Here is a 72,089-nt window from a genome sequence, read left to right as displayed (position 1 = left end):
TTGGTATTGTTACCAAAACAAACTTGGGTCCACTTGCACAATGCACTGTAAAACCAATCTACTAACACTGAGAATGTAGTGAAGGAAAGTACACTGTTTATTACACCCAATATGGAGCCAACAAGGAGAATGGGCCACTCATGCTCAAAAGAGATTCAACTCTACCAGGCCTGGAATGAGCCTGAGTTGTTTTGCTAATATATTTGCATGCAAGTGAACTCTGAACAAGGAGAGAAATATACTAATTAAGAGTTTTGCTTTGGGACTATAGAATTTAAGAGTGTATTGTACCAACCATAAACACTGTGTATTGAAAACAGGAGCATAGATAATTGCACATGGTATTGGAGAGACTCCTGAAAGCCTCTACCATTGAGGCTCAGTATGTAGCAGTAATATGCCTCAATGATTAGCAAAATTTTAAAACAATACATCTCAACCAACATTCCATCTGAGGCTCCCTGATTTCAAGGGGTCATTGCATATGTTGGTGGTTTCTGATCTAAGACAAAGTATATTCTGTCACAGCACTTACAGAAGTAAGATAATTAGAGCCCAAATTTGGCCTCTATAGACCCCTTCCTATGGTACAGGTTTCAATGTGGTTCATATCATTACTTAGATGTGTAACTATGTTGTATACTTTTCGTTCACTAAACTGTAGATTTCTAAGTATAGTCATTGTGGGTCCTGTGAATCTTCTTTAGCAATTGAACCCCTGTTATCTGACATATTTCATGCCATTATGTTTCAAAGAAGGAAAAAAAAACAGAGTGAGAGAAGGAAAAGAGGGAGCAGTATTTTATACATAATGGTAAACTTACCTTTTCTGGTCCTCTTCAATTTCTTCCCGTGGATACAAGTTTGCATCTGATATGAATTTACTACAGCCTGAACAATTTATCATTTCTTCCAGGGCATATCCGCTGTAACAAAACATCTCAGCTGTCATTTTTCTGAAAATGTCTTTATGTCAACCTCAGTTTTGAAATACAATTCCCTTGATATAGAATACTGGGTTACCTTTTTCTGATGAGAAGGATGTCATTCACAAGGTTGTTTCAAATGTGTAATATGCCTTTACATTCCCTCCAGAAGCTTTCTTACCTTAGAAAATAATCTCTGTTGTAATATGTTGTATTGACTCAGCCTATTGATACCTTTGTTCTCTGCCAGGAATGCCTGGGCAAGTACATTTACTGTATTGACTCAAAGTGAACCCCACAGACATTTCCCACCATCATCCCTAGGGAAAATGTTATGACTAGGCCAGTCCTTGTGGTTCTCATGATTACAGGATGCAGCTCAGCAAGAAACCATCAGGGAAATTTGAAGAACAAGATTTACTACTCACAGGTCCTTGAGAGTACATGGCACACATGGGGCCACTCAGTGAAGTTGTGGGGAGAGGGGGAGAGAGGGAGAGAGTACACACCTGGGGCTCTCCGTTTATTAGGATTAGAGGTTTCATGGGTTCACAAATTTTGTGTGAATTTAAAGCATAGGAGTGGGAATTAAGGCATGGGAAAGAAGAAGTGACCCAAGGGGTCAGTTATAAGGTTACCCAGAACTTTCTAGAAGGGAAATTTTATGAGTGGGGCAGTCTGGTTCCTTCTTTAGTACTTTTGCTAATAGCTGTGTTACACAGTTGGCAATACCTTTATTTGAGATGTATGTCTTTGAAATTGATGCCAGGGCAATCAAAAGCTTAATGTCAGGCAATTATACTACAATCCACCCTATGATGCCAAGGCATCAGATTTAATGGTGAGGACACTAACAGCCAGGGTAGCAGATATGTTAAAAGTCAGGGGTAGGTACCAAGAAAATATGCATCTGATTTCAGTTGTGATAACAAATCCTATAATAATTATACAAACAATGGTTGGAAATTCAGTCAGTAGCTTTTGTCCCAAACTTGAAAGGTCCAGCCATGAAAATACATCAGTGATCTGGGAGGCCCAGGGAATATGTTCAAAGATTTGGACAGTATTACTGAATATTTTAACATCTTGGGCCATCTTATATCAGTAGGTTTGAACTTGTCCTGAGCTAGTGATGAACATGCAGCAAGTGGTCCCAGGGAGTGCACAAACTGCTCTTTCCTTGGCAAGAAGATAAACTAAAGCCAGGTGGTTTTCTGAAACCATTGGAGCAAGAGACTCATGACTGTTGCACAAGGGACAGGGTGTCATGGAGGCTTTGTATATGTTGCGTTAAGATTGCCAATAATTATTTCTTGGCACTAAATACCCAATTTTGTGTGGCAAGGGCCAGTGCATGGGTGCCCAGTCTAGTCAGTCCTAGTAGAACTGAAATACCCGGGACTAAAGCAATGAAAATGGCTTTTTGTCAGTAGAAGCCCAGCAGAGTAGGAAACTCAGTGATTTTGTGTCCCATGGTTTATACCTCCACAGGCAGGACGAGAGAAACAATGATGCACTTAGTATGTAGCCCAGGGAAAGTCAATCAGAGGGCTGGGAAAGAGAGTAATGTACTGGGTGAGTATCTTACACTGTTGCATAGAGTAGAATCCAAAGTTGGCCGTTTTTACTGTAAAATATTCATTGGGGTTGTCGGTGAGAAAAGCAGGAATTTGGGCCCATTCATGGTTATCTGTGCTATATGAGTGGTGCGATTAACAGGGTACATGGACCAAGATTTGTCTGTTTCTGGGCACAAAATCACCAAGGTGGCTTGAAGGCTACCTCAAAATGACCCTTGGAGGAGCTACTGGAGTAGAAAATGGATGAGGCATCTAATTGAAGGGAAGCCCAGGGCAAAGACATTATTGTTAAGTGGAGTCGACTGGAATTGAATACGTCAGCAGGGTAAGCATTTAAGGTAGAGTACAAGTGATTGGAGGCCAAACGATAGGCCTAGCAATTTCTGACTTCAAAGTATGGGCAGCCCTCTCAGCATATTGGCCAAAAAAATTGCTGGTGTTTGTGAAGCATCTTGCCAGTATAGGAGGAAGTGTAGTGGACGAGGTTATGAAAGTGTCAGGGGTAGTCCTAGTAGGGGATGGTGGCAGCCCGCAGAAGTCATGGCTGGGAATTCCTATGTAAGCACAGAAAATTGGAAGATCAAGGAGAGCAGGTAGGGCAAGGAGTCTATATGAGTAATATTTCTAGGCAGGGAAGCTATATGATGCTGAATGCATATTTTTGACTGCCATGATAGGGAAGACAGGAGGCAAGGCTGCCCTGCACTTGACAGAGGATGTACTCACAGTCTGACAAGCATGTTGGTATTAGGAAGGGTCAGCAGGCAAACACCCGGCAAATTCAGGAAAATAATATTCCAGTGGGTCCCCTGATTCTATTAAGGCAATATATTTAAACCACTCTTCTCACAAACACTTAGACCCTGTTGCAGTATTTCAGAGACGTCACAGTAAACTGGGGAGCAGAGCAATCTGGGCAAGTGTCAAGGTCTCTGACACAGTGATATGCCCCTGGTGTGTCCTCTCTACTGTATGGGGCATAGTCATCTCCAGCAGTGACCTCTTGGGCTGGGGCAAATCATCTGAGATGATGTCCTCTCCAATTCTGAGTTCATCTCACTCAGGGGTAAGGTCCTTTAGAATGGTGCCACCCAGGGGGCAAGTGACCCTCCAATGGGGCTATCCGGTTGGGATATTGGTCATGGGCTGGGATAGACTAGCCTGATATGGCTTGGAAGCTTTCCTGAAGACTGACTTTCATATTTGGTGCCTCCAGCTACTGGAATAAATTATTAACACCTCCCTGGCATCATCAGGGACACATTCCCCAAAGGAACAGGTGGCTGCCCTTTCATTCCATGCGCAGTGCATCCAAGGCACATAAAGATTCTGAGCACATTTACATCCCACGCTAAAGAAGATCTTCTGGATACTATTTAGGCGTTCTTGGGACTGACCCATGAGGGTGATGGACAAATCATGGGAGCACAGTCCCTGTAACCAGATGGGTTTTGTGTATAGTCACTCACAGGGCCAATTAGTTTGTAACAATATTTGATATAAAGAATTGGTGGGTGAGTATCATTTAGACATCACCTCCAGAGAACCCATTTCCTGTGAAGGGATTCAATCCCTTTGCTGCTCAGATTTGGTGTCATGCTAGCCTAAACCCTTCCAACACAGCTCTCCAACATTCCCCATTTATCCACCCTGTGGTGCAGTTGTGGACAGGAGCAGTATTATTCCAATATTGTCCCTGAGTGATGGTTAGGCCTCAGGGGATCTACCAGTAACTCAATTATCCAGACTGCATAATGCAGTACGAATTGCTATAGCCATAAAGAGTACCAACATTTGATGGGCTTCTTTGGGGTTCCTTCTGGATGAGCTGCTTGAATATCAATTAACAGCTGACTGCAGTTGCTTTTGACAAGAAAGCCATGGGTTACCTCTTGCAGTGTGGGAAAGTTACATTCTCCTGTAATATGGAAAGGCTTTTGATGCCAAGTTTAGACCTTCTTGTATGCCAAAAACCCAAAAGAAACTCAGTAGACTCAGGTTTGGTGCAGAGACTCCAGGAAGCATAGTCAGGCGTGGCCACAGACTATACTCAGAATGTGGAGTAGGTGGCACTGAAGGTAAAGCTTGTTGGACTTTCTGTTGGGCAGCTTCCAAAGCACACTGTCGGGCCTCACCCTAATGGAAGGTGGCAAATTTGCATGTGGTTGCATAGACAGGGCAAATAACCAGTGAGAGATGAGGGATGTGTTGCCGCCAGAACCTGAAAAGGCCTGAAGCCTGAATGTGTTGTGCCTGAGTGTAGTGGGTGATTTAATAGTGAGCAATGGATGTTTGGCAGTTGGGGGTATTTCTCAGCCCTTAAAGTCCCAGGTGATGCTCAGAAACATAGAGATAACACTGGGCATTAGATGTCCTGAGGGGCATTTGCCCAGTCACACTGGTGTAGACGGGTATAAGGGTGTGCAACTCTGCCCATATCATTCCCTCAGAGGGACACCTCAGCATAATGCCGTCAAAATAATGCCTCAAAAATGCAATTTTCCAATTGCAATTTATCTAAATCCCAGGAGCAGAGGTCCGTGCAATTGCAGTATTGTTTAAATATGCCATTGGGAGCCATATCAATGTGTTTAACCCCTTCAAAAGTGAAAGCAAATTGGATCTGGGATTCTTCTGAGATGGGAACAGATATATTAGCTAGGTCAATGACGGCAAAGGACACTCCTCGGGTCCCTTGTATCTCCCCAATCTTTCTATAATACTAGAAATTGGGGTCTTAATTGGGAAAACCTGAGAACTGAGGCTTAGCTAGTCCATGGTGAGGCACCACTCCTTAGTGGCTAGCTTAAGTACCAGATAAACACTGCTACTGAAAGGGGAGGGTGGGGGCTTAATGACTCCCGTTTCTGTAATAACAGGGCACAGGCCTTCAGCGCCCTGTTTAAGTCAATATCGGGGGTGTTCACCATCTTGACCTGGGGAAGAAGAGTCATTGGCAGCCAGCTGGCCACTCCCAGAAGGAAGGCCAGGAAACTGGGCTTCCTCCATGTGGCATAGATTCATGTAAGTGCAATCATGCCAATAAATAAAGAACCAAGGGGGCCACCATAAGAGGAAGCCATTTGATGTGAGTGGTCCCAATAGTTACATCCGAATGGATGTGACGGTTTTACCAGCAATTCCCTGTAAGTAGTAGGGCTCCCGCACTGGGAATTTAGAGGGACTAGCTGGAATAATAGTGACATTGTTTCCAATAGGGTCAAAAAAAACCCTGCATATTTTCATTGTCCAAATTGTCCATCAGAATGGTACAGGAGTGACTGTCCCCAGGGCATGGGAAAAGCACTCAGGAGCCACCAATTTTCCAGGATAGGGGCTTAAGTGGCTGGAAGTTCTGGAGGTTAGGGAAGAACACAGAGGGAGCAATAAGGACTGAGTTGGGGCCAAAGAGGTTAGAGGGGGTTTTGTGGCAAGAGGATGGATGGTAGAAAGGGGCTGTAGTGGGAGAATTCTAGTTCTATAGACTGAAATTTAGAGACTGGCTGTTCAGAGAACAAGTGGCCATGACTCCCAGCAGAGGTTTGGTGTGTATTCCCTTGAGGAGCAAAATTAGGATGAGAATTCATTGGGGAGGAAATGGGGAGCCTTTTCAGTTGAGGGAAATTTGCTTTAGGGCAGTCTCTCTAGGGCAGTGGGGGCAGAGGGGCATAAGCCTCAAGTATTTGGGTATCTGGGTGCGAATCTCTCCTCCATGTCTAACGAGCTGGTTCATATCCTTCAGTGCCTTTTGAATGGTTTCAAAAGTCTCAATAAAATGGAACAGTGCTACTCTGTATTTAGGGGGAGTGCCTTGTAAAAATCCTCTGGACTCAAGAGTTAAATGGGTCCTCTTTAGGGTTAGAAACAGAGAGGCGTTCATTTCAGTCACTACAGTCATAGAAATGGTAAACCCATTGGGTCATGCCAATTTTGTGTAGCAGGAGATGGGCTACATCTAATGTCTTCTATTCACTGAGCTTAGCAGTAATCACCATGATGAAAGGTGGGCATGGTGCCAGGCAATAAATATCCAGGTGAGGAGAGGGAGGGCTCTGGTGCGAATATCCGTGGTCCCTGCCTTCTCTTGTCCTCCCCTCCTCGTCACTAGCGGCCTTAATAACCTTATCTGCTTTTTCTTTGGTGGCAGGGGTATCTCATGAGGCGTGTTTTTTGGTTCTGCCCTCGTTCAGGGGAAAGCCAAGAGGGCTTAGGTTGTGTTATCTCAGAGGAAACGAGCACGCAGCCCAGATGGATCTTTAAGGTCTTTAAGACATACTGGCCAGTTGGTACATTTCAGCAGCTGAGAGTAACAATCCAGAGCCCATTCCAAAAACCCGCAATAGTCAATCAGCTCCCTTCTCTTCCCTCTGCTGCACCAAATTTTTAAGTTTTCAGTTTAAGATGTAATTTCAGATCTCAGTTTGACTTTGAGTTTTCTCCTGTTACCTGAACCTTATGTGTTGGTATTGGAAATTTTGTGGAGGACTTCTTGTAAGCCCTCTTAGTAAGTGGCTGCCTCCCCTTCCTGGGTGTCCCAGTGAAGCACCCAAGAATTAGGGTCTGCCTCCACTAGTGTCTTACACACAGGGTCTTCGGAAAAAGCCCCAAGGCCTCTGGAGAGTAATAACACAGCCCTGGCCTGCTGGCGTGCTGTGCTACCAAGCCACACCCAGGAAGTTCCTATAGGGATTTTACATTTATGGAGGAGTTGCTGAATCTCCTCCGGAGTTTCAGAATGCACTGGCACAAGATGCTCAGAACACTTACAGTTGTCCATTAAGTTTTTTTGCAACACTGTGTTAGGGATTGGACCCACTGTTTTGTCACAGGGCCCAGCAGTAAGGCCAGGTAAGAACCATGTGATTGGAGATACATGAAACAAATCACTTGGTTTATTGCACACAATTAGCACACATCACAGATTAGTCAAAACAGTTAACGTTCAAAGGGGATAACGAAGCACACCAAGGAGAAGTCTAAGAAAGAAATGTGTCAGCACCAGCAGCAATCTCTCTGGTCCAGCAACGGGTCTTGAGACAAGCATGAGTGGGAAGCTGCCTCCTGCTCCCGCAGAGGCTCCAGCAGCATCGGTCGGGAACAGCTCTCAGCAGGGCGGAGGCGGTCCTCCAGCAAAGTGCCTTCAAGTTGCTGAGTTCCGTGGTCTCATTTGAAGGAGTCTGCTGGTAGGGTATAGTGGTTACACCCCAGGAGGACTCCTCTCTCATTAGTTGCTCCTTCTGTTCCAGTGAAGTATTTCCTTGGATGTCATCGAATACCTTATCTACACTTTTTTTTTTAATTCAAGTATAGTTGATTTACCGTGTTGTGTTAATTTCTGGTGTGCATCAAAGTGATTCAGTTGTACATATATACACATAGTCTTTTCCATTATGGTTCGTTATAGGATAATGAATATAGTTCCCTGTGCTATACAGTAGGACCTTGTTGTTTATCTATTCTATAGATAATAGTTTGCATCTGCTAATCCCAAACTCCCAATCCATCCCTACCCTTGGCAACCATGTCTGTTCTTTTTATCTGTGAGTCTGCTTCTTTTTCGTATATGTCATATTTGCATCATATTTTACATTCCATATGTAAGTGATATCATATGGTATTTGTCTTTCTCTTTTTGACTTACTTCACTTAGTATGATAATCTCCAGGTCCATCCATGTAGCTGCAAATGGCATTATTTCATTCTTTTTTTATGGCTGGGTAGTATTTGTTGTATATATACACAACATCTTCTTTATCTATTCATCTATAGATGGACATTTATATAGGTTGTTTCCATGTCTTGGCTATTGTAAATAGTACTGCTATGAACATAGGGGTGCATGTATCTTGTAGAATTAGTGTTTTGTCTGGGTATATGCCCAGGAGCAGGATTGCTGGTTGATACAGCAACTCTACGTTTAGCTTTTTGAGGAACCTCCATACTGTCTTCCATAGTGGCTACACTAACTTACATGTCCACCAACAGTGTAGGAGGGTTGCGTTTTCTCCATACTTCCTCCAACATTTGTTATTTGTAAACTTTTAATGATGGCCATTCTGACCAGTGTGAGGTGGTACCTCATTTTACTTTTGATTTGCATTTTTCTGATAATTAGGGATGATGAGCGTCTTTTCATGTGCTATTGGCCATCTGTATGTCTTCTTTGGAGAAATTTCTATTTAGGTCTTCTGCCCACTTTTTGACTGGGTTGTTTGTGTTTTTGTTATTGAGTTGTATGAGCTGTTTGTATATTTTGGAAATTAAGCCCCTGTCACTTGCATCATTTGCAAATATTTCCTCCCAGTCCACAGGTTGTCTTTTTGTTCTGTTTATGGTTTCCTTTGCTGTGCAAAAGCTTGTAAGTTTGATTAGGTCCCATTTGTTTATTTTTACTTTTATTTCTATTGCCTTGGTAGAGTGACCTAGGAAAACACTGCCACGATTTATGTCAGAGAACGTTTTGTCTATGTTCTGTTCCAGGAGTTTTATGGTGTCATGTCTTATAGTTAAGTCTTTAAGCCATTTTGAGTTTATTTTTGTGTATGGTGTAAGAGCGAGTTCTAACTTCACTGATTTACATGCAGCTGGCCAGCTTTCCCAGCGTGACTTGCTAAAGAGACTCTTTCCTCCACTGTATATTCTTGCCTCCTTCGTTGAAGATTAATTGACCATACGTGTGTGGGTTTATTTCTAAGCTCTCTTTTCTGTTCCACTGATCCATATGTCTGTCTTTGTGCCTAAAGTAACACTCTTAATACATCACACTAAGACATCCACAGTCATATACCGAACATTTCAAAACAACCATTATGTAGGTTCACATTTGCCACTATGACTCCATTTAAAATTACCTAATATACTTAAGTCCTATGATTTCACACAAGATGAATCATGACACAAAAGAAATCACATCCCGACACCCACAGTATCCCATTAAGTTGGGGGACAAAGAGTTACAGCAGGAAGTGAGGCAGCCACTTAGAGAAAGCAAGTCTTGGTTGAATTTCCCCTTTCTTGGTGCCATGAGTTTCTGTTGCAAGGATATTTCACTCATCTAGGTTAGGACACAATAGTCCTGGCACCCTACTGCCTCAGTGGTTGCAGGAGTAAGTTTCCCTCCACCTTACCTATGGGAATAACCTTTCCTTGTGCCTTTAACCAGAGCTCCACCTTGGGCAGTGATAATAGCCTTATGATTCAATCCACCCTCCTTAGCTCTCCTTGGCATGAGGTGTGGAAGATAGTTGATTATATTAAGTTAATTAAGACCTTTATAATTAGTGGTCTAATCATTTTATTAGGTCATATGGCCTTGACCATGCAGCTCTGGGAAAACTGTTCAATTATTATGGCAGTTGTGACACTTGGGGATGGGTACTGCTGGCAACACATGGCAGAGGAATATGCAAAAACACAAAGCAGTGTCAGGGACCTCCAGCAAGTGGATGCTGCCTTCTCAAAGGGTGCTACCCAGCTGGGTTTGCCAGTCACTAAGCCAGTCACTGATAAAGGGAACTCCCCTTGGTTAACTGCAAGTACAATCATGCAATCCTGCTGGCTACACCAGCAGGATGTACTGGTCTCATTCTATTGATAGTGAGGTTATTGAGTAGGAATCCCTGAGGCACTCACCTAGGATGTATTAATGGTGGTGAGAAACCACAGACACTTCTCCTACCAGAACCAATGTTGTGGCTGGGCCAGCCTGTGGTTATCATAACCATAGGATGCACCTGAGCAAGAAATCATTAGCGAGCTCTGAAGAACAACAGGTCCTGGAGGGTACAGGGCATACCTGAGGGCCACACAGTGAGTTCGATATATAGGCATGGAGCATGGACCTGGGGTTCTGTCTTTATTAGGGTCTGGGGGCGGAGGTGTGTCTATGGTTCTGTGAGTTCACTCTTTCTTGGCAAATTTAAAGTACAAGAGCAGGAATTAGGGTGCAGAAAGGGAGAAGCAGGGTCATTCAAATGGAGAGTCATCTAGGTTACCCAAAGCTTTCTAAAGGGAAACTTCATGGGTTTTTATTGTATTTCTAATGTGTTTCAGTGAAATACCTATCTAGAACTGACTGTGCAAATCTTAATTCTATAATCCATATATTGTCTGCCTTTGTAATTTGTATGATGGAGTCCCAAATAGTATGCTCTGACCTATCCAGCGTTGGTACATGACACACATTTGAGGGCATGGACTTGTTTCCAGACTCCATGTGCTCAAGTCTCAGGTCTCCTATGTGATATTGGGTAGGACACTTAACCTCACTTAAACCACTGTATGTTCATCTGAAAAATGTGTATAATATATTGACAGCCTCATGGGACTATTATGAAGTGTGAAGACGTTAATCTATATAAAAGGAGTGGCCATGTGCCATTGCAAGTGTTTTACAAGTGTTAGGTGGTGGTGGTGTTACTATCATCAAATTTACATGGAAGATAAAATAGGAAGTTTTAACAGATTCAGTTCATTGGCTGTCCAGGACCCAATCCCTGCTTATTCTTTGGGGGCAGACAAACATCTGCCCCAGAAGATACAGAGTTAAGGCCTATTAGCTGGATTAACCTGGGAATACACAACAAGTCTGTGGGCATCATAGTTTCTCTCCTGGGTTTATTCCAGCCACCTCCAGATGGTCCACTCGCCTCTAATGTTAGCATCTTTAGTCCATTTTCTGCAAAACAGCCACAATGATCTTTTAAAAAATGCAATGTCTTTAGACTTCTGGGCTGCTAGTGACAGAGTACTTAGTACCCAACTGGTACTAATTCAGCCAAAAACAAGTATAATAATGAACAAAATATGTCATGCCAGTATTTTCAGTCATGCACAACCAGGCAATTGCTTTTTGTTATGGGGGCACATTCTTGATCCATAGAAATTATCTAAACTAAAGATCAGAAAGAGAAATAGGCTGAGAAACAAGTGAACACTGTATCAATGATCTGTGAGAAAATACTAGTGATCGAATGTGTGTGGTTAAGACATGGAGAAAAATGGTAAAATATTTGAAGAAATAATTATTTAAAATTTCCAAAATTTGGTGACAATATTACTTTTTGTATCCAAGAATCTCAAAATCAAAGCAACATAAATATGAAGAAAATATGTAGGTACCTAACAGAAAAACTTCAAAACCTAAACATAAGAAGAAAAATTTTAAAGCGGCCAGAGGGTTTTCTGAGGCTAACCACTGAGGTGTGCTGGATCATCTACTCATATAAAAAACAAACAAACAAAAAAACCCAACAACAACAGCAGAACAGCCGATTTAACTGGAGAAAACTGTCTTTAAAATATTATTAAAAGTTTCTGGATATTGTCTGTAGTGCATATCATAAAGGGAAAAACAGATTTGAGAAAATCTAAATTTTACTAAGAACAGCCAGAGTCTGAAATATGAATGCACTACTTTCCCCTTCCCCCACCCCACAGATCTTTGCTGTGGGCACACTAATATGAGCAAATTCAAACCAGCAAATGGGCTCCATTCCCCCCATTTCAGAATTTTGCATTTTTACCTCAGGAGGGGCAGGACATGAAATTTCTCATTTCTGCCCGCCCGGGGTTGCAGAAGCTCTTTCTTGCAGACATGGCAGTGAATATCCCCACCCAGACAGTACACATGGGACGGAAGCTCTACTCCAGGTATAGTAAGTCAAAATTATTTGAGTCCTGATAAACCTCACAATAGCTCACAGGGTGGAGTATCCACACAGGGAAGACTAGCCATTACAGCCCCTATCCAGCATGTTTGTAGAGCATGCATGTCATTCCAGGAGAAGCAGGATACTGCCTGAACCCAGTTCCAGAGCAGTGATGCAGAGATTTCACCTGGGAAGGAGAGGCAGTTGGAATAGCTCCTCAGTTTTGCCTTGAGGAAGTGCATCAGAGCAGGGATAATTCAAGCCTAGCAGCATTATCAAAAACCGTGGAGACTGTATGTTCATGTTTCCACTCCAACATGAGAAGAGCCTTGAAACTGTCAGTCCCATCTTCACAACAATGAAGAAAATCTAACAGATAAAGTGAACAACTACACTTCTTGGATCTATCAGACAACTGAGGTTGTTAGGGGAAACAGTGATTAAAACTGCCCACCCTGGCCAGGCACCACAGTAACCATTTGCATGGGTTATTTTATGGCGTGTGTCTCCTCGGACAATTCATTTCCGAGTGTTAGACAAGAGCCCGCTCTCGGGCCCTGGAAGGGGTCCCCCTTGCTGCAACAACGTCACTGGGAAAACAATTGCCCCCAAAAAGGTGAATACAGAGAAACACAGCTTGCCAAGAGAAGAAGCTGCTAGAGCCAGAAACTGGTAGGTAAAATATAATCAAACTGCTGGAGCTTGAGTATGGACTAGCTTGAGATTTAGAAACTCCCGTGAGCCTATTCTTAGGGGAAATGCCGCACATTCATGAATTTTACCTCAAGGAGCCCCACCAAGTTCTCCTGATGACGGTCAGAGAAAAATCCCCTCGTGTTTCCAGCAGGGAGGAGGAAAAGGAGCCATTTTTAATATATCCAGAGCATTCTATTCTGTGCCTGTTCTTAAGAGAAATTACTTTGAGTTAATCTAACTGATGTGGGGGAAGGAAAACACTCAACTCCAAGCCTCCCTGTTTCTCACACCTACGGGAAACAAAAAGCTGAGAAGCACTTGAGAAGGTTACAGCTCAGGGGCACAGGTCAAGTTAAAGACTGATATGTAATCAAAGAATCATAGAATGCTTCCTCTCCCCCACACCTATCAACTCATCAACAGGATTCTTGCATAAAAGAGGATTACAGCTGAAAGAACTACAAGATTTAGACTCTGAGGAGGAAATTCTAGGGAAACTCAAAGACTACCAAGAACAGAAAAACAAGCATATTAGAGGAAATTGATTTAGACACCTACAGGTATAGCAAACAGTGAACATACAGTGAACACGCTAGCATAAGTCCTACCAAGATAAACATAAACCCTCCCACTGAAGTCCCAATAAATTATGTCTGCCTTTCGGCAAAAAATTACAATGCATTACAAGACAAGAAAAAATACAGTATGTAGAGACAAAGCAAGCAAGAGAACCAGACTTAAATATGACAGATTCTGGTATTATCAGACTGGAATTTTAAAACATGATTAATAGCCTAAAGGCTCTATTGCAAAAAAAAAGAACAACATGCAAATACAAATGGACATTAGGAGAACAGAGATTAAAACTGTAGGAAAGGGACTTCCCTGGTGGCCCAGTGGTAAAGAATCTGCCTTCCAATCAGGGGACGAGGGTTCGATCCTTGGTCAGGGAACTAAGATCCCACATGCCGTGGAGCAACTAAGCCAGTGCGCCACAACTACTGAGCCTGCACTCTGGAGTCCACGAGCCACAACTACTGACGCTCACATGCCTAGAGCCTGTGTTCTGCAACAAGAGAAGCCACCGCAACGAGAAGCCCGCACACCGCAACAAGGAGTAGCCCCTGCTCGCCGCAACTAGAGAAAGCCCGTGCACAGCAACAAAGACCCAATGCAGCCAAAAATAAATAAATAAAAAGTAAATTTATACAAAAAAAAAAAACAAAACACTACAGCAGAAATGAAAATACCTTTGAGGGGCTCCCAAGTAGCCTGGACACAGTAGAGGAACAATCAATGAACTTCAAGATGGAAACAGCAAATTGAAATGCAAGAGGAAAAAAAGGAAAAAAAAACGGACAGAACACCCAAGGGATGTGTGGACAATTACAAAGGAAGCAACGTATGTATAATGAGGATACCAGAAAGAGAAGGCAAAAACAAATGAAATATTTTAAATAATAATGGCTGAGTTTTTCAAAATTAGTGACAGACTCCCACCACAGATCCAGGAAGCCAGAGGATACCAAGCCATATATAATTAAAACTATCCAGGAATATGCTGTTCAAACCTCCAGCATATAGAGTATTATTTGAAAGCTACCTGAATTACCTTTAAGTGTATAGTGTACTCTGGGGCAGCCACTAAAGCTTTAAAAATGATAATTGATATATCAAGAGGAAAGAAAATGCAATCACATAAAATGCAGTTAAAATTACACAAGGCAGAAAAAGAGAAGAAAGAAAAAGTACAATAAATAAATATTTTAAACAGGGCAGATATATGTGAATTATCTAAATATACCAACGAAAAAACAATCTCAGAGTGGATTTAAAAAAGACCCAAATATATGCTATCTATACAAAACCCCTTTGAATGTAAAAAGATACACTAAAAGTAAAGGGATGAAGGGACTTCCTGGTGGTCCAGTGGTTAAAATTCCGCCTTCCAATGCAGGGGACATGGGTTCGATCCCTGGTTGGGGAACTAAGATCTCACATGCCACAGGGCAACTAAGCCTGCGCACTGCAACTACTGAGCCCGCATGTTCTGGAGCCTGTGCACCACAACTAGAGAGAAGCCCGTGAGCTGCAATGAAGAGAACACGCACTGCAACGAAGGGTCTGGTGTGCCGCAACTAAGCCAAATAAATAAATAAATAAATAAAATTTAAAAAGCCATTAAAAAAAAAAAACCAAAAGAAAACTACAATAGCTTTATTACTTTCAGACAAAGCTGAATTAACAAAAGGAAAATTATCAGGAATAAAAAGGAGCATTACATAATGATAAAGGTGTAGATTCAGCAGAAGATAGAACAAGCCTTCAGGGTATGTGTCTAAAACCAGATCAAAATAGGAGGCAAGAACTGGGACTTCCCTGGTGGCGCAGTGGTTAAGAATCTGCCTGCCAATGCAGAGGACACGGGTTTGAACCCTGGTCCGGGAAGATCCCACATGCCGCAGAGTGACTAAGCCCATGCACCACAACTACTGAGCCTGCTTCGCAACAAGAGAAGCCACAGCAATGAGAAGTCCGAGCACCGCAATGCTGAGTAGCCCCCGCTTGCCGCAACAAGTGAAAGTCCATGAGCAGCAACAGAGACCCAACGCAACCAAAAATAAATAAATAAATTAAAAAAAAAACTGAAAACAATTATAGTTTGAAATTTCAACAACCTTCCATTCGTACTTAATGGATTCCTCAGTCGAAACAAGGACACAGTTGAACTGAGCAGCACCATCAGTCAATGGGATCTAATCAACATTTATAGAATACTTTATTCTACAGCAGCAGAATACACATTTTTAAGCCCAGATGGCACTTTGATTGAGATAGACAACATTGTGGGTCACAATGCACAATTCAAAAGACAATGAAGCTAGAATTAATTAAAAAAACAGCCAGAAATATCAAAACATTTGCAGACTGAACAACACACTTCTAAATAACATGTAGATCAAGAGTCCCAGAAAATTTTAAAATATTTTGAACTAAAGGAGAATGGAAATACAACTTCTTTTTCTGTTTACAAGGTAAATAGTGAGTACCACTGTTCACAGCAACTCCTCAATTGAATCAGATTTGTTCTCCAAACGACTGTGCATGACTTTTGCATAATGAATATAATGTTCACACTAAATGCACTGGTGACCCTGAGACAATAAAAGTCTTGCAGAAAACATTGTTTGGCTTCTTTCCTGAAGAGGCAATTCAGTAACAATCGTCCGTCTTTTATACACTGGCCAGAAGACAGTAAGAGAAAATAGGAACATGAGGTATTTTAACTATCCAAATGTATCCTCTAACGTGTTTACATAATGATAGTTTTTACATAAAAAGTGCATAATTCCCACTACCCTCATGTTGGATTCCAGTACAATTAAATTGAAGGTGGTCTTTGGGGAGAAAAGTTTTCCTCATCCATTACCTTCACAGGATTTTTTTCCTGTGTAAATTTCGAACACCCACTGAGTAGTCTGGTGGAAAGACTGTTCATAAGTGATTAATTTCAAGGATTTACCTCTTGTGTGAGTCCTCTAATGTCCAATGAGGGCTGAAATCTGGTTGAAACACTATCCATACACAATACACATGGGGGACTTCTCTGTGAGTTTTGTTGATTGATGGTTGATTTCTCGAAGAGAAAATTTCCACATTTATTATATTCATTGATCTTCCCCTGAGTTCTCTGATGCGGCACTTCCAGTTGAAGTTTCCCCATATCTGTTACATTCACAGAGTTTCTCAGTCTGATGTTTCCTAAGACCTGAATTCTGGCTAAAAGCTTTCCCATATGCATCATGTTAATGGGATTTCCCCGTGTGACTTCTCTGATGTGTTCTCAGGCCTGGGTTGCTGCTTTAAGTTTTCTAAAGTTTACTACGTTGACAGGGTTTCTCCCACGTGGGGACTGTCCGATGTACTCTGAGGTTTAGTTTACAGGGGAAAACTTTCTCACGTTCATTACTAATAGGATTTCTCCCCAGTGTGAGTTCTCTGAAGTCTTTAGGACTGGCATCTAGCTAAAAGCTTTCTCACATTCAACCCATTCATTGGGTTTCTCCTCTGTGAATGCGGTGATGCAGAGGTAGATGAGAATTTTCACAGAAGGATTTTCCACACTCACTACACTGCTAAGGTTTCTGTTCTGTGTGAATTTTGATGCCGAGTGAGGTGAGACTTCCTAGAGAGACATTTTCCACATTTATTACACTCATAGGGTTTCTCCCCTGTGTGATTTCTCTGATGTCTTTTTAGGGTTGACTTATGGCTAAAAGCTTTCCCACACTCACTACATTCATAAGGTTTCTCCCCTGTATGAGTTCTCTGATGTTCTCTGAGGTTTGACATGTGGGTAAAAGTTTTCTCACATTCATTACATGCATAAGGTCTCTCCCCACTATGAGTTCTCTGATGTCCAGTGAGGTATGACTTCCTATAGAAAAATATTCCACACTCATTACATTCATAGGGTTTCTCCCCTGTGTGAATTCTCTGATGCACAACAAGGTATGACTTCCTACAGATAGATTTTCCACACTCACTACATTCATAGCGTTTTGCCCCTGTGTGACTACTCTGATGCTCAGTGAGGTGAAACTTTGTATAGAAGACTTTTCCACATTTATTACACTCATAGGGTTTCTCACCTGTGTGACTTCTCTGATGTCTTTTTATGGTTGACTTATGGCTAAAAGCTTTCCCACACTCACTACATTCATAAGGTTTCTCCCCTGTATGAGTTCTCTGATGATCTCTGAGGTGTGACGTGTGGGTAAAAGTTTTCTCACATTCATTACATGCATACGGTCTCTCCCCACTATGAGTTCTCTGATGTCCGATAAGGTAATACTTCCTAGAGAAGGATTTTCCACATTCTTTACATCCATAGGGTTTCACCCTTATTTCAGTTCTCTGATGTACACTAAAGGTAGTCTGAGTGGGCGAGGTTTGCCAAAATATGGTATCATGACAGAAGCTCCCTTTTGTGTCACATTTCTGGGGTATGGTAAGGGCTGCATCAGGGCTTAAGTTACCTCCAATTTCAAAGGTCTTTATTTCTGAGTGAGTGCTCTGATGTTCTCTGCCGTGTGACTTCTGGCGGAAAGTTTTCTCAACTGTGTCTTTATTCTGAAGTTGAGCAAAAAAGTCTTCCTGCAAGTATTTTCCTTGATTTGCCAGACTTTTCTCTAAGTGGTTATCAAGTTTGCTGTCTTATAAAATAAAGAAAATAAAAATGTCTTATGAACATTAAACACATTTCTTATAGGATGCAGCCTTTATATATATGTGCTATATTGTATTCAACTATTTGCTTTCTAGGAACCTAGTCTCCCTGAAATAAACATTCCAAATGTTTATACTATTCCTATACTCCTTGAGAAAAAAGGACAACAAAGTTATGATGATTATTACTATATAGTTGGCATTTTAAAAATAAGGAAATGAATGGTAAATAGATAATAGGGCTCTCAAAAGTGGTTCACTCAGGAAATCTGAAAATGAGAGACTGGGATGACTGATTATGAGCAGTAGGTAGAATTGTAAGAAAAATCAGTTAATAAGGGTTTTCAAATGATAGATCAAAGAAGGGATTGGACTGAGGAAGAATAACAATGTCCAGGTCCTTATACTTCCAACTAGAGATTACAGTGGGAGGTCTACAAGCTTCCAGATGGAGTCCCCTCTTTTCTATTCTAAACACATCAACACTAAAATAAATTCATAATTGCACTAATTTTCTCCTGATTATAGAAACAATTCTATAGCTCAAGCTCAAATTCTCCTCGAGTTATTCACAGAAATACAAATGTACAAGAAGTGTAAAAGTGATGAGAGGTAAAACCATAATTTGACCTAGAATGAATTCACTTCTATATGCTGGCTCTAATGCCTTAGTTTACTATACCAGGGTTGTTCAACAACAAACCTCTCTTGAACATCAAATCATAAGTTTCCACTTTCACTATGATTACTCACTCTCCTGAAACTAGTCTTAACCATGACTAATCTCTATATAAGCATTCCACCTACTTCTCAACATACTTAGTTTCTATTAACTGAGATCCTTAAATAGCATGTTTCAACCTGTTTCCAAAAGCCTATTTAGAAATACCCTTTTTATTCATTTCACATAAAAGTTTCTTCCATATGTGTGACTGATCTTACCTAGGCTATTTTAACCTTTGATGTAAAATGCCAGCCCTATGCTAAAACCTAAGGTGGCACTGAACACACTACTCTAAATATAATAGAAAACAGGAGTTAAGTGGCATCATTCTGGAAAACGACTTTTTTTTTTTAACAACTCCAGGCACATTAGATATTCTAGCTACCATTTCACAACTCCATATTTTCCAATCTAGTCTGGCCAGGCTATTTGCCTCCTATCAGTGGTTCCTTAACTACAATGATATTTTTCAGTTTCAACATTTATCTTCTACTCACAATCCTTTCTCTAAGTAACTCTATATCCCAACTTAGGGATTAAAGATTAATCTAGATATCTTTTGAGGCAATACTATTCTCTAAACTTGACCAAGAAAATACCTTCTTAGAGCTTCCCAACACTAATTTACGCTCTCACAGTAAGTACTGCCTATACCATTCATCTTAACAATGAATACACGGAGAGCACACGTGCACATTGAGGCACACACATTTTTAAGCAAATTATTATCACTTAAATCAGGATTCATCTTAAAATTAATGGCGTGTTGACAGTTTTTTAGCTATCCCTAAAATAATGGTTTCTCTTTCAACTGATACCTTCTTGGAGGCTATAAAATATATTTCATGCAGCTTTGTGCTCCTAAATCTGAAACAGAACTCTCATTCTCTGATTATTATTGCACTCCTCTGTGATATGATATAAATTAGTAGTCCTTAAAAATGCAGTATGGAACTTCGCTGGTAGTGCAGTGGTTAAGAATCTGCCTGCCAATGCAGGGGACAGGGGTTTGAGCCCTGGTCCGGGAAGATCCTACATGCTGCAGAGCAACTAAGCCTGTGTGCCACAACTACTGAGCCTGCACTCTAGAGCCCGTGAGCCACAACTACTGAAGCTCATGTGCCTAGAGCCTGTGCTCCGCAACAAGAGAAACCCGTGCACCATAATGAAGTGTAGCCCCCGCCCACCGTAACTAGAGAAAGCCTGCACACAGCAACAAAGACCCAACGCAGCCAAAGTAAATAAATAAATTAAAAAAAAAAGTTTTTAAAAAAATGCAGTATGTTTCAGAGCTACCCAGACCACTCTCAGTTACACTGGCTTAGTCAAAGAAATTTGACTGCTGCATCAATAAGTATGAAATATCTCTCGCCAACCTTATGGTCAATCCAATGTAACTACACAATATTAATTATATATAACGTCCCAGAAGAGGCAGGAATAAAGTAGGGAATACTCTTTTTTGGTGCATTATAATACACCAAATAATTTACCCACACACATTCGTTTTAAGTACACCTTAATTTTTGTATGTGTGTATGTTTTAACATTCTGTTCCAAATAACAAGATACTATTCAGTTTTTTGTTTCTGACCATTATTTACACGGCATTTTTCTACCAATAGACTTTTGCTGCTTGATTTCATATGCATAATTTTCATTTTAGCTTCATAGACCATGGTTGCCCTGCAGTGTGTAATATTCCATTGTATTATTATATCATGATTTAACTTTAAGTTCCCATGTAAATTAGTATTGAGGTTCCTTCCAAAATTGGGCTTTTTACAAATGTTACATGAAGAGTGTCTTATTTTATCTCCCAGTGAAAATGTATAGGAAACTCTAGAAGATAAACCTGGGAGTGAAACTACTGAGTCATGGGGAACAGGTATGTTAAAATTTAAAGAAAATGCTAATCTGTTTTCCCAAATAGTTATACCAATTAACACTGCTCCTGCCTTGTCAATGATTCCCTGCATATCATCGTACTCTTGGAATCATAAAAATTCTCCATGTTTGAAAATTGAGTGGGAAGAACATCATACTACAGTGTGATCTGATCTGAATTTGTGCTTCCCAGAGTAAGCATTTTTTTTCATCTATGTCATTCATCCCCTTCTTTGAGAAATGCCTCTTTATGGACTTTGACTCTTTTTTAAATGGGTTGCTTGCCTTTTTACTAACAATTTTAGTAGTTTAATATTTAACATACATTTGAGTCCCAAGTTTTTGTCTCAGGTACTGAATCAGAAAATAAAATATTTTAAATATCTGCTCTCAGAGAGTTTATATTCCAGTGGAAAGAGACAGAGGGAAAAATTCATACTTCACAATAGTATATTAGGTGTTGAGTGGTTGGGAGAAAAATGAAACAGAAAAAAGGAGGAAATAAGACTATTTGACACAGGAGTGACATTTAAAATACGATAGTCATGGAAGGCCATACTAAGGAGATATCTGTCTTAAGATCTGAATTCCTTATGTATTACAGAAATAAATTCTTTCTGAGGTATATTTATAACAAATATCATTTCCCGCTGTTTGATCTGTCTCCTCATGGTTCTAAAAATATGAAACTTAGCATAAATATACATACAACTATTCTGTCCATGATAAGAAATAGTACAGAGTGACCAACCATGGAATTAACATTCTCATAAAGAAACAGAATATGACTGGATCAGAAAAACATCAGGTCTTTCTTAAGCACAAGTTTCTGCATCAATACACGTCACATCACTCATAACATTTACGGTAATTAATTACTCTCATTTCTGTGCTGTTTTACAACTCTCTTTTAGAGCCCTTAAGAATTTGGACGTTTAGAAAAAATATATTCAATATCAGAAAAGTAAGATGTAACAAAAGTAATGAGATGTAATCCTGATGTTTTTCACATCTTGAAAAGCTAGGAAGCCAAATACATAACTTACAGCTGACAAATCAAGTAACAGTTACAATGATATTGAAAAGGTAAAAACTAAGAGAGATTATAAAAGAAACTAAGGTTGGGTGTTAAAATATGGGAAGGAAGAGAAAGTAAGCATTTAAATTTCATAACTGGTTATATATCAGGTGATTACTAGACATTGTCTAAATAAATGGATCATTAAGCAATTGCATGAGATTATAAATTTTTACAGTCACACCTTAAGCCAAAGTACAACCTAACTACGTTATTAGGAGAAAAACACACTTATTCTAAAAAGAAAAGAAAGCAGGGTTATAACTGAAGAGCTTCTGTAACATAATACACAGAAACAGCATTTAGAAGTAACTGCCAATCAGTATTAATGGGCTAATGTCAACTATTAAAAGAAAATGCTATTAGACTGTATTTGAGACATACCTAACATTAATTTGGAAAATCAGAAATACAAAGTGGTAAATTAAGAAAACATATAAAAATAATTCAGGATTCACTAATCTCAGTCAAGGCTGAATTCAATTTTTCAAAGTTAAATTCAAGGTTTAGCATAATGCCAAAAAAAATCTCATGAGTATTTTTTGAAATTTGATCAGCTCATTATTAAAACATGTCACAAAGGTGCTGTAATCAATATGAAATGGTCTAGTGTAGAGATATTAAAGAGGCCACAGAAACAATAGAGAAACCAGGACCAAATACATGATTTACTGACTCTTGACTTCTAAGGTAACAATGCATAAAACTGAAGAAAATTCCCCATGGGAATGACTGCTAAATTGCATGTTTGAATGGAAATGTTTATATCATTTATATTTAGAATAATCATCTATGTATTTGGGTATGTACTGTATCTTAAAGCTTACTATTTGTAAGATGAGAAAATCAATGTGCTAATATTCCATCCCTTTTCTTACACACTCATTTACATCATATTTGGTATGATATTTGGTATGAGTCCCATATTTGGGACTCTTTATACACTTCAAGATATAAGTCCTCACAAAGAAAAGTGTTTAAACTAGTTCACGATGTCCACCTCTAACTGACCATTTTGGATCTAACTTCCCCTGGAGTTGTGTCTAAAGTACTCAACTCACCTGTATGGCTCTTGTTTAGAAATTCTTCCTCTAATAACAATGGATCATCTTGCTCCAACTTGATGATTACATCTGGTTTTGTAAAATAATACCCTGTAAATGGGAAATAATATGGCATTTAGATCAGCTGAACTGGCTTTAATGCACATGAATGTGAAGGAAGGAGTAGTTATAGGAGTAGCAAAGTGATGGTGCTCATTTGACCTTTCCTTTGGAAAGGAAACTACAATATAATTTTTTTCTGAATCTAAAAAGGGATTGATCTCATTAAAGCCCTGAAACATAAGGATACATAACACTGAGTCTACATGTACAGAGGTTTAAATAAGGCTCTGCACAGGAACTTCCAATCATGACCATGATGGTGTAAGAGGAATAATGGTACATGCCAAACAACTGGAAACCATACAAAATCAATAAAATAATGACCTTTAGGGATTACACATGAGACAATGGCACTGGAAAACAAGGACCTCTGAGAGAAGGGAAAGAAATAGAATTTCTAGGTTATGGTACAGAAAGAAGACACCAAATCACAGCCTGCTGAACTACAGAACGCAAAGTTCAGAGTTCAGGAAAGCCAAAACAATTAGAATTTCTGGAGTAAAATATTTCAGAGGAAAGAGGTACACTGAGAGAGAGGCAGGAAGCTCTAACAGAAAGGTCACCTTGAGTAAAATTTGTACATTCATATAAGAAAGCTTCCAACAATGGAGGAAAAAGAACCCAAACACAAGAGGTGGAAAAATTCCCAAGCATACACACAGACAGGATGTTTGGAAAGAGTGGAAAGATCTTCTACTATGTGAGGTATTAGATGCTCTGTATCCAAGAGTATTATTGTCCTACTAGTGCGACCAAGTTAGTCTTAAAGAATGCTCTAGACCTGAAATAACAAGCAAATACTGAGTTAATTTAAATGATTTACTTGAATTAAGTTACATTAGAAGCAAGCACTGAAAGGATTAAAATTATTCTCAAGTAATTTATTACTCCCCCCCAAAATGCCCCAAAGAATTTAAACAAATATCACAAAATCTAGCAGCCAACAATGCAAAAGTCACAATATGTAGCACACTATCAAAAATGACCAAGTATGGGGCGGGGAGCAGGAGACAAGATGGCAGAGTAGAAGAACTTGAGCTCACCTCCTCTCATGAAAACATCAAAATCACAACTGTAATCAACCATTGACAAAAAAGACTTGAACCTACCAAACAAGACATTCTACACCCAAAGACAAAGAAGAAGCCAGAACGAGACGGTAGGAGGGGAGCTTCTGTGATATAATCAAATCCCATGCTCAGTGGGTAGGTGGCCTACAAACTGGAAAATAATTATACCACAGAGGTTCTCCCACAGGAGTGAGAATTCTGAGCTCCATGTCAGGCTCCCAAGTCTGTGGGTCTGGCATTAGGAGGAGGTGCTGCCAGAGCATTTGGCTTTGAACGCTAGCGGGGCTTGAGAGCGGAGCTCCAAAGGACTGGGGGAAACAGAGATTCCATTCTTGGAGGACACACACAAGGTTTCATGTGCACTAGGAACCAGGGCAAAGCAGTGACTCCATAGAAGCCTGTGCCAGACATAGCTGTGGGTCTTGGAGGGCTTCTTGGAGAAGCAGAGGTTGGCCATGGCTGTCTGTGGGGGCAAGTACACTGCTGGCGGAGGCCTCAAGAAATAATCATTGCCATGAGCTCTTCGGGAGATCGTCATCTTGGCACTGACAGCTGGTCCCAACCAACAGCCTACAGGCTCCAGTGCAGGGATGCCTCAGGCCAAACAACCAACAAGGTGGGAACACAGCCTCACCCACCAGCAGACAGGCTGCCTCAAGTCTTCCTAACCCCACAGCTGCCTCTAAACAAACCCTCTGACAAGGCCCTGCCCACCAAAGGGACAAGACCCAGCTCCACCTACCAGTGGGCAGGCACCAGTCTCTCCAACCAGGAAGCCTACACAAGTCTCTGGACCAACCTCACCAACCAGGGGGCAGACACCAGAAGCAAAAAGAACTACAGTCCTGCAAACTGACAAATGGAGACCACAAACACAGAAGGTTAGATAAAATAAGATGGCAGAGAATTATGGCCCAGACAAAGGAACAAGATAAAACCACAGAACAACAACTAAGTGAAATAGAGATAGCCAACGTAACTGAAAAAGAATACAGAGTAATGATAGTAAAGATGATCCAAGATCTTGGAAAAAGAATAAGGCACAGATGAAGAAGATAGAAGAAATGTTTAATAACGCATTAGAAGCTTTGAGAAGAGAGTTGAACAATACAATAACTGAAATATAAATACATGAGAAGGAATCAACAGCAGGAAAAATGAGGCAGACTAACAAATAAGTGAGCTGGAAGACAGATTGTTGGAAATCACTGCTGCGGAACAGATAAAGAAAAAAGAATGCAAAGAAACGAGGACAGTCTAAGAGACCTCTGGGACAACATTATATGCACCAATATTTGTATTATAGGGGTTCCAGAAGAAGAGAGAGAGAAAGGGCCTGAGAAAATATTTGAAGAGATAATAATTGAAAATTTCCCTAACATGGGAAAGGAAACAGTCACCCAAGTCCAGGAACTGCAGAGGCCCAGTCAGGATAAACCCAAGGAGGAACACACTGAGACACACATTAATCAAATTGACAAAAATTAAAGACAATGAGAAAATATTAACAGCAACAAGGAAAAGCAACAAATAACATACAACAAAATTACCATAAAGTTATGAGCTGATTTTTCAGCAGAAACTCTGCAGGCCAGAAGGGAGTGGTATGATATATTGAAAGCGATGAAAAGGAAGAATCTACAACCAAGAATCCTCTACCCAGCAAGGATCTTGTTCAGATTCAATGGAGAAATCAAAAGCTTTACAGACAAGCAAAACTTGAGAGAATTCAGCACCACCAAACCACCTTTACAACAAATGCTGAGGGAACTTCTCCAGATGAAAAGAAAAAGTCACAACTAGAAACAAGAAAATTATTAATGGAAAAGTTCACTGGTAAAGGCAAGCAGAGTAAAGGTAGGAAATCATCCACACAGAAATGATATCAAAGCCAGCAACTGTGAGAAGAGGATGGTACAAATGTAGGATATTGGAAATGCATTTGAAATTAAAAGACCAGCAGCTTAAAACAATCTTGTTTATATACAGACTTCTATATCAAAACCTCATGGTAACCATAAACTAAAAATCTACAATACACACAAAAAAAGAAAAAGCAAGGCAAACACAACTCCAAAGATAGTCATCAAATCACCAGAGAAGAGAAAAGAGGAAGGGAAGAAAAAAGCCCCGCAGATACAAATTCAAAACAATTAACAAAATGGCAATACGAACATACATATAGATATGCTCCAACCAAAAGACTTATAGGCTGGCTGAATGGATACAAAAACAAGACCCATATATATGCTGTCTACAAAAAACCCACTTCAGACCTAGGGACACATACAGACTGAAAGTGAAGGAATGGAAAAAGATATTCCAAGCAAATGGAAATCAAAAGAAAGCTGGAGTACCAATCTTCTTATCAGACAAAAAAGACTTTAAAATAAAGACTGTTACAAAAGACAAATAAGGACACTGAATAATGATCAAGGGATTCATCCAAGAAGAAGATATAAAAATTATAAATATATATGCCCCCAACATAGGAGCAACTTGATATATAAGGGAAATACTAACAGCCATAAAAGGAGAAATCAACAGTAACACATAATAGTGGGAGATATTAATGCCACTATTATTAAACCCCACCTTCATCAAAGGACAGATCATCCACACAGAAAATCACTAAGGAAACACAAGTCTTAAATGACTTAGTTGATATTTATAGGACATTCCATCTGACAGCAGCAGAATACACATTCTTCTCAAGTGCACACAGAACAATCTCCAGGATAGATCACATCTTGGGTCACAAATCCAGCCTCTGTAAATTTAAGAAGATTTACATCATAGCAAGAATCTCCTCCAACCACAGTGCTATGAGATTAGAAATCCACTACAAGGAAAAAAAAACTGTAAAAAACACAAACACATGGAGGATAAACAATATATTACTAAACAACCAATGGATCACTGAAGAAATCAAAGAGGAAATAAAAAAATACTTGGACACAAATGAAAACAAAAACACGACGATCTGAAACGTGGGAGGCAGCAAAAGCAGTTCTAAGAGGGAAGTTCATAGCAATACAACCTTACCACAGGAAAGAAGAAAAATCTCGAATATTAACAACCTAATCTTACACCAAAAGCAACTAGAGAAAGAAGAACAAACAAATTCCAAAGGTAGCATAAGGAAAGAAATAATAAAGATTAGAGCAGAAATAAATGAAATAGAGATTAAGAAAACAATAGAAAAGGTCAATGAAACTAAAAGCTGGTTCTTTGAAAAGATAAAAAATTGGTAAACCTTTAGCCAAACTCATCAAGAAAAAAAGGGAGAGGGCTCAAATCAATAAAATTAGAAAAGAAAAAGGAGAAGTTACAACTCACACCATAGAAACACAAAGGATCTATAAGAGACTACTACAAGCAACTATATGCCAATAAAATGGACAACCTAGAAGTAATGGACAAATTCTTAGAAAGGTACAAACTCCCAAGACTGAACCAGGAAGAAATAGAAAATATAAACAGACCAATCACAAGTACGGAAATTGAAACTGTGATTAAAAAATTTCCAAGAAGCAAAAGTCCAGGACCAGATGGCTTCACAGGCGAATTCCTTCAACATTTAGAGAAGAGGTAACACCTATCCTTCTGGAACTCTTCCAAAAAATTGCAGAGGAAGGAATACTCCCAAACTCGTTCTATGAGGCCACCATCACCCTGATACCAAAACGAGACAAAGACACCACAAAAAAGAAAATTACAGGCCAGTATCACTGATGAACATAGATGCAAAAATACTCAACAAAATACTAAAAAACCGAATTCAACAATACATTAAAAGGATCATATACAATGACCAAGTGGGATTTATCCCAGGGATGCAAGAATTCTTCAATATGCACAAATCAATCAGTATGATACACCACATTAACAAATGGAAGAATAAAAACTGTATCATCATCTCAACAGAAGCAGAAAAAGCTTTCAACAAAATTCAGCACCCATTTATTATAAAAACTCTCCAAATGTGGGCATAGAGGAAACCTACCTCAACATAATAAAGGCCATATATGACAAGCCCACAGCTAACATCATTCTCAACCATGAAAAGTTGAAAGCATTTCCTCTAAGATCATGAACAAGACAAGGATCTCCAGTCTTGCCACTTTTATTCACTTTTATAGTTTTGCAAGTCCTAGCCACAGCAATCAGAGAAGAAAAAGAAACAAAAGGAATCCAAATTGGAAAAGAAGAAGGAAAACTCTCACTGTTCACAAATGACACGATATTATACATAGAAAATCCTGAAGATGCTACAAGAAAACTACTCGAGCTAATCAGTGAATTTGGTAAGGTTGCAGAATACAAAATTGATGCACAGAAATCTCTTGCATTCCTATACACTAACAATGAAAGATCAGAAAGAGAAGTTAAGGAAACAATCCCATTTACCATCACATCAAAAAGAATAAAATACCTAGGAATAAACCTACCAAAGGAAGCAAAAGACCTCTATTCTGAAAACTATAAGATGCTGATGAAAGAAAATGAAGATGACACAAACAGATGGGAAAATATACCATGCTCTTGGATTGGAAGAAACAATATTATCAAAATGACTATTCTACCCAAGGCAATCTACAGATCCAATGCAATCCGTATCAAATTATCACTGGCATTTTTCACAGAACTAGAAGAAAAAAATTGAAAATTTGTATGGAGATAAAAAAGACCCTGAATAGCTAAAGTAATCTTGAGAAAGAAAAATGGAGCTGGAGGAATCAGGCTCCCTGACTTCAGACTATCCTACAAAGCTACAGTCATCAAAACAGTATGGTACTGGCACAAAAACAGAAATATAGATCAATGGAACAGGATAGAAAGCCCAGAAATAAACCCACACAACTATGGTCAATTAATCTACAACAATGGAGGCCAGAATATACAATGGAAAAAGACAACCTCTTCAATAAATGGTGCTGGGGAAACTGGACAGCAACATGTAAAAAGAGTGACACTAGAACATTCTCTAACACCACAGACAAAAATAAACTCAAAATGGATTAAAGACCTAAATGTAAGGCCAGATACTATAAAACTGTTAGAGGAAAACACAGGCAGACACTCTTTGGCATAAATCACAGCAACACCTATTTAGATCCACCTCTTAGAGTAATAAAAATAAAAACAGAAATAAACAAATGGGACCTAATTAAACTTAAAACCTTTTGCACAGCACAGGAAACCATAAACAAAATAAAAAGACAACCTACAGAATGAGATAAAATATTTGCAAAGAAAGCAACTGACAAAGGATTAATCTCCAAAATATACAAACAGTTCATGCAGCCCAATATCAAAAAAAAAACACAAAACAAAACGATCAATAAATGGGCAAAAGATGTAAACAGACATTTCTCCAAAGAAAACATACAGATGGCCAAAAAGCACATGAAAAGATGCTCAACATCTCTAATTATTAGAGAAATGCAAATCAAAACTACAATGATGTATCACCTCACACCAGTCAGACTGGCCATCATCAAAAAGTCTACGAACAATAAATGCTGGAGAGGGTGTGGAGAAAAGGGAACCCTCCTCCATTGTCAGTGGTAATGTAATTTGGTACAACCACTATGGAGAACAGTATGGACGTTTCTTGAAAACATAAAAATAGAACTACCATATGACCCAGCAATCCCACTCCTGGGCATATAACCAGAGAAAACCATAATTTAAAAAGATACATGCATCCCAATGTTCACTGCAGCACTATTTACAGTAGCCAAGACAAGGAAGCAACCCTAAGTGTCCATCAACAGAGGAATGGATAAAGATGTGGTACATATCTACAGTGGAATATTACTCAGCCATAAAAAAGAATAAAATAATGCCATTTGCAGCAACATGGATGGACCTAGAGATTATCATACTAAGTGAAGTCAGACAGAGAAAGATAAATATAACATGATATCCTTACATGTGGAATCTAAAAAAATGATGTAAGTGAACTTATTTACAAAACAGAAACAGACTCATAAATTTGAAAACAAATTTATGGTTACCAAAGGGGCAAGGCAGCGGAGGGACTAGTTAGGAGTTTGGGATTAACATATACACACTACTATATATAAAATAAACAAGGATATACTTTATAGTACAGGGAACTCTACTCAATATTCTGTAATAATCTATATGGAAAAAGAATCTGAAAAAGAATGCTTATATGAATATGTAAAACTAAATCATTCTGCTGTACCCTGAAACTACTACAACATTATAAAGCAACTATACCCCAGTATAACATTAAAATTAAATTTAAAAAAATGACCAAGTATGAAAAGAAGGAAAACGTGATTCATGACCAGGAAACAAGTCAATCAATGGGACAGAAGAAAAAATGTCATCTGAGATTAAATTTGCTTCCAAGGACATCAAAGCTGCTATTCTAATACACTCCATAGGTTAAAGGAGAAAAACATGAACATGCTGAGAAAACAGAGTTAAAAGTCCAAAACTGAACTTCAAGGCAGGACAATATACTCCCTAGAGGGGGGAAAAACACTAAAAGACTCCAAAGGGTTTTGTTATAAGGATTACCAATATTTACATCAGACATAAAAACTGACATAGATCTCTTTAATAAGACATGTAGGTTCTTATGTGCTTTTGCATTCATTTTGTTATGTTCCAATCATATAGTTATTTGGAAACTGCATTGTTTGCTTGTGAATGGTGCAAAAGGCTAATACCTTAGTGTTGTTATGGCAACTTCTGACCTCAAAGGCACTCTGAAAAGGTCACTGGGACTGCCAAGTCAAAGGGCCATATGATCTTAACAGACCTGCCATATTCAGTGCCTCCAGGAATTCCTCATTAATTTCAAAGGGCACCCAGCCAACTGAGCACTCTATTACTCTAGTGGTTCTTAAGTTGTGGTTCTGGGGTGACATATGAGAATCTGCATTTCTAACAAATTTTCCCAGATGATTCAAAAGTCTTTAATATTAGAATAGCAAACATTTCTGTTCCCTTGTGATTTATTCTAAATGGCAGCTTTTAAAAAAAAGTCTGTATGCCCAAACATGAGATTTTCAAACTGTTCATGCTTATCTTACAAATTCAGTACACTATTCTTACTAACTTTCTCTGCTAAATAAAGGACCCAACATTAAGTATAACTCTCACCTGCCCCAATCAAGTTAGGTTCCTCTTGTCTCCCCAAACCAGTGTCTGGAATCCTGAGCAAACTCAAAGTGCTAGCACTTATCCAAAAATATAATGACTCTTTTAGACAAATGAATAAATAAAACCCATTGCCAGCTGACCAGATCTAAAAGAAAAGTTAAGTCATCTGGACTTTAAAAAATTATACCAAGTGTAAATATGAATCTACACAAAAGAAATAAAGAGAAATATAAATGGACAATATATAAATAAAACACATTGTTCTCATTTTAAAAATATATTAAAGTGCAAATAACATTTTATGAGAAGAAAACAATGTATTATGTGGATTACAAGATATGTACAAGTAAAATAAATGACAACAAGAACACAAAAGATGAAAGACAGAAAAGGAAAAAATTCTGTAATAACACAGTTGAAGTAACAAGATATTATTTGAAGGCAGACTGACACTTTAGAGATGTATATTTAGAAACCACTAAAAATACAAACAAGTATATCTCAGAAGCCAAAAGTGGTTAAAGGAGATTCATTAAAAATAAGTAGTTAAGGGATTCCCTGGTGGTCCAGTGCTTTCACTGCTGAGGGCCCAGGTTCAATCCCTGGTCAGGGAACTGAGATCCTGCATGCCACACAGTGCAGCCAAAGAAAAAAAAAAAAGGGTGGGGGTGGGGGGGAACGAGTTAATCACAGAGAAGGCAGGAAAAAGGGGGGGGAAAAATACAAAAAACTAGAAGGTAAACAGCAAGAAGGTTTCATATTCAACCACAAGGATAACATTAAATATAAGTGGGGCTCCCCTGGTGGCACAGTGGTTGGGAGTCTGCCTGCCAGTGCAGGGGACACGGGTTCGAGCCCTGGTCTGGGAGGATTCCACATGCCACGGAGCGACTAGGCCCGTGAGCCACAATTGCTGAGCCTGTGCATCTGGAGCCTGTGCTCCGCAACAAGAGAGGCTGCGATAGTGAGAGGCCCGCGCACCACAATGAAGAGTGGCCCCCGCTTGCCACAACTAGGGAAGGCCCTCGCACAGAGATGAGGACCCAACGCAGCCATAAATAAATAAATTAATTTAATTTAATTAAAAAAAAAAAAGGAATGTGAAACAGGTTAAAATTTGAAAAAAAAATATAAGTGATATGAACATTTTGCTAAAACACAAAACTTGTCAGAGCTAATAAAATGTAAAACAAACATACTGTCTCTTAGAAACTGTGAATGTAAAGACACAGGTTACAAATAAAAGGACAGAAAAACTATATATCACATGAAGCACACAATAAGCAAATGATAGTCTGACTGACTATACAGTACCAAACAAAATTCAGAAAAAGAAATACTACCAGAAATAAAAATAAACAATGCAAAATGCTAAAAGGGAAAATTCATCAGGAGGATGTAACAATCCTAAGTGCTTTGCCACTTAAGAACAGAGCTTCAAAATGCCTGAAGCAAATCGTATTTAAAATTTTTTTTAATTAATTAATTAATTAATTTATGGCTGTGTTGGGTCTTCGTTTCTGTGCGAGGGCTTTTCTCTCTAGTTGTGGCAAGCAGGGGCCACTCTTCATCGTGGTGCACGGGCCTCTCACTATCGCAGCCTCTCTTGTTGCAGAGCACAGGCTCCAGATGCGCAGGCTCAGTAATTGTGGCTCACGGGCCCAGCTGCTCCGCGGCATGCAGGATCTTCCCAGACCAGGGCTCAAACCCATGTCCCCTGCATTGGCAGGCAGATTCTCAACCACTGCGTCACCAGGGAAGCCCCGCAAATCTTATTTAAAAGAAGATAACACACAAATTATACTTAGATACTCACATTCCTTTCTCAGTATTTAATAAAACAAGTAGATAAGATAGTAAAAGGATATAGAACCCTTCAGCAATACGATCAGCCCGCTGGAACTAATCCCCATCAAGAAAAAGTACTCTTTTCAGTCACATATGGAACATTCCCCAGGATCATATGCTAGGCCCTAACACAAATTTCAATACATTCAATAAGATTGAACCATGCATGAAATATTATCCAGAGTGACACACAAAGGATATAAAAATTATAACAATAAGAAATTATGAAACAAATATTTGGAAAGTAAACAAATTCTACAAAATCAATGGATCAAACAAGAACATTTTAAAAAATATCTTGGATTAAATGAAAATTAAAACACAACATCAAAACTTGTGTGATGCAGCTAAAGCAGTTTTCAAAGGAAAATAGAGAGCCTTATGCTTACATTAAAAAAGCAAAACCGGGATTTCCCTGGTGGCGCAGTGGTTAAGAATTCGCCTGTCAATGCAGGGGACACGGGTTCGAGCCCTGGTCCAGGCAGATCCCACATGCTGCAGAGCAACTAAGCCCATGTGCCACAACTACTGGGCCCACACGCCGCAACTACTGAAGCCTGTGCACCTAGAGCCCATGCTCCGCAACAAGAGAAGCCACTGCAACGAGAAGCCCACAAAACACAACGAAGAGTAGACCCCGCTTACTGCAACTAGAGGAAGGCTGCATGCAGCAACGAAGACCCAACACAGCCAAAAATAAATTAATGAAAAATAAATAAAAATAATAAAGCAAAACCAAGTTTCAATTCATGAGCTTAAATTTTATCATAAAACAGCAAAGAAAGGAAGGGCAAGTTAAACTATATCAGTATAGAAAATCCTAAGATATCCAAAAATAAATAAATTTCTGAAAGCTAATAACCAGGTTCATCAAGGTTGCAGAATACAAGATAAATATGCAAAACTCAGCTGTATTTCTATGCACTAGCAATGAGCAATCCAAATATGAAATAAAGAAAACAGTTCCATTTACAATAGCATCAAACAGAATAAAATACTTAGAATAGCTTTAACAAAAGTATAAACCTTGCCCATTTAAAGCAACAAAATATCACTGCAATAAATTTTAAAAGGCCTAAATAAATGGAAAGACAGATAATCTCAATGATCATGGATCAGAAGAATTAAAGTTGTCAAGATGGCAATACTCCAGTTGAGCTACAGATTCATTCGAACCCTCTCAAAAACTCAGCTCTACTCTTTTACAGAAATTGACAAACCAATCCTAAAATTATGGAAATGCAAGTTACCCAGAATAGCTAAAACAACCTTGATAAAGAGAAAACTTGGAGGGCTCACACTATTCAATTTCAATTACTCTGTTATGGAAAACACTCCTGTTTCTCATCTATATTACTGTCTCTACTCACAAAATACTTCTGTATTCTCAATACTACTTCACTGCTGGTCACTGAATGTGCAGAGGTTTCTTCCCACTACCAGGCAACTCTGCAATACAAGCAAGGTGTCCTACATTCAATTCAGTTCTGACATATCTACTTGGAGTTTGCATCAGATCCCACAGGCTAGGGGTTAAGTCCCGCAAGATTGCCTCTCCTCACACTTCAGATGTCAATTACAAGTCCAGGTTGCTACCTGTGCTTCTGACCAGCTAGCTATAAATGGGAGGTTCCCACATCCTCGTCCTCAGGTTTAATTTGCTAGAATGGCTCACAGAACTCAGGAAAACAGTTTACTTACTATTAATAGATTGCCATGTTTATTACAAAGCATACAACTCTGAAACAGCCAGATGAAAAAGCTGCATAGGGCAAAGCTTCCATGCCCTGTCCAGGAGCATCAACCTCCCACCACCTACAAGTGTTCAGCAACAATAAAGCTCTCTGAACCCTAGAGTTCAGAAATTTTATGGAGGTTTCATTATGTAGGAATAATTGTTATCAGTAATCAAGTCAACCCCTGGAGGTCAGGGGGTGGGCCTGAATGTCCCAACCCTCAAATCACTTGATTGGTATTCCTGGCAACAAGCCTACATCCTCAGGGGGTTTCCAAATGTCACCTCATTAACATGAACTATGGCATGGTTGAAAGAGGCTTGTTATGAATAACGAAAGATACCTCAATCTCTCTTACCACTTAGGAAATCGCAAGGGATTTAGAACTCTGTGCCAGTAACAGGGATGAAGACCAAATCTTCTTTCTTATTATAAATCACAATATCATACTATACTATTAAGGTAGTACTGGTGTAAGAATAAACATTATAAGAAGAAAAATAGAGACCAATGGAATAGAAGTGAGAGGACAGAAATAAACCCTTACATCTATGGACAACTGAATTTCAACAAGGGTGCTACAGTTCAATCAGAAAAATATAGTCTTTTCAACAAATGATGTTGGAAAACACTTCACTATTCACATGCAAAAGAATGAAGTTGTAACACACACCATCTATAAAAATTAACTCAAAATGAATAATAGACCTAAATGTAGAGAAAAAATTATAAAATATACAGAAAAAAATAGGAGTAAATGTTTTTGACTTTGAGTTAGGCAAAGTTTTCTGAGATTTGACAAAAAAGACGAAAAGAGAAAATAGGCCAGCTGGATATTATCAAAATAAAAACTTTTGTGATTCAAAGAGCTCCATGTAGAAAGTGAAAAGACAACTCACAGAATGGAAGAAAATATTTACAAAACATATAACTGATAAAGAGACTTGTATCCAGATTATATTAAAAAATCTTAAAAGTCAACAATGAAGACAAATAACCCAACTTATAAATGGAGAATGGGATGTGAACAGACATTTCTCCAAGGAATATATACAAACAGCCAATAAGCAATTAACACATTAAAAATGCTCAAAATTACAGAGATACAACTCATAACTATAATGAAATCCCACTTCACACTCCACTTTTTTAGGAGGGCTAAAAAAAAAACAGACAGTAACAATTATTCAGGTACCTGTGGAAAAACAGGAACCCTCATTCATTGCTGGTGGGGTGGTAAAAAAAGTGCCACTGCTTTTAAAAATTCTTTTGGCAGTTCCTAAAATTGTTAAACAGAGTTGCCATATCACCCAGTAATTCTACGCTAGTATATACAAAGTAGAATGGAAAACTGTGTGCACACAAAAACACAACTGGCCAGCAGCATTATTCATTAACAGTCAAAATGGAAACAACCCAAAGCCCATCAACAGAAGAACAAAATGTGATATATCCATAAAATCAAATATTACTTAACCAGAAATTGAATTTGATTACGGATACATATTATAACACTGATAAACCTTAAAAAGATCATGCTAAGTAGAAGAAGCCTCTCAGAAAAAGTTATGTATTTTGTGATTCTACTTATATGAAACCTCCAAAATAGGCAAATCTCTATAGACACAGAGTAGATTAGTAGATTAGGGTTTCTTCTTGGGGTGATGAAAATATACTAAAATTAAATAGTGGTGATAGTTCCATATCTCTGTGAACATACTAAAAAATACTGAATTGTATAAATTAAAAGGGTGAACTTTTGGTACACGAATTCTACCTCAATCAAGTTGTTATTAAAAAAAATTCCAACAAAGAAAATTCCAGGTCCAGATTGCTTCTGTAATGAATTCTAGTATGAACTTTTAAGGAAGAAATGATATTAATTTTACAGCACTAGGAATAGAAAGAAAAGAAATAGGTGACAGCGAGCAACTATTTAAGGCCTATGACTAACATCATACTTAGTTGTAAATAATAAATTCTTCGCATTAAATCCTAGCCTGTTCAAAAAAGAAATTAAGATGAATACAGATTAGAAAAATATAAAAGTATCTTTAATTACAAATCATACTATTTAACATATAAAGTAGTCTAAGGAGTCTTCAAGACATCTAGCAGAAGTAACAAGTGAAATTAGCAAAACAGAGATAAACAACATCAATGAACATAAATTATATTTCTACTTAAATCCAAAAAACAATTGGAAATTGAAGTTTTTAAAAGTATCATTACAGATAGCATCAAAAGATTTAAGGATACATCTCACAAAAAAAGGCTGAAGACACGTAAGTGAAAACTGTAACACACTGCAAAGGAACATTAAAAGCTAAGGAAAAGGAAGGACATTGTTCACACATCAGAAAATTCAATATTATTAGATGTAAATTTTCCCCCAAATCTTCTAAACGTTCAACACAATCCTTATAAAACACCACTAGGGTTTCCAGAAAAAATAAAATTTTTTAAAATTTATAGGGAAAGAAAAAGAAACTGTAATAGCCAAAAGAAAAAGTTAAGAGGACTTATTCCTTCTGATGTGAAAACTTACTGCACAGACAGATTAATCAAAATAGTGCATGACTAGTATTAAGATAGGTATTTAGATCAATAAACCAGAATGATATTCAGAGAGAAGCCTATGCATATATGTACAATTTATTTCAAAAGGTGCCTAGGCAACTGAATAGGAAAAGGATAACCAGTGAGCCAAGCAGACCTTTAGCTGAAAAAATGAATCACAATCTATATTTCACACCATTTACACAGATTAACTGGAAAAAGTCAAAGACTTAAATGTAAAACCTAAACCAAGGACATTTCTAGAAAAAAATAGAGGAGAAAATCTGAATGACCTTTGTTAGGCAAATTATTAAATAGGGGGTGGGGGGAATAGAATAGGAAAGTAAAGGAAATGATAGATTGGACTTCATCAACATGAAAACCTTTTGCCCAACTGTTTCACAACTAAAATGATCAAACACAGATTAGGAGAAAAAATTTTCAACACGTGTATCTTATAAAAGTCTTCTATCAAGATTGTATAAAGAACTCTTTCAACTGAATTATAAGCTGAAAAACTCAACAAAACAAATGGGCTAAGGATCTGAACTTACTTTTTTAAAAGCTATGTGAATGAACAAATAGCATACAAAAAGCTTCATTAGTCAAAGAGAAATGATAAATGAAACCCAAGTAGATACAAAAGACCCCCACTAAAAGGATAAAAACTCATTGGGTTTACAACACAAAATGATGGTGAATATTTGGAGCAACTAGAATTACTATAAGTTGCTAATGCCCACGTAAATGATACATGCACTTTAAAAACATCTGGCAGTTGTTGTTTTCTTCTTCATATACAGGCATACGTCAAAGACACTGCAGGTGTGGTTCCAGATCACAGCAATACAGTGAATATCACAATAAAGTGAGTCACACAAATTGTTTGGTTTCCCAGTACATAGAAAAGCTGTGTTTACACACAGAGTAGACTAATAAGTTTGCAACAGCATTATGTCTTAAAAAACAATGTACATATCTTATTTAAAAAAACACTTTATTGCTAAAAAACGCTAACCATCATTGAGCCTTCAGTGCATGGTAATCTTGCTGGTGGAGGGTTTGCCTCAGTGTTGATGCTGCTGACTATTAATGGTGGTGGTTACTGAAGGCTGGGGTGGCTCTGGCAGTTTCTTAAAACAAGACAACAATGAAGTTTGTCACATCAATTGACTCTTCCTTTCATGAATTATTTCTCCATAATATGCAAAGCGAATTGACAGCATTTTACGGACAGTAAAACTTCTTTCAAAACTAGTCAATCCTCTCAAACCCTGCCACTACTTTATTAACTAAATGTGTAATATTCTAAATCCTTTGTTATCATCTGAAGGATCTTCAGAGTGTCTTCACCAGTAGATTCCATCTCAAGAAACCACTTTCTTTGCTCCTTCAAGAAGCAACTCCTCACCCATTAAATTTTTTTTTAAATTAATTAATTAATTAATTTATTTATTTTTGGCTGTGTTGGGTCTTCGTTTCTGTGCGAGGGCTTTCTCTAGTTGCGGCAAGTGGGGGCACTCTTCATCGCGGTGCGCGGGCCTCTCACTATCACGGCCTCTCTTGTTGCGGAGCACAGGCTCCAGACGCGCAGGCTCAGTAGTTGTGGCTCATGGGCCTAATTGCTCCGTGGCATGTGGGATCTTCCCAGACCAGGGCTCGAACCCAGATCCCCTGCATTGGCAGGCAGATTCTCAACCACTGCGCCACCAGGGAAGCCCCATTAAATTTTTATCATGGGATTGCAGCAGTTCAGTCACATCTTCAGGATCCGCTTCTAATTCTGATTCTTCTGCTTCTTCCACCACATCTGCAGTTACATCCTTCACTCAAGTTTGGAACCCCTCAAAGTCATCCATAATGATTGGAATCAACTTCTTCCAAACTCCTGTTCAGGCTGATATTGTAAACCCTTCCCATGAATCACAAATGTTCTTAATCGCATCTAGAATGGTCAACCCTTTCCAGAAGGTTCTCAATTGACTCTGCCCAGACCCACAGAGGAATCACTATCTATGGCAGCCATAGCTTTACAAAATATATTTTTTAAATAATAAGACTTGAAAGTCAAAACAACTCAACACATGGGCTGCAGAATGGATGTTGTGTTAGCAAGCATAAACATACTAATCACATTGTACATCTCCATCAGAGCTCTTGAGTGACCAGGTGCATAATCAATGAGCATGTTTTGAAAGAAATCTTTTTTCTGAGCAGTAGGTCTAACAATAGGCTTAAAATACTCAGTAAATCATGTTGTCAACATACGTGCTGTCATCCAGGCTTTGTTGTTCCATTTCCAGAGCACAGGCAAAGTAAATTCAGCATAATTCCTAAGGCCCCTAGAATTTCTGGAATGGTAAATGAGCCCTGGATTCAAATTAAAGTCACCAGCTGCATTAGCTTGCAACAAGAGAGTCAGTCTATCCCTTGAAGCTTTGAAGCCAGGCGTTGACTTCTCCTCTCTACGTATGAAAGTCCTAGATGGCATCTTTTCCAATAGAAGAGTATTTCACCTACATTAAAACTCTGTTGTGTAGTGTAGCCACCTTCATTAATCATCTTAGCTAGATCTTCTGGATAACTTGCTGCAGCTTCTACATCAGCACTTGCTGCTCCCCCTTGCACGTTCATCTTATAGAGACGGCTTCTTTCCTTAACCCTCATGAACCAACCTATAATAGATTCAAACTCTTCTGCAGGTTCCTTGCCTCTCTCAGCCTTTACAGAATTGAAGAGAGTTAGGACCTTGCCCTGTATTACACTTTGGCTTAAGGGAATGTTGTTTGACCTTTTATCCAGGACGCTAAAATATTCTCCATATCAGTAATCAGGCTGTTTCACTTTCTTATCATTCATGTGTTCACTCGAGTTATCACTTTAATTGTCCTTCAAGAACTTTTCTTTTGCATTCACAACTTGGCTAACTGGTGCGATGAGCCTCGCTTTCAGTATATCTCGGCTTTTGACATGCCTTCCTTACTAATAATTTCTATTTTTTAATTTAAAGTAAGTGGCATGTAACTCTTCCTTTCACTTGAACACTTACAAGCCATTGTAGGGTTATTAATTGGCCTGATTTCAATATTATTATGTCTCAGGAAATAGGAGGTCTGAAGAGAAAGAGAGAGATGGGGGAATGGCCAGTCAGCGGAGCAGTCAAAACACACACGTATTTATCAATCAAGTTTGCCATCTCATACGGGTGCAATTCATGGTGCCCCAAAACAATCACAACAGATCACCATAACAAATATAATAATGAAAGAGTCTGAAACGTTGTGAGAATTACCAAAACATGACACAGAGACACAAAGTGAGCAAATGCTGTTTGAAAACTGGCAGCAATAGACAGAGTTGGACCCAAGGGGCTGCCACAAACTTTCCATTTGTAAAAAAAAGTAACAGCTGAGAAGCCTAATAAAGTAAAGCACAATAAAACCAGGTATTCCTGTAGGTATAAATACTTGCCGTAAGACCCAGGAAACAACAACTAGGGTCTTTACACAAAGGTATGAAAACATAGCCACACACAGACTGGACTTAAATATTCATAGCACCTTTACTTATGATAGCACCAAAGCAAAGAGGACCTCATGTCTTATCAACAACTGAAAATACACGGCATAGAACGAAACATTACTCATCACTATAAAGAATAAATACAGACACACACAACAATATCCATGAATCTCCAAAGAATTACGCTAAGGGAAAGAAGCCATACAGACAGTATATAAAGTGTGATTCCATTTATAAGAATTTTCAAAAAAGGCAAAAGTATTGAAATAGAAAGAGGATCAGTGATTATCATAAAATGGGTGGGAAGAGAGGACTGAGAAAGGCCATAAGGAAAATTTTCACATGATAGGAATATCTGTATGGTTTTGGTGGTATAGCCGTACACATTTTTCAAAAGTCACTGAATTATACATAGAAATTTGTTGAATTTTATTTTCTGTTAATTATACCTCAATATAGATGATTTTTTAAAAAACAGGAGAAGAAACAGAAAATCAAATACACTGTAGGCAGTCGCATGATAAAGTAGACTCACCCAATGAGACAAGGTGGTTGTAGTTCTCCAGCATCACATCTCTGTACAGGGTCCGCTGAGCAGAGTTCATACACTGCCACTCCTCCAGGGTAAACTCCACAGTCACGTCCTTGAATGACACTGATGTCTGTGAAAGCACATTTCTCATCAATCTGAAGAATTCAAAATTAGGTGACATGGATAATACCTTTGGAATGTAAGATAAAAACTGAAATTTTTTCACATTATGAAAAATCAAAAATATCTGACAGTACACACATTATCTGTGATGTCCTAGGGAAGCAGGCACTTTCATAGTTTTGGCTCTGCCTTTAAATTCCATCCAAAATTTGATCACTTCAAAGTACAACTGCTAACATCACCATTTCTTGAAAGGATTACTGAAAGTCCTGCTACATCATTTGTTTCCACCACTGTCTCACTAGAGTCCACTCTCAGAGTTATTATTAAAGTATAAGTCAGGTCATGTCTTTTCTCAGCTCAAAATTCTCTAAACAACCTAGTAAACAGAGATAAATATTGAATTCATAGATTAGGAGATTCAGTATGATGGAGATGGTCAGTTCTCCACAAAGAAATCTATAGATTCAATGAAATCATAATCAAAAGCTTACCAGGATTTTTAGAATCACAAGTTAATTCTAATATTTACATAGAAAGCAAACAACCTAGAATATGAAAACTGTTTTGAAAAAGAACAAGGTCGGAGGACTGATATTACTTGATTTCAAGACATACCATAGAGCTTAAGACAAAGAAAGTGTGTGATATTAATGAAAATGAAACACAGAGATCAAAAGAAAAAGTCTAAAAATTATATATACAAACATAATGCACACACACATTTCTTTAATTTAGGTGTCTGGGCAATTCAATGGAGAAAGTATATTCTGACACAAATCATGTTAGACTAAAAAACTCCATTAGACAAAAAATAATAACAATAACTTTGATTCATACTTTGCACCACAAAAAATAATTAATTCAAACTGATCAAGACCTCAATCTGCTTTCTGTTTAGATTTTATAGTCATGTGAATATATCACCTATCTAAAAAAGAAAGTGACAGCTGGTGTACTGAAGTTGGAACCAGCAAAATGGTTGAGTGCATGCTCCCTCAACTCAGTATTTAGAATATACTACCAGTACAAATTTCCAAGCCCAACCTCAGACTCTGAAATTCTAGATTTATGACAGGGCCAACCCGTTAACACATTTGGTTGTTTTCTGATCAGCATTCCCTGTGTTAAGTAGAAAGTTTAAATATATGAAGACAGAAATTATTGATGTAACAACAAATATAAGAAAACTATCAGCAAGGTCATGAAAATACATTGTAAAAACAGACAAAAATGTACAATTTTCTCTGAAAATAATAAAAAAATAGAAAACCAGACTAGATCCATGACTGTTTAAATAAAGTGACTCAGTAATCTACATCAACACACAAAAAGCAGATGTACTCACAAAGTCCAGTTTTAGAGATGAGTTTCAGGAAGTCTATAACAGATGATTTTCTCATATGAAATAGACAGAGAGAGAGAGAGAGAGAAAGGATAAATGAAGGAAGGGGGAAGGGAAAGGAGAGGAGAGGAGAAAAGAGCAGAAAAGAGCCCCAAAGACTAATATAGCCAAGATACCACAGTTAGTCAGCGACATAAGAAAACAAAATTATAGGCTAATCTAGTGTGTGAATACAGAATAAAAGTTCAAATATGATAATAGCAAAAAGATGTCAGTTACAAATTTAAAACCAAAAACAAAAAGGCTCACACCCATTATCAAGTAGGGTCTATACAAGAATTCAAGAGTAAGTGAACATTCTAAAATCCATTTAAGCTACCTGCTACCTCTAATATTTGGAGATTCAAAAAAATAAGCTATAGATTTACTCCAATAGATACAAAAAGGTATTCGATATAATTCAGGGTACATTCATGACCCAAGTAAAACTGATTATAAAAGGGAAATAACTTACACTGATAAAAGATGTGTAACACAATCTGAGAGCAATCTGAAATCAAGAGTTGAATCCATCATACCACTAACAGGGGGATGAATAAAGAGCTCACCTCAGATATGTTCATTTTCAGTAGGTCTTGGGAGAGCGTAGAGGACGGTGAAGACTCAGCTGGGGGGACAGAAAGAGGAAAGGGTCAGGACACCCGGCCTGCCTTATAGTTCCTACATTCACTCCCCAATTCCCTCAGCAGCCCAGCTGAGGGGTAGCCTCCCTAAGGACTCACTTTGGCCCTTGAAAAGGCAAGGGAAGTACCCTGTGGAAGCACCACTTGTCCATTTTCCAGTTTGAAATGATCATGGGGCTTAAACCTACCACTTCTCAGTTGGTAAAAATAACTTTTTTTACTAATTTAAACAATACAAACAAAAACTAACAGACTAAAATACACCAAAGGACATGTTTCATTAAAATTAACAGTAGAAGGAAAGACACAGCCTGCATCCTTACTTTGTTTGCCAAGCAAAATTGTTTACCCAGCAAAACTGTTTACCCCTTGAGTTAGAAAATCCACAGGAAGCCCAGTAAAAAGGATGGCAAGCTTTAAGACAATTTTTAAAAACATTATTTAAGTGGGCTTCAGTTTCTCAAAAGGGACTCTTGATAAGTTTCTTTTGATGACTGAACAGTATGAACGACTGTTCGACTCCTGGCTCTGTCACAATCCGGTTGAGCCTGGAGAAGTCACCGGCCCTCTCAAACTCAGGACCACCTCACCAACCTGAGACTCAGATTTGCTTTTTGCTTAACGTGTGTCTAATGCAGATGCTCATACCGCTATCACGAGATAATTGGGAGGCTTATGTAAACCACCCAATGAAAAGAACAAAGTGTCTTCTAAATACAGCATCTATTATCACTTTGTCTGCGGTTAGTACCCGGCACTTCGCTGTTTTTCCAAATGACACCACATCGAATTCTCAGAACAACGCCATGAAGCCGGCATTATTCATAGCCTCCTTTGCAGACCTGACTCGCCCCCAGGTTACTTCTCCCGCCCACAGTACAGGTGACACGGCTGTAACTGACCGGGTCTCTCCCGCTCCAGAGCAGGGCTGCCCAGCACACCCTCCGCCCGCGCTTTCTGGCCCGCTCACGGCCAGCGGGACCACCGCGCTTTCCCTCCCACTGTCCGCCCCGGCGTCCCCCCTTCAGACGCAGGCGAGACCGGGCATTCCGTCCCCACACGCACCGTCCCCGCTCCTAACGGGTCTCAGCTCCACCTGCCCCGGAGACCACAAGGCCCGAACCGGGATCGCCCCACCCACCTTCCCAGGGCCGAGATCCAGGCCAGACCCGGGCACTGCAGTCCCGCCTGGGCCAGAGGACGGCCCGAGACGTCCCGCTTCCGCCCCCGCCACAAGAACGCGGCTCTCAGCAAAGCTTCAGGCCACGCGAAGTCCCCGTCCCCGCCGTGCAGATCCCGCACCTGCGAGGACCGAAGCTCCAGATTCTACACACCACGATGCCTGTGAGGGCGGAAGGGATGAGGTGGGGCCTATGTTGCACAGGCGCAGAGGAAGCCCCAGAGACCAGGAGGGCTGTGGAGGGAGAAAGACTACATTTCCCGTCGCTCCCCGCGCCCTGGGGTGTCTTGAACAGAGCAATCAATTTATTGCGGCAGAGTAGAAATACGGGGGAAATGCTTGTTCCGTGGTCCTGGGTTCCCCGAGACCCCGGATCGGGTGTTTCTCCGCACTGTGGTTCTTGGACTATCTCCATACCTGGCCTATGTGGGTGTACCAAGGCAAGCACGTAAAGGTCATGACTGATATCAGATTCTCCAGATTGCTAGATCCTGATAGTCCCGAGAAAATATCCTCCTAATGGAATAGAATTTTCCGTCTCTGCATTAATTAACCTACTTGGCATCAAGGGGGCGTCCTTTGTGAAAGACAAATAGCGTATTTTCTCAAAAGTGAGTTCACTGGTTTAGTCATAATGGGACAGCCTTCTTTTTCATTTACTGCAATTTTGAAACCAAGCAGGACGCTACAGGGCTCTTCTGGATACAAAAGCCTTTCCCAGTCCCTTGCATCTTTGTAGGAAAAAGGTTTCAGCTCTTAGACCATCGCTGAGTTCCAAAGGACAGATTCAAACAGTTACTAACCAGGGAAGGGAGGGAACGCAGAAGCAAAGAGGAGCAGTCAAGAAACAATAGTGCAGCTGTAAAACAGGGACCTGGTTCCTCCCCAGGGGATTATACATAAAATATGTTTGAGTTTTGTTGCAGGATCTAAAGCCCCCTCTCTGCAGGAGGATGGTTAACTTCAGGTTGAGCACAATATTCCTGAAGAGCACCCAGTCACCTCATCACCAACCAAAGTAGATACCTTGCAGGCTCCGCCCCCAAATATGCCTATAAAACTCTTCCCCCCAAATCATCTAGGAGTTCAGGTCTTTTGAGCATGAGCCACCCGTTCATTCTCCTTGCTTGACCACTGCAGTAAATCTTTACCTGCTCCAAACATCAATGTTTTGGTCTGTTTGGCCTTACTGTGCATCAGGTACATGAACTTGCATTCGGCAATGATTTTCTATGTAAAAATTCCTGACCTTCTAACGCTAAATCTAAATATGACAGTATAATGCACTGATAGCCCAACCATGTTTGTTTTATGCAAACTAGATGGCCCTCCTCATGACATAGGCCTAGGAAAATACTCAATATACTTTGCAAGTATTTTTTTCATACACCACCAATTCTGATCTGAGCAAGGCTGTTGAAAAATCATTATTCTTTCAACATTGTATGGAGTGTTTCCTGTGTTCTTTAATGTATATAAATATATTTCAACATTTTGTTTTAAATGATACAAAAACACAAGATCAGTTTCATCAAAAGAGTAGTGCTTGATGGGATAATTGGAGGAAGTTCCCGCTCTCCATCTCCTTCCCAAACATAACCAATGTTAATTAGCCTCAATTTTATTCAGTGCAGTACACCACACAAATACATTTTTCAAATACAAGCTTTTCTTTTTTCTACTTATTTACAGCTTATTTTGACCCTTAATTAAAGTGTAATCATATCATCAGGTCAAACTATTTAGAACTACATTGCTGGGCTGCACCCTGCACACCTGCAAGAAAAGATATCTTTACAAAAGTGAAATAGTGACATTATCCTGTCTGCCACTAATATAATCCTGGCCAATATATATCCTCTCTCTTCTTTAAATCTCTTATGCAGGTTAATACTTTTCTTCATATAGACTTACATATAGGTAAACATTTATTAAGTTCTTTGAATTTGAATCTTATTACAGTAAATAAAACACTCTCACATATGGTATAACAAATATTTATTTGCACATAGGAGAGATGCTTGTTTTGATATATTAACAATATTTTCTCCTTCATTCTCTAATTTATTTTTTAACTAATTTTAGTATTAATGGTCTTGGATTTTCATGCACATAATGACAAGTTACTCATTTTCAATTTTATCATAAATTTGTCCTCTGTTATGGGCTGAATTGTGCCCACCTCCCAAATTAATATGTTGAAGTCCTAAGCCTGAGTACCCTACTATGTAACTATATTCAGATTTAGGGCCTTCAGAGAAGTAATTAAGTTAAAATGAGGCTGTTAAGGTAAGCTCTAATCCAATCCAACTGGTGTTCTTATAAGAAGCTTTGGATACACAAGGAGACACAAGGAATGCATACCTACAGAAGAAAGACCATATGAAGACACAATAAGAAGGCAACACTAAAAAAAGCCCCAGAGATCTAAAGCACAATATAGTGAATATAAACAACAATATTGTATTATAATCGTCAAACTTGGTAAGACTAGGTCTTAATTATTCCAATCACCAAAAAAAAAAAAAGATAATCATGTGACATGATCAAGGTGCTAATTGTCACTACAACAGCAATCATACTACAATACATAAACCTATCAAATCAACATGTTTTACAACTTAAATTTACATAATGTTATATGTCAAATATATTTCAATTTAAAAAAGGAGACAACCACCTGCAAGCCAAGGAGAGATTCCACAGAAGACACCAAAATTAAGGACACCTTGATTATGAACTTCTAGACTCTCGAACTGTAAGAAAATATATTTCTGTTGCTTGAGCCCTCAGTCTGCACCATTTTATTATGGCAGACCTAGCAAACTAATACACCTCTCTAATGAATTAAAAATAATAAGCACAAAAAGGCTGGTGGAGCTTTATTAAATAAGTCATAATCGAATTTAAGTAAAGATTACTAATGGAGATAAAGTATATATACATCTCATCTCATATATTATACATATTATATATGAAATATCTTTTCTGTGTATTCATAGAACCTGCTGTGTGACACCTATTATTCTAGATGCTGTGTTGACAGTAGGGAAAAAGAAATAAAAATCCCTTTACTCTGCTCTTGGTTTTCTGTTCAGGATTAGTCTATTAGTTGGAATCACAGCAAGAGAGCAAGAGAGTATGGCACTAACCTGGCAGAAAGTCCTGACCAAATTGGTGCTGCTCCCTTAGGTTGAGGTGCTTGGTCATGACTGGCCCTTTGTTCAGGACAAGATAGTCCAAAGAAGAGCCTTGCTCTCATCTCACTTAACAAATCTTAATGGCAAAACACAAAAAGATCAAACCGTTTACAAATAACATAAATACATCTCAGAACCAAGCTCAAGAATATTTATTTGGCTACAAAATATCCACCACCCAACGAGTCTGTAATCCAATTGAAAATGACCAGATTTGTAAAGATTCAAGAAAATGGGATCCATGCGGAGCAAAATAAACCAATTAAAATTGTTGCTAATCATATACTGGTGTTAGAATTAGGAGAAGGGTTTTAAAACAGTTATTGTCACTGTATTCTGTACATTCAAAAAGTTAAGTAGAGGCATGGGAGATAAAAGATTCAAATTGAACTTCTAGATGTAGATGAAAGCTACAATGCTTGATATAAGAAATACAATTGATGGGATCAACAGCACATTATGAATTTCTAGGGAAAAGACATAAGGAAAAAAAAAACAGAGAAAAAAATTAACAATGAACAGCAAATGGTAGAAAAACTTCAAGTGACCAGGTAAATATGCAATTGGAGTTCCTGTAGGAGTGTGAGGGATATGGGAGAGAAAATTTAGAGAAATAATGCTTGAAAACTTTACAGACTGTAAATCCATACATCCATGAAGTTTATGTCAAGCATAAGAAACATAAAGCTACACCAAAGTATATCATAATCAAATTGCTCAAAACCAGTGATAAATATAAAATATTAAAAGCAGCTGGAGGCTTCCCTGGTGGCACAGTGGTTAAGAATCCTCCTGCCAGTGCAGGGGACACGGGCTTGATCCCTGGTCCGGGAAGATCCCACATGCCGCGGAGCAACTAAGCCTGTGTGCCACAACTACTGAGCCTGCGATCTAGAGCCCGCGAGCCACAACTACTGAGCCCACAGTGCTGCAGCTACTGAAGCCCACGTGCCTAGAGCCTGTGCTCTGCAGCAAAAGAAGGCACCACAATGAGAAGCCTGTGCACCGCAATGAAGAGTAGCCCCTGCTCACCACAACTAGAGAAAGCCCGTGCACAGCAACAAAGACCCAATGCAGCCAAAAATAAATAAAATAAAATAAATTAATTTTTAAAAAAAGCTTTAAAAAATAAAAGCAGCTGGAGAAAAAAATAATTTGTACAAGGAAGCTAAGATAAAGATGACAAATTTCTTGTCAGAAACAAAGCAAGAAAAAAAAGAAAGAAAAGAAAGAAAGAAAGGGACTAAAAAAAAAAAAATGTCAACTTGGCAGTTGGGGAGAACAGCAAAATCTTTCAAAATGATGAACAAATAAAGTTTTTTAAAAATACCTCTTGATTTTATTTTTTAAAGAATTTATGTTTCATTTGTATTAGCTTTTTGAATTTAATCACAGCTACTCTCAGGGGCCCTTTTTCCTGAGAATTATTAGCTAGAAAGTAGGGTGAAACCAAATCACAGATTAGACATCCCTCTGTAAAAAATAACAATTAAAATAATCATTTTATCTGAGTATTCTGACAAACTTCAGGGAAAGAACCTGACATAGGATTTAGTCACCTAACCCTCCATATATCTGTACAACCACTCAAGACTATAACAGTGTTGCACCCTCAGGGAGCTTTCAAGGGAAAGAAGGGGGTAACCTAAACTAGAATTATCAGGGCAGAACCTAAATTTCAAAATAGGTCCATATAACCCCATATTCTTTTTATCCTATCATTACCGAGGAGGTGCGTGGAGGAAATTAATCCTTTCTGAAGAGAGCTGAATTCAGTGGTCAAACTGCTTTACTAAGGTTAATTTTTTAAGACCTGCAGATCTTAGATTTGCATTCTCTGGAGAACTAGATTATTGGTGGACCCATATAATAAATTACATAGCTCCAAGGAGAAGCTAGAGTGAGACTCGTTAAAAATCAGTTATTTAAAACATCAAGTTATTTAAAACATCAAATGTACCTATGTATGCATTATGTGAGTCCCAGATGAAGAAGAGAGAAAAGAGCAGAGAGATTACTTGAAGGACGAGGGCCAAAAATCTCCCAAATTAGAGAAAAGGAGGTATGTACAAATTCAAGAAACTCAATCATCTACAAAGAGGATAAACCCAAAGAGGCCTACACTGAGATACATTAAAATTAAACTGTTGAAAGACAAAGACAAAGAGAGAATCTTGAAAGTAGTAGGAAAAAAGTGACTTGTCACGAACAAGGTATCCATCCTCATTAAGATTATCAACGAATTTCTCAGCAGAAATCTTGGAGGCCAGAAGGCATTGGATGCTATATAGAAAGTATTGAAAGGGGAAAAAAATCTTATCAACTGAGAATATTATATCCAATTGAGAGTTTTATATCCAGAAAAAAATGACTTTATAAATGTGTAAGATATTAACATATTCCCTGTTAAACAAAAGCTGAGGGAATTCATGATCACTAGACTACCCTAAAAAATGCTGAAGGGACTCCTCCAGATTATAATGAAAGGACACTAGGGAGTAATTTGAAACCATATGAACATATAACGATCTCCAGTAACGGTATACCCATGAGAAAATTTTTAAAAATTATAATTTTGTTTATAACTTTACTTTTTATTTTCTACAGGATTTAAAAGAAAAATGCATGAATGTCATTATAAAACTGTGCTAATGAGCAAAGAAACTATAAAGATGTACCTTGAGACATCAGTAACATAAAGTGCAGGGAGATGGAATTATAAAGGGGTAGTTTTGTGTGCAATTACATTTATATTGTTTCAGTTCAAAATAGAGTACTATAACTTTAGGATGTTAGATGTAACCCTTATGGTAACCACAAAGAAAATATCTGTAAAAGGAGTTAGAAGGCAGCTGACACATGTGACTACAAACAATTTACTAAACACAAGGGAAGGTAGTCATAGACAAAATGAGTTACCACAAAAAGCCATAAGAATTACAGAAAACAAATAATTACTTTATTTATGGAAAAATAACAAAAGAATTATTTCTTAACAGTAATTAAATATAAGTGGATTAAAATTCTGAAGCACAAGGCATAGTTTTGCACAGCTGATTTTTACAAAAAGGATATACTATATACAGCAGACTCACTTTAGATCTAAGGATACACATAAGTTAAAAGTGAAAGGATGGAAAAGATATCCTATGCAAATAGTAACCAAAAGAGCTGCATGGCTATATATTAATATCAGACAAAATAGATGTTAAATCTAAAACTGGTAAAAGAGAAAAATAAGAACATTATGTATTGGTAAAAGAAATATTTCACTGAGAATATATAATAACTATAGATATGTACACAACAAACCTCAGAGCGCCAAAGTATACAAGGCAAATGTCGACAAAATTGAAGGGAGATATAGACACGTCCACAGCTAGAGAGCAAGATTTCAATACCCCATATTCAATAATAGAACAACCAGCCAGAGGATCAATAAGGAAATAGAAAATCTGAACAACAATATAAAACAATTAGACCTAAAAGACATACATAGAACACTCCACCCAGAAAGCACAGAACACACACTTTTCTTCAAGTGCATATTGAACATTTTGTATGATACATCATATGTTAGCTTACAAAAAGAACCAAAAAAAAAAGCGAAGAAAGCCTTTGTGAACTACAGGAAACCATTACAAGTGATAATCTATGCATAACTCTGGTCCCAGAGGATGAGACAAAGAAAGGGGTAGAAAGTATATTTAAGGAAATAATGGCTGAGAACTTTCCATCTCTGCAGAGATATTTGGACATCCAAGTTTACAAAGCTCATAAGTCTCCAAACAGATCCAACCCAGAGAGATCTTCTCCAACAAGCATTGTGATAAAACTGCCTAAAATCAAAGGCAAAGAGAAAGTTTTAAAAGCAACAAGGAAAAAAGAAGCATCACATGCAGTGGAAACCCCCCCCCCATAAGACTATCAGCAGATACCTCAAAATAAACTTTGCAGGGTATGAGAGAGTGGGATGATAAATTCAACATGCTGAAAGAAAAAAAAAAAAAATTAACCAAAAATAGTTTACCTGAAAAGCTGTCTTTCAGAAATGGAGTGATAAAGACTCTCAGACAAGGAAAATCTAATGGAATACACAACTGCTAGACCTACACTGCTTACATTGCCAAAGGGAGTTCTTCAAGGTTAAATGAAAAAACACTAAGAACATTAAAACAAAAAGATACAAAACACATTGGTAAGGCAAGTATATAGTGAAATAGGAATACAACAATGCATAAATATGATGGTGTGTTAATTAATCATACAAAGGTTAAAGGACAGAAGCATTAAAAATAACTACACTTACACGCTAATTTGCTATAGATAAACAATATAAAAATACATAAACTGTGACGTCAAATCATAAACTGTTGCGGGAAGCGAGTAAAAGGGTAGAATTTGTATGTGAATAGTTAGGTTGTCGCAGCCTAAAATAGACTGTTATATGTATAAGATGTTCATGGCTTATCAGCTTCACAGTAACCACAAAGCAAAGACCTACAGTAGATACACAAGAGAAAAAGTAAAGAAAACCAAACATTCCTCTACAGGAAATCATCAGTTCACAAAGAAAGACATCAAGAGACAAAGAAAGGAACAGGAAGACTACAAAACAGCCAGAAAAAATTAACAAGATGTCATTAGTAAGCTCTTACATATAAATAAATACTCTAAATGTAAATAGATAAACATTTCCAATTAAAGGACAGAGTGATTGAACGAATTTTTAAAAAGACTAACTGTATTCCACCTAAAGAGATTTTTTTTCCACCTTTCATGACAAATAAAAGTGAGGAGATGGAAAAAATATATTCCATGAAAATAAAAACCAAAAATGAGCAAGGGTAGGCAGTCGCGGGCAGCCATCTCCCTGCGATGGCGGCAGAGCAGGGCCGGCTGCTGCCGCGGCCAGAAAGACGGCAGTGCTGGCGATAGTGGTGGGTATAGCGGGGGCCTGTGACCGGGAGCCATCCTCGGGCCCAGGCACCATGAGCCAAGCACCCCCCCCCCCCACCAAAGGGGAGAGCAGCGAGCCCGCGAAGCAAAGGTCCCCAACACTAAGCGGCTTTATCCGGGCTGTGGTGAAGGCTGTGCATCGACTTGACCTCATCCTTTGCAACAAAACCGCTTATCAAGAAGGGTTCAAAAAAAAAAAAAAAAAAAAAAAAAAAAAAAAAAAAAGAAGGGTTCAAACCAGAGACCATTAGCCTGAGGAACAAGCTGTGATCTCTGCGTCAAGCACCCGGTGGACTACGGGAGGAAGGCTGAACAGCTGCTGTGGAGAAAGGTATGCTGCGAAGTTATCCAGCTTATCACGACTAACAGAAAGCATATCCACAGCCGGAGCACCTTAGAATGTGCCTACAGGACACACCTGGTCGCTGGGATTGGCTTCTACCAGCATCTCCTTCCCTATATCCAGTCCCACTACCAGCTAGAACTGCAATGCTGCATCGACTGGACCCATGTCACCGACCCCCTCATAGGATGCAGGAAGCCAGTGTCTGCCTCAGGGAAGGAGATGGATTGGGCACAGACAGCATGCCACCAATGGCTAATGTACCTGGGGGATTTGTCATGATATCAGAATGAATTAGCTGGCGTAAACTCTGAGCTGCTAGCTGAGAGATTTTACTACCAAGCCCTGTCAGTGGCTCACCAGATCGGAATGCCTTCAACCAGCTGGGCACCCTTGCAGGCAGCAAATACTGTAACGTGGAAGCCATGTATTGCTACCTGTGCTGCATCTAGTCAGAAGTGTCCTTTGAGGGGCCCTATGGGAATCTCAAGCGGCTGCGTGACAAGGCAGCCAAAATGTACCACAGCTGCAGAAGTGCGAGACTAGGAAACTCTCTCCCAACAAGAAGCGATGTAAAGACATTAAGAGGTTGCTGGTGAACTTTATGTATCTGCAAAGCCTCCTGCAGCCCAAAAGCAGCTCCCTGGACTCAAAGCTGATGTCACTTTGCCAGTCAGTCCTGAAGGACTTCAAGCTCTGTCTCTCCTACCTGCCCTCCCCACCCAACCTCAGCCTGGCCAGTGCGGATGAGGAGGAGTATGAGAGGGGATATGCTTTCCTCCCAGACCTTCTCATCTTTCAAACGGTCATCATCTGCTTTATGGGTGTGCACAGCTTGAAGAGAGCAGGAGCCGAGCAGTACAGCGCAGCTATTGCCTTCACCCTGGCCCTCTTCTCCCGCCTCGTCAATCATGTCAACATAGGGCTGCAAGCTGAGCTGCAAGAGGGCGAGACTCCTGTCCCGGCATTCCAGAGCGATGGCACAGATGAACCAGAGTCCAAGGGACCCTTGGAGAAGGAGGAGGGAGGGTCTGGGTCTTGAGCCTCCTCCTGCAGCACCTCAAGAGGGCGAAGTCAGAAAGAACCAGAAGTTCTCCCGCCTCTCCTGCCTCTGCCGCCCACCCACAGCTGGTGATGACAGTGACATGAGTGAAGGCTTTGAGTAGGACTTGAGCCATGACTCAGCCCAGGACAGCGAGGCCTCGGACAGTGGCTCTGACAAGAGTCTTGAAGGTGGGGGAACGTCCTTTGATGCCAAGACAGATTCAGAAATGAAGAGCCAAGAGTCCAGATCAGACCTGGAAGATAAGGAGGATGAGGAAGGGACACGGGCCCTAGCCCTGGAGCCACCTCGGGCCGGGTCAGAGGCTCCTGAATCCTTCAGTGGCCCACTGGACCCCAGCGAGGCCAGCATTGCCAGCAATCTACAAGCGATGTCCACCCAGATGTTCCAGACTAAAGGCTGCTTCCAACTGGCCCCCACCTTCAACAACCTGCTCCTCCAGCCCACCACCAAAGCTCCCACCTTGGCCAGCCCCAGGCCCCGTGTCAATGGGGATGCAGACAAGCCCTCAGAGCCAGCCTCTGAAGAGGGCTCTGAGTCGGAGGGAAGTGAGTCCAACAGTGGGCGGGGCTGTTGGAACGAGCACAGCATCCAGGAGAAGCTGCAAGTCCTCATGGCCGAAGGCCAGCTTCCTGCTGTGAAAGTCTTCCTGGGCTGGCCGTGAGCCAACCGCAGCATCATCCTTGTATGTGCGCAGAGCTCTCTAAGTCTGTGGAACTGCCTGTCTGTGTTGCTGAATCTGTTGCCAGCTGCTGGCGAACTCCAAGAGTCTGGCCTGGTCCTGTGTCCCAAGGTCCAGGATCTCCTTGAAGGTTGTGAACTGCCTGACCGCCCGTCTAGCCTGCTGCTCCCAGAGGACATGGCACTTCACAGTCTGCCTCCCCTGCAGGCTGCCCACAGATGCTTTAACTGTGACACGGATCAGCTCTTGCTCAGCAGCTTAGAGGAGACAGTCGTGCACATCTGCTGCATCCACAGCGTTGGCCACTTCATTGCCCGCCTGCACGGCAGCAGCCTACAGTTCAACCCAGAGGTCAGCATCTCCCAGTCTGAGCAAGAGAGGCTGCAGCAGCAGGCCCGGGCCCAGTTCCGCATGGCACAGGAGGAAGCTCGGCGGAATGGCCTAATGAGAGACATGGCCCAGCGATGACTTCAGCTTGAGGTCTCTCAGCTGGAAGGGAGCCTGCAGCAGCCCAAGGCCCCGTCAGCAATGTCTCCCTACCTCGTCCCCGACACCCAAGCCCTCTGCCACCACCTCCCTATCATCCGCCAGCCGGCCACCAGTGGCCTCTTCATTGTCATCATCCCAATGACAGTGATCGATGGCCTGGATTTGCTGAAGAAGGAGCACCCAGGGGCCCAGGATGGAATCCAGTACCTGGAGGCAGAGTTTAAAAAAGGGAACAGGAACATTGGCTGCCAGAAAGAGGTGGGGAAGAGCTTCAAGTGGCATAAGCTGAAGAGGCAGGATGCAGATGCCTAGACGCTCTATAAGATCCTGGACAGCTGCAAACAGCTGACTCTGGCCCAGAAGGCAGGTGAGCAGGACCTGAGTGGCATGGTGACCATCAGCACAGGCCTTCCACTGGACAACCCCAGCATGCTCTCAGGCCCTATGCAGGCAGCCTTGCGGGCCGCTGCACATGCCAGTGTGGACATCGAGAATGTTCTGGACTTCTACAAGCAGTGGAAGGAGATTGGTTGAGACCAACCCCCAGGCCCTGCAGCGGGTTGACTGCACATCTCTCCTGCCCTCCCTGGCAGCCAGGACCACCACCTGTAGTCACCCCACCACACGCAGACTCACGCATGTACACAGGAAGGAAGCCCAGCTGCACACAGGCTGCAGGAAGGGCCCAGGAGCCAGCTGGGAGGGTGGGGTCCCCCTGTTTCCAAGACAATGTCAGGAAAGCAAGGAAAGTGCTTGGAGCAGGAGAGGCCTGTGGGCCCCTAGCCAGCCTTCCTGTCTCAGCCCCCCTGCTTTCCCCAGGGGCAGGTGGCAGGCACGGGTGTCTGCGTTTCATTGGAGTCGTTCCCGGACCGCTGAGGGGAAGGGACAGCAGAAGGGGCCCTTCTTCCTCAACCAAGGCATAGGGTGGTTGGTGCCAGGAGTTTGGGCCCTCCGGCCTTGTGGGTAGAGTTGGGTAACACCAGATGTCTGGGTGGTTCTCTGCAGACCCTTCCTCTCCTCGAGGCCCACCCATCCCCCTCTCATCTCCCTTTGCAAGAGCTGGGCAGCTCTGGAGCCTTGGGGACTCTTAAGAAAGAGGGGCCTGGAGCTGCCTGCACCAATAGCAGGGCAGGGCTTAGATCCATCCTGCTGCAGGGGCTGCACACCCACTGCCCCACTTCTCTTTTCTGTCTCCCTTCATCTGGCTTCTGGTGCAGGGAGCAGGCCCATGACGGCTTCAGGCAGTCAGGCCTGTATGCCAGTGAGGGCTCTGTGCCCACCAGCCCCATGGTCACTGCGCTTTGTGCTCTGGGCTGCTGTGCTGGGACAGAGTGGGATGCCAGTAAGAGGAGGGGGGCGACGTTTGAAGCCACCACCCCCCTTACTCTCTAGGGAGGGGCCTGTGTTCGGATGGGCAGCAGAAAGGAGACGTCCCTTGAAGCTGCCTGGCCAGGAGCCCTCTGCCCTGATAGGCTTCCCTACTTTTGCCCTTCCCCAGGACTAAAGGCCTGGAGGAGCTGAGCACGGGGCTAGCTTTTGGAGTGTCGAGGTGAATGTGGGAGCAGAGATCATGAGTGGAACAGCAAGAGCAGGGCTGTGTGTGGGAGGCTTTGGCCAGGATTGCCTCAGCCCCTCCCCCTCAGGCTGCACATATATCTCGGACTGGGGGTTGAAGGCGGGGATCTCAGCTCTGCTGTTCCCCCCAGCCCCAGTGCTAGCCGAGCTTCCCAGGCTGTTCTCAGAGGACAGCAGGCATCCCGCCTCCTTCCTCTAAGACGGTAAGTCTGGGACCACCTGGGGGCAGTGTGATCACCCCCATTTCCAGGCCCTGGCAGAGACTGAGACTAAAGCATCACTTAATAAAGAACCCCCCCGACCTGAAACCTAAAAAAAAAAACAAAAACAAAACCACAAAAACAAAAATGAGCAAGGGTAGCTCTACTTATAACAGAAAAAATAGACTTTATGCCTAAAATTTAACATGAGACACAGAAAGTCATTATATAATATTGAAGGGTCAATTCAGCAAGGGGATTTAACACTTGTAAATTTTATGCAACTGACATTGGCACACCTAAATATATTAAGTCAATACTAACAGATCTGAAGGGAGAAATTGGACAGCAATACAGTAATAGTATGAATTTCATTACCGCATTTTCGATAATGATATATGATCCATATGATAGATATATGGATATATATATATATGATATATGATCATATATGATCCACAGATATATGATCCATACAGAACATCAATATGATCATATATGATCATATATGATCAACAGATATATGATCCATACAGAAAATCAATAAAGAAAGAGCACACTTATGCTATACTTAGACTAAATGGACCTAACAGATATACACAGAGCATTCAGTCAAACACCAACAGAATAGACATTTTCTCAAGGATACATGAAATGTTCTCCAGGAAAAAGCATGTGATAGGTTACAAAGCAAGTCTTAGCAAAATTAAAATATTTAAATCATGTTAAGTACTATTTTTTTTTTTACTACAATGATATGAAACTAGAGATCAATAACAGGAGGAAACCTGGAAATGTGCAAATATGTATAAATTTTTAAAACACATACTCCTGAATAACCAATGGATCAAAAAAAATAATAAAAAGAGATGTAAAAAACACTCTGACATACATAAAAATAGAAATACAACATGGCAAAACTAATGGAATTCAGCAAAAGTGCTCCTAACAGAGAAGTTTATAGTGAAAAGCGCCTACATTAAGGATAAAAAGAGATCTCAAATAAACAATGTAACTTTTTACCTCAAGGAATTAGAAAAAAGAAAACAAGCAAACCCAAGTTTAGCAGAAGAAAATTACGAAGATCAGAGCAAAAATAAGTGGAAATCAGATAAACAATGAAGAGCTAGTTTAAAAAAAATAAGAAAAATCAACAAAACTTCAGCTAACCTAACATCAGGAATAAGAGCAGACTTTGTAACTGATACCACAGAAATACAAAGGATTATAGGAGACTACTATAGGCATTTATATGCTAATAAATAGGATTACTTAGAAGAAATGGATAAATTCCAAGAAACATACAAGCTACCAAGACTGAATTAGGATGAAAGAGAAAATTTGACCAGACCTATAATGAGTAATGAGATTGAATCACTATTCAAAAACCTCCCAACAAGAAAAGCCCAGGAGCAGATAGGTTTCCAGATGAATTCTACCAAGCATTTAAAGAGGAAGTAGTGCCAGTCTTTCCAAATTCTTATAAAATATGGTAGAGGAGAAAACATTCCCAAACTCATTTTTTTGAGGTCAGAATTACCCTGCTTCCAAAACCTGATAAGGACATGGCTAGAAACAAAAGCCACAAACCAATATTCCTGATGAATATAGATGCAAATCATCAACAAAATAGTAGTAATCCAAATCAGTCACACAATAAAAGGAACACACATCCTGATAAAGTGGGATTTATCCCTGGATGCAAGGATGATACAAAATATACAAATTAATAAATGTGATACACCACTTTAATCAAAAGTTAAAAATCATATGATCATCTCAATAAATTCAGAAAAAGAATTGGACAAAATTAAAAATTCTTTCATGATAAAAACTCTCAACAAGTGGACATAGAAGGAACATCCCACAAAATAATAAAGGTCATATATGACAAACCCACTGCTAACATCTTACTCCACAGAAAAAGTTTGAAATCTTTTCCTCTGGAAAAGAGAAGGATGCCACTTTCACCTATCCTCTCAACAATGTATTGGTAGTTCTGGCCCGAGCAATTAGAAGAGAAAAAGAAGGAATAGGCATCCAAACCGGAAGGGAAGAAGTAAAATTGGCTTTTGCAGATGACATATTATTATATATGTAGACTATCCAATACTCCTACGCAAAAAACATTTAGAACTAATAAACAAATTTAATGAAGTAACAAGATACAGAATATACAAAACAATGTAGCTGCATTTCATTACACTAGGAAAAAACTATCTGAAAAAGAAATAAAGAAAATAATCGCATTACAATAGCATCAAAAATAATAATATACTTAGGAATAAATTTAACCAAGGAGGCAAAAATCTGTACACTGAGAACTATAAGACTTTGATGAAAGAAACTGAAGAAATCATAAATAAACAGAAAGATACATTCATGTACTGGAAGAATTGGTTTGTTTTTTTTTAAACATCTTTATTGGAGTATAATTGCTTTACAAGGGTGTGTTAGTTTCTGCTTTATAACAAAGGGAATCAGCTATACATATACATATATCCCCATATCTCCTCCCTCTTGCATCTCCCTCCCACCCTCCCTATCCCACCCCTCTAGGTGGTCACAAAGCACCGAGCTGATCTCCTGTGCTATGCGGCTGCTTCCCACTAGCTATCTATTTTACATTTGGTAGTATTTATAAGTCCATGCCACTCTCTCACTTCGTCCCAGCTTACCCTTTCCCCTCCCCATGTCCTCAAGTCCATGCTCTACGTCTGCGTCTTTATTCCTGTACTGCCCCTAGGTTCTTCAGAACCTTTTTTTTTTTTTTTTAGATTCCATATATATGTGTTAGCATATGGTATTTGTTTTTCTCTTTCTGACTTACTTCACTGTGTATGTCAGACTCTAGGTCCATCCACCTCACTACAAATAACTCAATTTCGATTCATTTTATGGCTGAGTAATATTCCATTGTATATATGTGCCACATCTTCTTTATCCATTCCTAAGAATTGTTATTGTTATACTGTCCCTACAATACAAAGCCATCTATAGATTCAGTGCAACCCCTATCAAAGAGTCAATTACATTTTTCACAGAAATATAAAGTTGCTAAAACTAATCTGGAACCACAACAGACCCCAAATAGACAAAGTAATCCAGAGAAATATTTTTTTAAAAGCTGAAGGCTTCACTCTTTCTGATTTCAAACTCTATTAAAATGCAATACTAATCAAAACAGAATGGTACTGGCATAAAAATGCACATGTAGATAATGAAACAGAATTGAGAGCACAAGAAAAAAACTCATGTGTATATGGCTTACTAATACTTGAGAAGGGAACTGTGAATATATAATGGGGAAAAGATAGTCTCTTCAGTACACAGTATTTGAAAAAGTGGATATTCACATGCAAAATAATGACACTGGATCCTTTTCTTAAATCACTCAAAAATTAACTTCAAATGGATTAAGACTTAAATGTAAGACCTGAACCCATAAAACTCCTCAGAGAAAATATAGGGAAAAGCTTCTTGACATTGGTCTTGGCCATGATTTTATGTATACAACACCAAAGCACAAAGACAATAGCCAAAATAAACAAGTGGAACTACATCAAACTTCTGCACAGCTTCTACACACAACAAAGGAAATAAGAAAATGAAAGGCAACTGACAGAATGGGTGCAAATATTTGCAAGCCACATCTAATAAGGGGTTAATTCTAATATATATATAAGAAACTCATACAGCTCAATATCAAATAATAATAGTGATAATGATAATAAATAAATAATCTGGTTAAAAAATGCATAAAAGACCTGGATAGACATTTTTTTTCACAAAGAAGACATATAAATGGCCAACAGATACATGAAAAGTTGCTCAATGCCAGTAATCATCACTGAAATGAAAATCAAAATCTCAAAGAAATATCACCTCACACCTGGTTAGAATGGCTATTATAAAAATGACAGGAGATAACAAGTGTTGGCAACGATGTGGAGAAAAGGGAACTTTTGTACACTGCTGGTTGGAAAGTAAATTGGTGCACCCACTGGAAAACAGTACGAAGTTTCCCCTAAAAATTAAAAATAGAATTACCATATGATCTAGCAGTTCCTCTCTGGGTGTCCATTCTTAACTAATGAAGTCACTCTCTCAAAGAGATGTCTGCTCTTCCATGTTCTTTAAGCATTATTTACAGTAGTCAAATTATGAAAATAACCTGTGTCCACTGATCAATAAATGAATAAAGAAAATTATGTGTATATATATATATATATATATATATATATATATATATATATATAAAATGGAATATATTTCAACCATATAAATGTCTGCCATTTGCAACAACATTGATGGACCTTGAGGGCATTATACTAAGTGAAATAAGTCAGGCAGAGAAAGATGCATATTGTAGCACCTAACTTATGCATGAAATCTAAGAAACCCTAAGTCATAGAAACAGAGAGTAGGTGGTATTTGGCAGGGAAAGGTAAGGAATACGGGTGGGAGAGGCTAAGATGGTCAAAGGGAACAAACTTCCAGTTTTTAGATGAATAAGTTCTAGGGTGTAATATAAAGCAATGTGACTATAGTCAACAATACTATATACTTGAAATATGCTAAGAGGGTAGATGTTACAAGTTATCATCATGGAAAACAGAGATAACTATGTGAGGTGATAGATATGTTAACTAAACTTATTGTGGTAATCATTTCACAATATATACATGTATCAAATCTCCACATTGTACACCTTAAAGTACACAATGTTATTTGGCAATTAAATCTCAATAATCTGCAAAAAATAGTGAACAATGTTTTCTCATTGAAGGAATTGTTCACCACATTGTTCTATATGGAAAGAAGGGGCTTTTTTGTTTTGGTTTTGGTTTTGGTTTTGGTTTTTTGTTTTTTGTTTTTTTGTTTGTTTCCAGAGTTTGACTTTATTTTGCAGTATAAAATTACTGGAGCCACTGTGAGACAGACATCATTGAAGCAGAGGCTCTGTCAAATCAATACTGCATTGCATCTTGGTCCGCTGAAGAAGCCACACCTGGGTTGGAAAGAAGCTTTGTAGATACATATATATATATATATATATATATATATATATATATATATATATATATATTTAAACATGACATAGCATTTTTAAAAATTTTTATTTATTTTATCTTTGGCTGCGCTGGGTCTTCGTTGCTGCGCGCAGGCTTTTCTCTAGTTGTGTTGAGTGGGGGGCTATTCTTCGTTGCGGTGTGTGGGCTTCCCATTGTGCAGCATGGGCTCTAGGCACGCGGGCTTCAGTAGTTGTGGCATGCGGGCTCAGTAGTTGTGGCACGCGAGCTCTAGAGCTCAGGATCAGTAATTGTGGCACACGGGCTTAGTTGCTCCACTGTATGTGGGATCTTCCTGGACCAGGGATCGAATCAGTGTCCCCTGCATTGGCAGACGGATTCTTAACCACTGCACCACCAGGGAAGCCCTGTAGATATATTTAAACAAATATTTCTAACAAAGTTCATATGAGCTCCTATGAGGACTGTATTATTTTAAAGAATAAATGTGTTCATCAGCTCATTCCATATATAAATCGCTGTTTAAATACACATATATATAAATGTTTCACAGTACTACTTTCATGTGAATTTGAAAAATTATTTCAGTGAATCATTGTCCATCCAATTGTCTGCATTTAAATCACTATTAAAGACACGTTTGAAAAAATTTCATGTAACATTACGAGTGTGCACATTTTAGAAGAGCACTATTTCAATGAATATTTGCCACATTGGTCTGCATGGTAAACATTAGAGACAAATGTTATAAACAAGTTTCTAAAAGGGCCACTTGGTCGAGAAGGTGTGAGAAAGGTTATTTCAGTGAATGAATGTGTTTGCCACACTGGGCTGCCTATATGTGCATTGTTTAAGTGCACATTTATGAAAGATGCTTCTTACAGTATTTCCTGTGTGAGAAGTTGAGAAAATGTTACTTCAGTGAAAGAATGTGTTCCCATTTGTAATGATTATAAAATAGTGTGTTTAAAGAGCCATGTATAAAAGATGTATCTAAGGGTGCTATTTCACCTCTAGTTGATAGAGTTATTTCAAGCAATAGATGTATTTACCACGTGTAATAGATGTAAAATGGTTTTATAGACACAGGTACAAAAGATGTTTCTAAGAGTGCCCCTTACTTGTGAAGTTGAGAACTGTTTTATCAAGGAATAGATATGTTCACCACAATGTATTGCTTGCAAAGCAGTGTTTAAAAATACATGTATAAAAGATATTCCTAAAAGTACTATTTGCATGGGAAGTTGAAAATGGTGTTATCCAGGTATAAATGCATTCACAACAATGCTCTCCATGTAAATCATGTTTTAAAATAAGTGTAAGAATTGTATATAATAGTGCTACTTGCATGGAAAATTGAGATGAGTCTTATTTTAGGAATAGATGTGTTCATCATACTGTACTACATAAAAACAAAGCAAAAAAAGAGTTTAAAAGGTTCGAGAATGCTACTTGGTGTCCATATTTGAAAACAGTGTTATTTCAAGGACAGATGAGTTCACCACACTGTAATGCTTGCAAACTGTGTTGAGAGAGAAATTATAAAAGATGTTTCTAAGAGTGCTACTTGCATGCAGATTTGAGATCAGTGCTCCTTCAAGGAGTAGCTGTGTTAAGAGCATTGTTCTCACAGGGATGGACCTAGAGATTGTCATACTGAGTGAAGTAAGTTAGACAGAGAAAAAGACAAACATCATATGGTGTCGCTTACATATGGAATCTAAAAAAAGGGTACAAATAAACTTATCTATAATACAAAAATAGAGTTACAGATGTAGAAAACAAACTTATGGCTACCAGGGGGTAAGGGGGAGAGGGATAAATTTGGGAGATTGGGATTGACATATACACACTACTATATAGAAAATAGATGACTAATAATGACCTACTGTATAGCACAGGAAACTCTACTCAATACTCTGTAATGGCCTATATGGGAAGAGAAGCTAAAACAGAGTGGATATATGTATAGGTATAACAGATTCTCTTTGCCATACAGCAGAAACTAACACAACATTGTAAATCAACTGTACTCCAATAAAAATTAAAAAAACAACAACACTGTTCTCCATTTAAATCACTATTTATGCACATTAAAAAAGTTGTTAGTAAGAAGTTTACCTTCATGAGAAATTGAGAGGTGTGGTGGTTTATCATTGTGGTTTTTATTTGCCCTTCCCTGATTAAAGGTGTACAAAAGATATTGCTAGAGTGCTTTTTGCATGCAATGTTAAGAAAAGTGTTATTTCAAAAAAAGGATGTAATGCATGTAAAACAGTGATTCTAGGCAAATGTATAGACTTTTAACAGTGCTAATTGCATTGAAATTTTATTATATTATTTCATGAAATAGATGCATGGCAGATCATGTAAAACAGTGATTAAAGACACATGTAAACAATATGTTTCTAAGAGTGCTTCTTGCATTCAAATTTGATAAGTTATTTCAAAGAATGGATATGTTCAACACAAAGTAAATTATGTAAAACTTGTAAATATACATGTAAGAAAGGTTTCTAAGAGTTATATATGCATGAGAACTTTGGAACAGTATTTCTTCAAGAAATGTATGTGTTCACTAAGCTAATATGCTTGTAAAATAGTATTAAAGATAAATGTATAATAGCTGTTCCTAAGAGAGCTACTTGAATGTGAATTTGAGACCAGTGTTATTGCAAGTTCTCCACACTCTATTAAATGTAAATCAGTGTTTACAGACACATGTAAAAAATATTTCTAAGAGTACTGGTTAAATGCAATTTTGAAAAAAGTATTATTTCAAGGAATGTATTTTTTGACCACCCTGCTGTCCATTTAAAGCACTGTTAAAGACACATCCATAAAAGTTGTGGACAGCTAAATGCAAAAGAAACAAACTGGTCTACTTTCTCACCTCATGTGGAAAACTAAAGTCAAAATGGATTAAAAACTTAAATATAAGACCAGAAACCATAAAACTTCTCCAAGAAAACATAGGCATTATGCACTTTGACATCGGTCTTAGCAATTGTTTTGGATATGTCTCGTCAGGCAAGGGAAACAAAAGCAAAAATAAACAAATAGAACTACATCCAAGTAAAAAGCTTTTGAACAGTGAAGAAAACTATCAACAAAATGAACAGGCCTCCTACTGAATGAGAGAAGATATTTGCAAATGAAATATCTGATAAGGGGTTAGTATCCAAGGTATACAAAGAACTCATATGACTCAACCTCAAAAACAAACAAACAAACAGATAACCTGATGAAAAAAATAGGCAAAGGATCTGAATAGATATTTTCCCAAGAAAACATACAGATGGCCAATAGGCACATGAAGAGATGCTCAACATCACTAATTATCAGGGAAATGCAAATAAAAAACACAATGAGATATCACTTCACACATGTTAGAATGGCTATTGTAAAAAAGAAAATAAAACAAAAACAAGTAACAAGTATTGACAAGGATGTAGAGAAGAGGGAAACCTCACACACTGTTGGTGAGAATATAAATGGATGCAGATACTATGGAAAACACTATGGAGATCCCTCAAAAACTTAAAAACAGAATTTCCATACTATCTAGCATTTCCACTTCTGAGTATTTATCAGAAAGAAATGAAAACACTAATTTGAAATGATATATGAACTCTTATGTTAATTGCAGCATTATTTACAATAGCCAAAATATGGAATCAACCTAAGTGCCCATCAATAGATGAACGGGAAAAATATATACATAAATATGTATATATATGATTGCTGGACTATTACTCATCCATAAAAAAGAATGAAATATTGCTATTTGTAATACCCAATGGACCTAGAGGGTGTCAAGCTAAGTGAAAGACGTCATCTCTGACATCCCACACTTGTCCACAATGCCAGGTTGCCAGGTCAACCAGCCATCCATCCGTGGATCATGGGTCTCCTAGAATTGGTCTTGGTGTCAGGCTTCCTGGTCAACCAGCTCACCATCTTGGGTGTCTGGGCACCTTGGGCTTTCCCTCGGGTGCTGGGATTCCAGGTCAACCAGATATCTTTCAGGGGTGTCTAGGACTTGGCCTCTGGCACCACGCTACCATCTTGACCAGTTGTCATTCCTGGACATCCCAGACTTGGCTGTTGATGCTGGGCTGCCAGGATGACCAGGTATTTGTCCGGGAGTCCAGACTTTGCCTTCTGAACTTGGCTGCTGGATCTACCAGCTGTCCATTCCAAAGTGTCCTGAATTTGCACTGGACTGCTGGTTTGTCCAGCTGTTAATCTTAGGCATCTCTGACTTAGTCTCCAGCATCAGGCTACTGGATTGACCAGCTGTCTATCATGGGCATCCCAGATTTGTCCACTGTTGTCAAGATGCCTGGTCAATCAACTGTCTGTCCTGGATGTCCCAGGTGTCCTAGACTTGGCTTTGAGTGCCAGGCTGCTGGGTTGATCATCTGAATATCCCAGGCATCCTGGGTTTTCCTTGATGCCAGATTATTGGGTTGACCATCTGTACATCCTAGGCTTCATGGTTGTCCTGGATATGGCCTCAGCCATCAGGCTGTCGGGTCAACCAGCTTTCATCTGCGGTGTCCTGGGCTTAGGCTTAAATGCCAAGCTGTCGATGAAGTCAGCTGTCTGTCCCAGGTGTCCCAGAATTGGCGAATGGTGTCAAGTTGCCAGGTCAACCAGCTATTTGTCCCAAGCATCTCAAGCTTCTTTGCCTTGGCCTTGAGTGCCAGGCTGCAGAGTTAACCAGCTGGCCATCCAGGGCATCACAGGCATCCTGAACCTGGCCTTCATTTTCAGGCTGCTAATTCAACCAGCTATTCACCTGGAGTGCCCCAGACTTGCCTTCTAGTGCTAGGCTGCTAAATTGATCAGCTATCTGTCCTGGGCATTCCAGACTTGGCTTCAGTGCTGAGCTACTGGGTTCAAAAGAACATCACATTTAAAGAAGTTTCAAGTGGCTTGTTACAAACATACTCATTACAAATCATTCTAAAACCTTCATTTTATGCCTTACAAAATGGGTATCACTTAGCTTGAATGAAAACAAACTTTGGTGAATGCAGCTTGCAAGTACTTTATTGGAAACATGTGTATTACAAGTCTTCTTAGATACTTCATGCATTAAACAGTGGGTAATGCTTCCAAACAATGAAAGACATTGGGCTGAATACATCTTGATAGTATCTTGCTAGAAACATCTTTACTAAAAGTCTTATTATACACTACATGCATCACAAAATGAGTATCATTTGCAATCACTGAAAGAACTCTGAGTGGAACACTACTTGCAAGTAGCTGGGTAGAAACATTTTAGTTATATCTTCCTTAACACTTCACTACATGCATTCCAGAATAGTGATAATTTCCATTCATGGAAGAACACTGTGTTGAATCCAGCTTGAAATCTTTCACTACATGTAAATATTACAGGATGGGTATCACTTCCATTCAATGAGAGAACACTACGCTGAACAAAGTTTGAAAGGAGCTTGTTAGAACTTCTTTATTGCAAGTCTTGTTAAACAAGTGACTATATGCATTAGAGAATGAGCATCATTTCCATTCTCTGAAAGAATATTGTGCTGAACACAGCTTACAAGTAGATTGCTAGAGTGTACTTTACTGCAAATACTGTGAAACCCTTCACTGCATGCATTACAGAATGTCTATCACTTCCATTCAATGAAAGAACACTCTCCTGAGCAAAGGGTACAAGTAGCTTTTAAGGAGCACCTTTATTACATGTGCTCCTTGTTACACACTTTCCTAGATGGATTACAATATGGGTATCACTTCCATTCACTGAAATAACACTGTGTTGAATACAGCTTGCAAATGGATTTTTATAATCAATTTTATAAAAAGTGCACTTAAAATCTTTACTCCATATATTAGAGTGTGTGTCACTTCGATTCATTGAAATAACATTGCTGAAGGCAGCTTGCAATAGCTTTCAGAAACATCTTAGTGCAAGTGTTCTTAAACACTTCACCACATACATTAAAGAACGGGTATCACTTCCACTGTCTATAATGAAAGTGTAGTAAACACAGCTTGCAAACAAGCTTCTTAGAATCCTCCTTGTAAAAAATGATTTTAAATACTTCTCTACATCCACAGGAGAATGTGCATCACTTCCATTCACTAAAATGACACTATGCTTAAAGCAGCATGAAATTAGCTAAAAATAAATTTTTAATGAAAGTTTTCTTAAATTTTTCACTACATGCGTTACATATTCAGTATCAGTACATTCCCTGAAATGACACTGTATTAAACCCACTTGCAAGTAGGTACTTAAAAAAATCTTTATAGGAATATTCTTAAGCACTTTAATATGTACATTACAGAATGGGTTCACTTCCATTCACTGAAATAACACTGTTGAACACAGCATGCAGGTAGCTTGCTAGAATCGCCTTTATTAACGTGTCCTTAAACATGTCATTTCATGCATTAAACTTGGGAATCTCTCTCCTCCTTTCACTGAAATGACACAATTCTGAATTCAGCTTGCATGTAGTTTCTTAGCAACCCTTCATATCAAGTGTTCTTAAACACTGTGCTAAAGGTAGCTTATAACACTTCACTACAGGCATTGCAGAATGGGTATCACTTTTATCCACTAAAATAACTCTGTGATCAATGTAACTTATAAGAACTTGTTTGAAATATCTTTAATCCAAATGTTCTTAAACACTTCACTACATGCATTTCGGAAAGTGTATCACTTCCATTACTTGAGAGATCACAGACAAGTGTGCAGTTTGTAATTGGCTTGTTAGAAACATTTTTATTGCAAGTGTTTTGAACCCTTTTACATACATTACAAGATGGGCATTACTCCCATTTATTGAAATAACATAGAAACACAGCTTTTAAGTAGCTTATTAGAACATCTTCATTACAAATGTTCTTAAGCACTTAAATACATGCATTGCAGAATGGGTATCACTTCCATTCACTGAAATAACACTGTGCTGAACACATCCTGCAAGAAGGTGTTTAGAAACATCTTTGGTATGTGATTATAGTCACATCGCTATGTGTATTAGATAACAGATATCAGTTCCCTTCACTGAAATACCACTGTTCTGAAAAATATCAAGTAGCTTGTAAGAAACATCTTTATAAGAAGTGTTCTTAAAATTTCACTACATGCATCATAGAATGATAGTATTTCCATTCACTAAAATAACACTGTGTTAAGAGCTTGTTAAATATGCATTCATAGAATAATATTTACAAGTGTCCTATAGTAACCACAATGCATTGCTGAATGTTATCACATTTATTCACTCATATACACTGAGCTAAATGCATCCTGAAAGTAGTTGTTTAGGGAATTCCCTGGCAGTCCAGTGGTTAGGACTCTGCGCGTCCACTGCAGGGGGCCCAGGTTTGATCCCACAAGCCCCATGGAATGGCGAAAAAAAAAAAGTAGTTGTTTAAAACATCATTATTAAAGCTTTTGACAAAATTCAACATCCGTTTATGATAAAAACTCTCCAGAAAGTGGGCATAGAGAGAAACTACCTCAACATAATAAAAGCCATATATGACAAATCCACAGCAAACATCATTCTCGATGGTGAAAAGCTGAAAGCATTTCCTCTAAGATCAGGAATAAGACAAGGATGTCCACTATTATTCAACATAATATTGGAAGTCCTAGCCACAGCAATCAGAGAAGAAAAAGAAATAAAAGGAATACAAATCGGAAAAGAAGAAGTAAAACTGTCACTGTTTGCCAATGACATGATACTATACATAGAAAATCCTAAAGATGCCACCAGAAAACTACTAGAACTAATCAATGGATTTTGTAAGGTTGCAGGATACAAAATTAATGCACAGAAATCTCTTGCATTCCTACACACTAAAGATGAAAAATCTAGATGAGAAATTAAGGATACACTCACATTTACCATTGCAACACAAAGAATAAAATACCTGGGAATAAACCTACCTAAGGAGACAAAAGACCCTTATGCAGAAAACTATAAGACACTGACGACAGAAATTAAAGATGATACAAACAGATGGAGAGATATACCATGTTCTTTTGTTGGAAGAACCAACATCGTGAAAATGACTATACTACCCAAAGCAATCTACAGATTCTATGCAATCCCTACCAAACTACCAATGGCATTTTTCACAGAACTAGAACAAAAAAATTCACAATTTGTATGGAAACACAAAAGACCCCAAAGAGCCAAAGCAATCTTGAGAAAGAAAAACGGAGCTGGAGGAATCAGGCTCTCTGACTTCAGACTATACTACAAAGCTACAGTAATCAAGACAGTATGGTACTGGCACAAAAACAGAAATATAGATCAATGGAACAGGATAGAAAGGCCAGAGATAAACCCACGCACATATGGTCACCTTATCTTTGACAAAGGAGGCAAGAATATACAATGGAGAAAAGACAGCCTCTTCAATAAGTGGTGCTGGGAAAAATGGACAGCTACATGGAAAAGAATGAAATTAGAACACTCTCTAACACCATACACAAAAATAAACTCAAAATGGATTAAAGACCTAAATGTAAAGCCAGACACTATAAACCTCTTAGAGGAAAACACAGGCAGAACACTCTATGACATAAATCACAGCAAGATATTTTTTGATCCACCTCCTAGAGAAATGGAAATAAAAACAAAAATAAACAAATGGGACCTATTGAAACTTAAAAGCTTTTGCACAGCAAGGGAAACCATAAACAAGATGAAAAGACAATCCTCAGAATGGGAGAAAATATTTACACATGAAGCAACTGACAGAGGATTAATATCCAAAATATACAAGCAGCTCACGCAGCTCAATATCAAAAAAACAAACAACCCATCCAAAATTGGGCAGAAGACTTAAATAGACATTTCTCCAAAGATATACAGATTGCCAACAAACACATGAAAGGATGCTCAACATCACTAAACATTAGAGAAATGCAAATCAAAACTACCATGAAGTATCACCTCACACCAGTCAGAATGGCCATCATCAAAAAAATCTACAAACAAGAAATGATGGAGAGGGTGTGGAGAAAAGGGAACTCTCTTGCACTGTTGGTGGGAATGTATATTGATACAGCCACTAGAGAGAACAGTATGGAGGTTCCTTAAAAAACTAAAAATAGAACTACCATATGACCCAGCAATCCCACTACTGGGCATATACCCTCAGAAAACCATAATTCAAAAAGAGTCATGTACTACAATGTTTATTGCAGCTCTATTTGTAATAGCCAGGACATGGAAGCAACCTAAGTGTCCATCGACAGATGAATCGATAAAGAAGATGTGGCATGTATATACAATGGAATATTACTCAACCATTAAAAGAAATGAAATTGAGTTATTTGTAGTGAGGTGGATGGATGGACCTAGAGACTATCATACAGAGTGAAGTAAGTCAGAAAGAGAAAAACAAATACCATATGCTATCACATATTTGTGAAATCTAAAAAAAAAAAAAAGGTTCTGAAGAACCTAGGGGCAGGACAGGAATAAAGATGTAGATGTAGAGAATGGACTTGAGGACACGGGGAGGGGGAAGGGTAAGCTGGGACGAAGTGAGAGAGTGGCATGGACATATATACACTACCAAATGTAAAATAGATAGCTAGTGGGAAGCAGCTGCATAGCACAGGGAGATTAGCTTAGTGCTTTGTGTCCACCTAGAGGGGTGGGATAGGGAGGGTGGGAGGGAGAGGCAAGAGGTAGGAGACATGGGGATATATGTATAACTGATTCACTTTGTTATAAAGCAGAAACTAATACACCATTGTAAAGCAATTATATTCCAATAAAGTTGTTAAAAAAAAAGAAAACAATCCCATTCAAATGGACCAAAAATAATTTGGAATAAATGTATC

The 72,089-nt window shown here is 39.0% G+C and overlaps 1 protein-coding gene and 1 pseudogene across 6 annotated transcripts; one reads left to right on the top strand and one right to left on the bottom strand.

Annotated features, from left to right (window-relative positions):
• Positions 1-15,614: 15,614 nt before the first annotated feature.
• Positions 15,615-45,014, bottom strand: LOC309664418 (uncharacterized protein). 5 transcript variants are annotated; one of them, XM_082469792.1, is made up of 5 exons: positions 44,642-45,014; positions 43,426-43,484; positions 41,353-41,479; positions 22,832-22,924; positions 15,615-18,068 (listed from the first exon to the last, which is right to left on the bottom strand). In XM_082469792.1, exons 2-5 carry the CDS (start codon positions 43,438-43,440, stop codon positions 16,981-16,983), a joined length of 1,323 nt encoding a protein of 440 aa, XP_082325918.1. In that variant the 5' UTR covers positions 43,441-43,484; positions 44,642-45,014; the 3' UTR covers positions 15,615-16,980. The 5 variants fall into 5 exon arrangements, with proteins under 5 accessions (XP_082325918.1, XP_082325919.1, XP_082325916.1 ...); XM_082469793.1 differs by having other exon boundaries at positions 44,803-45,014; XM_082469790.1 differs by having other exon boundaries at positions 41,353-41,504; positions 44,642-44,994.
• A 2,948-nt stretch (positions 45,015-47,962) lies between these two features.
• On the top strand, positions 47,963-62,628 carry LOC309664315 (nonsense-mediated mRNA decay factor SMG5 pseudogene; annotated as a pseudogene). Its single transcript has 2 exons — positions 47,963-53,025; positions 53,069-62,628. The product of its transcript is annotated as a nonsense-mediated mRNA decay factor SMG5 pseudogene (transcript).
• Positions 62,629-72,089: the final 9,461 nt, after the last annotated feature.

This window comes from Balaenoptera physalus, assembly GCF_965194825.1.
Source record: "Balaenoptera physalus genome assembly, chromosome: 7".
Lineage (NCBI taxonomy): Eukaryota > Metazoa > Chordata > Mammalia > Artiodactyla > Balaenopteridae > Balaenoptera > Balaenoptera physalus.
Note: the sequence above shows the minus strand (reverse complement) of the source record. Positions and strands in the feature narration are given on the sequence as shown.

Coding starts and splice junctions, on each gene's coding strand:
- LOC309664418 (XM_082469790.1), bottom strand. CDS start 41,500: ATGAGAAATGTGCTTTCACAGACATCAGTGTCATTCAAGGACGTGACT. Junction 22,925..41,352: donor CAACCACCTTGTCTCATTGG/GTGAGTCTACTT, acceptor TCCCATTTACAG/GGTATTATTTTACAAAACCA. Junction 18,069..22,831: donor TCTAAACAAGAGCCATACAG/GTGAGTTGAGTA, acceptor TTATTTTATAAG/ACAGCAAACTTGATAACCAC.